At 38.1% G+C, this 72,089-nt stretch overlaps 1 protein-coding gene across 6 annotated transcripts; it reads left to right on the forward strand.

The window, feature by feature from the left end:
• Positions 1 to 11,178: 11,178 nt before the first annotated feature.
• ZMAT3 (zinc finger matrin-type 3) lies at positions 11,179 to 44,923 on the forward strand. Of its 6 annotated transcripts, none has more exons than XM_022571831.2 (6): positions 12,962 to 13,073; positions 16,594 to 16,920; positions 32,398 to 32,517; positions 35,230 to 35,396; positions 35,513 to 35,613; positions 37,536 to 44,923. In XM_022571831.2, exons 2-6 carry the CDS (start codon positions 16,651 to 16,653, stop codon positions 37,745 to 37,747), a joined length of 870 nt encoding a protein of 289 aa, XP_022427539.1. In that variant the 5' UTR covers positions 12,962 to 13,073; positions 16,594 to 16,650; the 3' UTR covers positions 37,748 to 44,923. The 6 variants fall into 6 exon arrangements, with proteins under 6 accessions (XP_089766953.1, XP_022427539.1, XP_089766952.1 ...); XM_089910826.1 differs by having other exon boundaries at positions 37,539 to 44,923; XM_022571821.3 differs by lacking the exon at positions 12,962 to 13,073 and adding an exon at positions 13,250 to 13,338.
• The last annotated feature ends 27,166 nt before the right edge of the window (positions 44,924 to 72,089 follow it).

Consider the following 72,089-nt stretch of genomic DNA (forward strand, 5'->3'; position numbering starts at 1 on the left):
CTGAAAGTATGTATGTTTTTGTCCCTCAAACATGGCCTTGCCTTGAGATCTGTGCACTGCCCTGCCACTTCCACCACCATCCTTCAATACTTCTCTAGGAGCAGTGGTTTCTGCATTTAGTGGTTTCATGCACAGGGAACATTTAATAAGATACAACCAAACAAAATCACATAAATATTGGGAGAAATGGGGAAATTGTGTGATTAAGAACATTAAAAAAACCCCACAATACACTATCATTACCATATTCTAAAAGAAGATACATCAAGATTAGAAAGAACATAATCTCAATATAAACAGCCAAATTTAAGTTAAATAAATTTAATTTAATGGAAAATTGACTGCATTGCCCTTATTTTTCTTATTTTCTAGCAGACTGGTGAAATTATCTTTGTGGACTAGTGGTTCCGAATCACTACTCAGAGGATAAAAGCATAACATTCATTTCAAATAGCTTATACTTCTGTTGAATATTTTTATTTTTTCCTATCTAGAACTTACATTCAAATCCTTTAAGAAAGCCTCAGATAATAGCTTTGTTTCTTCCATGTTGAAGAAAGCTTTAAACTTAGGTATAGCATGGAATAGTAACTTCTTAACTTTCATCTTGTTATCCTCCTCTGGTTATTTTTCTTCATTTTGTCATAAAAAATACTTTGCCTTATTCCCATAAAAACTATTTGAGGTGGCTTTAGCATATATTGTAATAAGAGTATATAAATAGAAGAGGAAACTGAGGTAAGAGAAAAATAAAAATAAGGAAATAATGTTAGAACACAAAAATACACGCTGAGAGTCCTGTATAAATTTTAGAGGTGAGCCTTATATATGAATCTAGGATTCCTAACAGTCAAAAGGAAGAGGGAAGCAGATTGATAAATGATCTATTACTGTATAACAAATTACCTCAAAACCTAGCTGCTTAAAATAGCAAACATTTATTATCTCTGAGGGTCAGGAATCTAGGAGGGGTGTAGCTGGCTGCTTTTGGCTCAAGGTCTCTCCTAAGGCTGAAGTTAAGATGTCAGCTGGGGCCGCAGGATCCATTTCCAAGATAGTTCATCGCATGGCTGTTGGCTGAGGCTGATGGTCTTGGTTCTTGGCTGGCTGTTGGCAGAAGGCGTTGATTTTTCACCATACCTCTCCACAGGGCTGCCTGGGTGTCCTTATGATATGACAGCTGGATTTCCCAGAGTGACTGATTTAAGCGAGAAGGCAAGAGAGGAAGCCATATTGCCTTCTGTGATCTAGTTTTGGAAATGACATACCATTACTTCTGTAGTATTCTGTTGGTCACACAGACCAACCCTATTACATTGTGAGATGCAACTACACAAGAATATGATCATTGGGGATCACTGGGGGCCGTCCTGGCAAACGGCTTCACCACGATCCAATTAAAAGATTCAGCATTATTAATTTAAAAAACAAAGCAGTTTTGTGGGAAAAAGAAAATTGTTTCCCATCCCCCCCTCCAGATTGAGATATGAAAGAAATTTAATTTATTTCATGGAACTGCATAAAGAGAACATTATATGAAATCATAGACAAGCTCTCAACAATATATCTAAAAGAGCTCAGGTATGAGTTACATATGAATTTTATTTTTATGTTCCAAAATTTATCATATATATGTTATATGATATTGGGAAGTGAGGCTTTGGGGAGGTAATTAAATTTAGATGAGGTCATGAGGTCATGGGGGGGCAGGGTCCTCACCGTGGGAATTGTGTCCTTGTAAGAAGAGACCTAAGAGCGTTCGCTTTCTCTCCTTTTCTCTCTCTCTCTCTCTCTCTCTCTGCCACGTGATGGTACAGCAAGAAGACGGCCATATGCCAATCAGGAAGAGAGTGCTTTCACCAGACACTGAATATGCCAGCACTTTGATCTTGGATTTCCCAGCCTCCAGAACTGCGAGAAATAAATTTCTGTTGTTTAATCTACCCAGGCTATGATATTCTATTGTAGCAACATGAACTGTCTGGTACCCCTTAATGTAAACTGGTGGCATAGAAACAAAATATCACTAAGTGAAAGCACTGATATGAAAAATCTACACACTCAAAATTGAAAGTGTTCAGATGTACTAGTGTAATACAGAATAATCTTTAGGGAAATTGGAGTGACGTTTCTCAAATTGAGGTAATTCTGTCCCTGGGACTATATATATCAGCGTACTGGGGATACTTAAAACCAAAGAATTAACATGTCCCATCTTTCTGAAGCATTAAATTTATGTGAAGATTTTGGGGGAAAGTTGTGAATTTTTTTTTTTTGCGGTACGCGGGCCTCTCATTGTTGCGGCCTCTCCTGTTGCGGAGCACAGGCTCCGGACGCGCAGGCTCAGCGGCCATGGCTCACGGGCCCAGCCACTCTGCAGCATGTGGGATCTTCCCGGACCGGGGCACGAGCCCGTGTCCCCTGCATCGGCAGGCGGACTCTCAACCACTGCACCACCACGGAAGCCCGTGAATATTTTTTATTAAAACATTTTGTCACATAAGTCCACAAGAAAAATCAGTAGTTATCTTGCGTTTTTATGTCTTTTACCAGTTTTATGTTTTACATTTGTTCAAGTTTTATATGTTTTAATATTTTTATATACCGAGAATTACTGGGAAATTTGGACTTTTGTATCATTAAGGAAACCTTGTTTATTTGCCCCTTTGCCCCCTCCCAATTGGGTACATTTTTGCTGTGAACCCATTTCCACTCTATTATTCATCCTCTGCCCCCTAGATCTAGACCATGTGATTTTCCAGTCACCCTGCCGAGGCTCACACATTTAACATTTTGAAAAGGTAGCCTCTTTTCAAACCCCTGCATACATTTGTTTGTGTATTTGTTTATATATGATTTAGATTGTAGAAAATAATTTTCTCACAAATCAGCTCAACTTCCTAACATAATTTCCCATAATTAAATCTTTTGTTTATAAATATGAAACTTAGTTTTACTTTCCTTGGCGGCGAGTTCCCTTGTAATACAAATATACCTGAAATTCTGCTTTAAAAATTACTGTAATGCCTCTCTTTTTCTTCTTAAAAATGTAACATTATACATTTAAAATTGTATTTTCAACTAGGGCCACCCATGGGTAGTGGCAAATGAAAATTTTGATGTATAGTATAAGCTTAAAACCTATGAATATGTAAATTATTCATACTTGAATAAAGAAAATAACTGAAATGATCAAAGGTTGTGAGCGAGTGGCATTTTCCCTGAAGACTATCTTATTGGCAGAAAATAAAAGAATTAGCATTACTCCAATCACAGTAGGGAGAGTCAGCAGTAATCAAAACTTGTAGAATGGGGCTTCCCTGGTGGCACAGTGGTTGAGAATCTGCCTGCCAATGCAGGGGACACGGGTTCAAGCCCTGGTTTGGGAAGATCCCACATGCCGCGGAGCAACTAGTCCCGTGAGCCACAATTACTGAGCCTGCGCGTCTGGAGCCTGTGCTCCGCAACAAGAGAGCCCGCAACAGCGAGAGGCCCGCGCACCGCGATGAAGAGTGGCCTCCACTTGCCACAACTAGAGAAGGCCCTCGCACAGAAACGAAGAGCCAACACAGCCAAAAATAAATAAATAAATTAGTAAAATTAAAAACAACTAACCAAAAAAAACTATTCCCTTAAAAAAAAATTGTAGAATGTACTCAGATGCTAGGCTATGCTAGGTTAACAAATTAACCTCAAAATCTTAGTGGCTTAATGGTACAGTGGCTAGTTTTCACTTGACCAGTCAACTGTGGGTCCAGTTGCTCTGCAGGGCAGCTCTGTTCCAAACAGGGACTCAAGAATCTAGTTTGCTTCCATATTGTGACTGTTATCTCAAAACGTGGCTTCCAGATTGGAAGATCACATACTGGCTCTTAAAAGCTTTGAGTTAGAAATGACATACCTTATTTTCTTTCCCAACCCAAAGCTAGTCACACAGGCTTATCTAACTGCAAATGTCTAAGGAAATGTGGAGTAGCACATGTATATTTGGTGAGGAGTACAGGACTCTACCATTGGTGCTTCTTCAAGCATGAGTCTTATTATTATGGAGGTGCAAAATAGCTTGAACCTTAGCGTGACTTATGGGGATAAAGTCAGAGTAACTGCATAAAATGACCCATCTTTCAGTGGTTTTTAAAAACCAACCCCACAAATTATGAAGAAAATCACTAAAAGTTTTAAACAAAAATGAAATAATTAAAGCTGCCTTTGAAATTATTTTCAGAACTCTTGTGGACAACGATGCTACTGAATGGGAGAATGTTTGGAGAAGGTTTGGTACTGCAGATTTAGCTAAAATATGTTTTGCCTCAAAAATTGGTATCCAAGCTGAAACAATTGACCTTTCTGAACTATACTGTTGAAGGACACATTTTTATATGCTCAAAACATGTATGCAAACATGTTGATGACAAACATTATTGATCTAGCTTCTCATTGATTTTTGTTTACTATTGTTTACAGTGAGAATATTTGTGAATTCATATTTATTTGCAAAGTACAAACAAAAATATTTTCAACAAGATGATGAATTTTTAGTGAACAGAATAGAAACTGAAAAAATTAATAAATGTGGTGAAATCTATCACATATAAAGTTGGGAGGTGCTTATCTCCTGAATTTATTAGCTAATACTGTAGAATTTATTGAGAACATTTCACAGGATGGTAAAAATGATAAATTGTGAATGTTTTTACTGAAAACAATAGTGTTGCTTCAATGAAAAATGAACTTTGAGGGTAAATCTTGAGGATTGAAGAAGAAGGTTGATCTTGAGGGTCAAGAACCATTTGAGACTGTTAAATATACATGTGATTGGAAATTATAGCTTTAATGGTAAAATCTCACTTTCTTCATTGAAAAAGTCTTTTGACAAGTAATCCCCAAATTGTAAAATATACTGACCCTGGATTAAGGAGCCTATCAGTCTTTCTTATGTCACTAGTGACTTGTTCTTACAGAATGTCTAACATTAAATTAGCCTGATGTTTCTGCTTGCACCCACTTATCTTTGTAGCTGCATTCTGAGTGCCTCCTCTTGATGATTTCCCTTCATAGCTTGAAATGTAGTAAAAGCAAACACATACAAACAAACCTCTTGTTATCCCTACCTACACATTTATGGGGTTCTGGGTCTCCAAAATATTCTTACCTCAAGAGAATAGAGAAAATTGAGAAGAAATTGAAAATATGTTTGGTAGGAGCTTGCTTGAATCCAATTTTTCAAATTGGTGTTCACTGTTACAGAATTCTGTCAATTTACCACAAGACATGCTTTTACTAAAATTTTCCCTAGCAATGACTAATTCAAAACATTGTTTCTATATTCAAATAAACATATCATAAAGTAGGATACAAGAGTTCTAATAGGCATTTTTTTATTCTGGAGAGCCCCACTGGGTATGCCAAGACTGTCAGATCTACATTGGTTTTTGATGGATTTTCCTGCCTAGTCCTGCTTTATTCCCTCTAACTTTGATAGGTCTCACCCTCCAATAAAACTCTTGCACTCCTAATACTACCTTAGTGTCTGCTTACTCAAGGACCTGAAGTGATGCAGCAAGGCACCAGCAGTGAAGATTATGAATTGGATCATTCACCATTTGGCTGGCATCCCAAGTGGTATGTGTGGCAAAGATAGTTTCTAGCACAAGATGGCAGCCAAGTTGTTTACACTTTCACCATTGGTGATTTGGGAAAATGTTCTGGTGGAGAATGCCTTGACTGGTACAATGATTCAAGCTTTTGAAAAGTGCCAGGGTGGTAGCGGGTGAACAATGAAAACAATGACATGAAATTTGCTGACTGATAGTAAGTTGCATTGATGCTTTACAGGGGGCTAAAGAAATGTTGAGGGCATTTAACAAACACTTGAAAACTAAGTGTGAATGTCATAAGACCTCTTTGGTAATTACAAAAGGCCTTTATCTCCTGCAATGAGAGAACAAAAATTGCTGAAAACCATACTCAGTACTTAGTTTGAGTCACCGGTCTTCAAAGACAATTGACTTCTTAGCTAAGGCAGGACTGCTATGTCAAGGTAGGGCTTTGGCTGGAAAACTTGGGTCCCTGATGTATGGGATGAGGATATTTGTGTGGATAACCTCAAAGATTTTGAATCCCCAGATTCCTCTGAACCGTCAGAGCCTGCAGAGATATCCTGCCCCTCCGTATTAAGAGCTAGTACTCCTATCTTCTATCCCCCATGGGGGAAGACACTACAGAGGACTCTCTTCTGCAAAGCAGTAGAGGCTCCCTCAAGATCTGTCCTTGCTTCCTCTTCCGGCTTCCAGACCAATAACTAAGATTAAGTCACAACATAACCCATCCAAGGACATGCTGGACTTGACATGGAAAGAAAGAGACCAACCAAAGGAGCTGCAAAAATGAGTCAGCATGTACTGACAGGAGCCCGGGAAGGTTCTTGATCAAAGTGACTAAAATTTAAGACTGGATAAGGAAGAGGTTATTGACTTGGGGCCACTTTCTTAGGATATGAGATTTAACATCCTGACAAGGATGCCAGAGGATGGTGCAAACTCAGAGCTAAGATGACTCTTAGAAGCTTGGAGAAAGCAATGGCCCAGGCTGAATGAAATTTAAATGCCTGAACTACCATGGCTGATGGTGGAGGAAGGGATTAGGGATTAGGAAGGCTTAGGGATTGGGCATGCCAAAATGTTTATATTATGCACCACCAGAAAACCCACCAAGGAATTATAGCCCAAGACCCAGAGGACACATCATTACCAAGACCATCATGAGTGCATAAGTGAGAGGGGAATAGCTAACAAGGTCAGTGGTGGCTCTCCTTTGTAGGTTATAACTGATGGAAGGAGAAGTTGTCACAGAGCTTGGCTCATGATAGCAATGGGAACAATGGGACCCCAAAGTTATAGAGGCCAGAGGGTGATGCTTATCTGCCAGAAGCCAGGGGGTTGCAATTATTGTAATGTCCAGAGGGGCTGGAATGGCAGCTGTCTTAGTCAGCTTGGGCTTTTATAACAAATACCATACATTCAGTGGCTTACACAGCAGAAATTTATTTCTCACCGTTCTGGAGGCTGAAAGTCGGAGATCAAGGTGCCAGCACGTGTGGTGGTTTCTGGTGAGGGCCCTCGTCCTGGTTTATAAACAGCAGCCTTCTTGCTGTATCCTCACATGGTAGAGAGAAGAAGCTCTGGTCCCCACCTCTTCTTACAAGGATGCTAATCTCATCATGGAGGTACTACCATCATGATCTCATCTGAATTTAATTACTCCCCAAAGGCTCCACCTCCAAATATCATCACATTGGGGATTAAGGCTTTAAGTGTATGGCTTTTGTGGGGACACAAACATTCAGTTCATAGAGGCAGGCTTGAACCACATAACATTGTGAAGATGATTAACAGAGCATGGCATCCCTAGAGACAAAAGAGATGAGCAGGCAATGAAGGTGCTGTTTAGTACCTATAATCAAAAGAAAGTGGCAATGGATAAGCAGGAAACTGAGGGTTATCTTCCATTAAAAAGTAAAGATGAAAGGTGACCTATTATATGAATACAATTATATGAAATGTCTAGAATAGGCAAATCCATAGAGATAGAAAGTAGATTAGTAGTTGTCAGGGGCTGGTGGGGGGTTGGTGGGATAGAAAATAGTGACAACTACTTAATAGGTACAGATTTTCTTTTTAGAGGTAATAAAATGTTTTGGAATTAGATAGGGGTGATAATTGTACAACATTGTGAATGTGCTAAAAATCACTAAATTGTACACTCTAAAGTGGTTAAAATGATGAATTTTGTGCTATGTAAATCTTACCTTAATTTGAAAAGAGATGATCCCTTGCCCAGACCTGAGTCAGTGTTCAGGTCCAGAACCTGCTACATGAAGAGGTAGCTAGATTCCCAGGAGGAAGTTCTCTGAAATACCACACGAAGTACATGCCCTGATGGTAGCCTCAGTCTTTGCCCAAAGGGACCTATGGCCATTTATTCAGGTGACAGTTCTGTTCACTGAGGAAAGGGAACTGTCCAGACATGTTGAAGACTATTAACGCTGCAGGAAATAAGTTGACATTGATAAACAGAAACCCAAAGTGTCATAATGCCCCTATATTAGTCTGCTTGGGTTGCCATAACAAAATACTACAGACTGGATGGATTAAACAACAGAAATTTGTTTCTCACAGTTCTGGAGGTTGGGAAGTCCAAGACCAAGGTGATGTCAAGGTAGTTTTTTTTTTAAATTTATGTATTTATGGCTGTGTTGGGTCCTCGTTTCTGTGCGAGGGCTTTCCCTAGTTGCAGCAAGCTGGGGCCACTCTCCATCGCGGTGCACGGGCCTCTCACTATCGCGGCCTCTCTTGTTGTGGAGCACAGGCTCCAGACGTGCAGGCTCAGTAGTTGTGGCGCATAGGCCCAGCTGCTCCGCGGCATGTGGAATCCTCCCAGACCAAGGCTCGAACCCGTGTCCCCTGCATCGGCAGGAAGACTCTCAACCACACCGCCACCAGGGAAGCCCCCAAGGTAGGTTTTATTCTGAGGCCTCTTCTCTTCGCTTGTAGGTGGTCACCATCTCCCTGTATGCTCACATGACCTCTTCTATGTGCACATGTGAAGAGAGAAAGAATGAACTCTCTGTTGTCTCTTCTTATAAGGGCACCAATCCTACTGGATCAAGTCCCCACCCTTATGATCTCACTTAATCTTAATTACTTAATTACTTATGTCCTTACAGAACTCATTTCCAAATAGAGCTACACTGGAGGCTAGGTCTTCAATATATGAATTTTTAAGGGACACCAACATTCAGTCCATAATACGCCCTATTAGTTTGGAAGCACATGGGGGGCAGGTAATGAATGGAGTCTTGATCAAAGTGTGACTTCCCACTGGTCCATTAGACTGCAGACCCACCCGGTGTTCATTTTCATGTTGCTAAATTGGGAACGACATTCTTGGTTATGTCAAGCATGTCATAGCCCCATAATGGGTCTTGGTTTGTGAGGTAAGAAATATCATACCAGGGAAAACTAAGGGGAAGCCTTTGAAACTTCTCACCCTTACCCCCAGCCAAAACAGTGAATCAAAAACAATGTTGCATCCCAGAGAAGACAGTGGAGTGCGTCCCTTAAATATCTAAAAGATGCAAAGATGATAATCTCGATTTAATCCACCAGACTGGCCTCTGCAGAAGCCATATAGATCCTGCAGAATAACTGTAGACTATCTCGCTGTAATAGCCTCGCTGCAGTAGTCATGCTGGGTGTAGTATTTTTGTTAGAACAGATGAATGTGGCTTCAGGTACATTATTTGTGGTCACTGATTTTGGTAAATAAATTCTTTTCCATCCCAGTGAGGAAAGAGGATCATGAACATTTGCATTCACATGAAGTGGATAACAAAACCTTACACCTAATGGAACTAGAAAAAGAAGAACAAACAAAACCAAAAGTTAGTGGAAGGAAAGAAACAATATAGATCAGAACAGAAGTAAATGAAATAGAGACTTAAAAAATAGAAAAGATTAATTTAACTAAGAGCTGATTTTTGAAAAGATAAAACTTAAAAAAAATTTTATTTATTTTTGGCTGCATTGGGTCTTCGTTGCTGCGTGCGGGCTTTCTCTAGTTGCGGCGAGCGGGGGCTACTCTTTGTTGCGGCGCCCAGACTTCTTGTTGCGGTGGCTTCTCTTGTTGTGAAGCATGGGCTCTAGGCGTGTGGGCTTCAGTAGTTGTGGCATGTGGGCTCAGTAGTTGTGGCTCGCAGGCTCTAGAGCGCATGCTCAGTAGTTGTGGCACACGGGCTTAGTTGCTCCACGGCGTGTGGGATCTTCTTGGACCAGGGATCAAACCCATGTCCCATGCATTGGCAGGCAGATTCTTAACCACTGTGCCACCAGGGAAGTCCCGAAAAGATAAACAAAATTGATAATGCTTTTGCCAGACTCATCAAGAAAGCAATTAAAAATTAAATAAATAAAATCATAAATGAAAGAGGTTACAACTAACACCACAGAATTACATAAAAGATCACTACAAACAAATACATGCCAATAAAATGGACAATGTAGAAAGAATGGATAAATTCCTAGAAATGCACGATTTCCCAAGACTGAATCAGGAAGAAATAGAAAATATGAATAGACCAATTACCAGTAATGAAATTAAATTAGTAATCTAAAAATCTCCAAACAAAAAAGTCCAGGACCAGACAGCTTCACAGATGAATTCTGCCAAACATTTAAAGAAATTCTGTCCTTCTCAGACTATACCAAAAAATTGAAGAGGAAGGAATGCTTCTGAACTTACTCTACAAAGCCAGCTTCACTCTGATACTAAAATCAGTCAAGGACACTTCAAAAAAACAAAATTATAGGCCAATATCACAGAATGTAGATGCAAAAATCCTCAACAAAATATTAGCAAACCAAATTCAGCAATATGTTAAAAGTATCATGTACCTTGATATAATGGGATTTATCCTAGGGATGCAAGGACGGTTCAGTATTTGTAAATCAATCAACATGATACACCACATTAACAAAAGGGAGGATAAAAATCACATGATCACCCCACAGATGCAGAAAAAGCATTTGCCAAAATTCAATATCCATTTATGATAAAGATCTCTCAGCAAAGTGGGTACAGAGGGAATAACCTCAATATAATAAGGGCCATATATGACAAACCTATAGCCAACATCATATTCAATGGTGAAAAGCTGAAAGCATTTCCTCTAAGATCAGGAACAAGACAAGAATGTCCACTCTTGCCACTTTTATTCAACATAGTATTGGAAACCCTAGCCACAGCCATCAGAGAAGAAAAGGAAATAAAAGGAATCCAAGTTGGAAAGGAAGAAGTGAAACTGTCACTGTTTGCAGATGACACAATACTATACATAGAAAATCCTAAAGATGCCACCAGAAAACTACTAGGACTAATCAATGAATTTGGTAAAGTTGCAGGATACAAAATTATTATACAGGAATCTGTTGCAATTTTATACACTAACAACAAACTATCAGAAAGAGAAGTTAAGGAAACGATTCCATTTACCATGATATCAAAAAGGATAGAATGCCTAGGAATAAACCTGCCTAATGAGGTAAAAGACCTGTACTCAGAAAACTATGACACTGATGAAAGAAATTGAAGATGACACAGACAGATGGAAAGATATACTGTGTTCATGGATTGGAAGAATTAGTACTGTTAAAATGACAATAATACCCCTGGCAATCTACAGATTTAATGCAATCCCTATCAAAATACCAATGGCATTTTCACAAACTAGAACAAATAATTCTAAAATTTGTATGGAAACACAAAGACCCTGAACAGCCAAAAGAATCTTGAGAAAGAAGAACAGAGCTGGAGGTATCATGCTCCCTGTCTTCAGACTATACTACAAAACTACAGTAATCAAAGCAGCATGGTACTGGCATAAAAACAGACAGATCAATGGAACAGGATAGAGAGCCCAGAAATAAACTCATACTTATATAGTCAATTAATCTATGACAAAAGAGGCAAGAATATACAATGGGGAAAAGACAGCCTCTTCAATAAATGGCGATGGGGAAACTGGACAGTTTCATATGGAAGAATCAAACCAGACTACTTAAAAATAATGTGGCCATTTAAAAACTTGACATATAAAGTATGTATACATAAACAGAAAATTCGTTCAGAAAAACAATTTGTTTTCTACCTAAGCATGATGGATTACTCTCCCCAAATGGCCTGTGTACACTAGCTGTGGGTGTGATTGCTAAACAGTCAATGTATTTATTAAGTCATTTCTAGAAAACAGTCAATTTGGTGTGTTGGTGGTGGCATTGGATGGTGTGTTTCAACCAAAGAAACAGCTTTAATTTCCTGCAGTAGTTTGCCTACTACTAAGGCACATCTTTCTATAAGTAGCTCTCCTTGACATTTTAATTAATGATTAAAAAATAAGTACACAACGTTGTGAATGTACTTAATGTCACTGAACTGAACACTTAACATGGTGAAAATGGTAAATTTATGTTATGCATATTTTACGTGCCCCCCCCCGGAAATATTCCTATGGGTTAATTTACAAGTTAACAGAATTTTAGAGCTGGAATTTTCTCAGCTCATCTTTCAATGTCAACCCTGAAAGTGTTGAGGTTGACTATGAGAGGATGTGACATTTTGGCCTTAGCCAGTCTCTTCCTAGTCTTTCCTGTTTTGCAGGCGAGGCTGGTGTGTGTATGTGTGTGCGCACGCGCGCGCGCTCAAGAGAAGGTCTTCTCTATCCCTTGCCCACTCTGATGCTGGGGAGAGGGCAAGTCTGTCTGTCTGTCTCTGACTCTCCCTCTCCCTCCGTGTTTTCTTGTGTGATTGGAGACCAATGAGTACGCAGCCGGACTAGTTTTCCTCCTTCCTGGGGAAAGGTGCAATTTAAAGGTTCTGTCGCAGCAGATTAAAAGATCCTGGATATTTTGGCCACTCCACTCTGCCACCTTAGCCGGCAATCAGCGGACTGAGGGTGGGGCTGGAATGAAAAAGGTTTGGATCTCAATGACAGGAGATGAAAGTTGCAAAAACTCTGCCCAGGTTTCTGCTCTGGATCAACTTTCCAGGTTATATGATGAACAGGTCTTAGGACTCGCGGTGGTGCATCCTCCCTCTGACTCGTGCCTTGGTTCGCCGCTCCTGCTCAGCGTCCCTGCGCTCACAGTCCCCGCACCTGCCGGGCGCGCGCCCCACCAGCCCGGGGCTGGAGTCTCCGCCGCCGCTGTAGTTGCCGCCGCCACGGGGCCTGCTCCACCAGGCACATGCGCACTGGCGACGCCGGGCCGGCGCCTTCAGTCTCCTCCTCCGCCGCCTCCGGGTTCCGCAGTCACTTCCTGCAGCTGTTTCCCTGTGGGTCCGGTTGGACTGACTTTTGACAGTCAGCCTTTAGCTGCGGAGGGGGCTCGGCGGGACCAGCGAGAAAGTTGCGGGGAGGGAGGCGGAGTTGAACCGGGCCGAGCGGGGTGCGTAGGACCGAGGGCGGCGGGCGTCCCGGGGAGACGCGGCGCCCAGACTCCCGGAGCGTTCTGGGGGTTCCGGTAAGTGCGGGCGATCGCGAGCCTCGGGGCATTTAGGACGAGCACAGGAGCGACGGGACTAGGAGTTCCTTTCCGGTGCGGTCTTTCCACCTGCCCTCCACGTGACAGACTTGCGCTGCTTTTATTTATCTGTTTGTTTATAAGCATTTCACGTGTACTGTTTGGATCATTTTAGGCGTGCAGCTGCCTTGGCCCTCGCGCTTGCCCCCGCCCCGTGGGAGACCGGGGATTCCATCTTTCGTGATGGCATCCTTATGGGATTGAGGTGCGTGTGTATGTGTATGTATGTGTGTGCGCGCTCGTGTGTATGCATGCACATTTTAAGAATGTAAGGTATATGTGGGCGATGCTGAAGTATATGTAGCTTTGATTCAAATAACGTGAAAGGTTCCCTGGGATTAGGAACCGTCATAGCTGAGCCTAGAGAACATTCGCCAATCCACCAAGGCCTCTTCTCCCCCAGATTCTTCCGTTCTTTTGGGTCTTCCTTATGTGATATACCTTACCTCAACTGATTATTTTTCTCTTTTCCTCTCTCTCATTCCTTCTTGCTGCGTTCTGATGACCTTTGAATAACGCTCACCGTCTTTCCCTCGTTTCCAGAATTCCCAATTACAGACTTCCCTAGTTTGTTGAGGTGCCAGTAACCTGTTCCTTTATTGTGTTCCCTTTCCTAAGAAGATTTCTCCAAATGAGAAAGTGGTTGTCTTTAATACAGTAAGTGAAGAGTAGGCCCCAGTCCGATCATGAAAACTATGCTATATGATCATTCGTTTTCTTTAAATAGGGTACACTGAAGCTTTGATTTTCTTTATTGCCCCTCAACCCCTTCCAAACTGGGATATTAACCACCATAAATCCTTCATTTATGCCACTTCAAGCATCAAATTGAATGGCTTTTATGATCCAAGGAATATTTTATTTACATCAGCTATCAAGTTATTTTCTTTTAATCTAATGCAGTAGTTGAGCAGATCTGAGTCGCAAGTGCTTTGAGTCTCTTTATATTCCACCATTCCTGCTTTCATTGAAGGCTTCGTTTTAGTATTTCTTTTAGTTTTTTATTTTCTGCTAGTTTTTTTTTTTTTTTTTGCAAGTATAGAAATACCTGATGTAATTGTCATGCACAGACGCTTTTGGGGGGAGTTGACATCGTTTCGATTGTTAAATATTACAAGAAAGAATTTTGGACTGTCTAGCTATTCTTTAAACATTATAAGGGTAAGATGCAATAATGGGTAAGTCTGTACTTGGTGAGAATTTTTTCTTCAATTCAGGGGATTTTATCAGGCCTTTATTTTGATGGAAGCCTGTAGACAACACTGGGGGAGACACATGCTGGTATTTCCTCAAGTGGGAGTAAACTTTCATAAAACAAGTCCAGACATGTCTAGGCATTTGGTAGCATTTGATTTTCTGTTTATATTGCTGATTTCCTTTATCCAGATGTTTTGACACCCTCCTCCACCATTTCTCTTCTGAGCTGACAGCTTGTCATTGGCACTTTGGTATCAGTATGTCTCTGTACAGGTGGTATGTGTAGTTTTTTAATATTATGAATTATTATAATTAAGTAGTTGAACTTTAAAAAAAGTGGTCTTTGTCTCCTTAGTTTCCCTTTTCAAAATATCTGTATCTGCATTTGCTTTCTGAATGTCTTTGACTTAATTGAGAGAAATAATATGGTTATAGAGACCCTGACTTTTTAAATGTTCTAAATCTGTATTGCTTTTTAAAAAAATATTCTCAGAGAAATGGACAGCATACTTCTGCTTGAGAATAAAATAATATTGTTGTATTTCTAAATATTATGTTTAATGAGAAGTATTGTTAAGTACTATGACTAATAATTTATGTACTTTGTCCTTTACTGTATTATTTTCCCATTGCACTGATGTCCTTTGCTACCCCAAGACCCTGAATTTAGTATAAAAGCTGTTACTTGGTTGCAATTTCCATGTGTATATACTTATTAAATGTGGTAAAAGAGACTTTTAACTTTTCGAAATGTTCTTGGTTAATTTTAGTAAATCTATTATTGTCATAAAATGTACACATTTCTATTGCAGATGGAAAATTCCAGCAGCTTAAAATAGCCATATTCTATTGACCAAGAAAAGAGGTTTTAATAGTATTGAGAGTGAAAAGAATAGAGGAGTTTGAAATAAGGATTTTAATTTGGGTTAATTAGAATTGTGGGAACTCAAAGTGCATACTGTGGTTCATTTTGAGATACTCACGGTTAGAAGTTGCCATCTGGGTGGGAGACCGGAGAAATCATAGATAAAATTGAAGTGGGATTGGAACATACTGGGTCTTTTCTGAGGGAAACGGAATAGAGACTATCAGTTATTTAATAAGAAGGGGAAAGCAAGTAGTCGAAAGACTGAGGAACGAGAATTATATTGAGGCTTGTGGTAGTGTGATTCAGTATGCCATTGGACATTTACTTGTACACTATTTCATGTAGGTAATTTACCTCTAGAGGGAGAGAAAATACTCTGATTTTATAGTGGACTCATGAATACCGTCTAAGGCTATATGAGGTGGGGTCTTAAACTCAAGCTTACGGGGAGCAGGCCAGTAATATGAATATAGGCAGCAGGCTGAGTGGGGACTGAGGTGGCCTAGAGAAGGCAAGCTTGGCTACCACGGGACAGTGCCTGTCAGCACTAACTAGCTAATTGTTGCCTGTGTAGGACCATGGGCCAAGTGTTGCCAGATCACCCTTTTATCAAGAGGAGCCACAAATCTTTTGATTTTTAAATGTTGACTTTAATTCAATTTAAAAATGAAAGCAAAACAAAACACTGTATATTCCAAGCAGAACACATCTGTGGCTGCATGTGGCGTATAGGTTGTCTGCTTGCAGCCTCTGCTCTGAGGAGTCATTGGCTCAATTATTTAAATATTACTAGTTGATCAGAAGGTACACTTTTATTTATTTTTGTCACATGGTAACTCAGATTTTTTCCTAGCGTTCTGTGATATTTTAGCTAGTTCTAGAAGTGCTGGCAGTAATCTGAGCAGTGACACTCTTTATTTCATTCTTTTTGATATCATTTGGATAGAAAGACTAGTTTGCACGGAAAGGAGATATTTGCTAAGGTTCTTTGCTGGTGGTGTTTTTTTTTTTGTCTATGCATTATTATCATCAGGAGTGTTTAAGTGTGCCTGAGGGAAGGGGTCTGGACTGGGTGACCTTTGATGTCCATTTCAGCCATGTGATTTTTAGATTTAATTAGCCACGGATGCAATACTGTTAATAATGTTCCTGGGCCAGAGGGACTGCATTTGGAGCTGTGCCAAGCAAAATCAAGCCAGATCTATAAAGCTGTTCTCAGTGGAAGAGCACTGTGTCAGTGTGGATTAACACACAGGGGCAGTCTGCTGGATGAGGTAAAAGGAAAGGAGTCCTAAAGATGGTTTGGAGAAGTAGAGGAAGGGGCAGATGGTGTGGTCATTTACACGTCATATTGCAGAGGACACATTTTTAAGTATTTTTTTGCTGTTGATTCAGATTTGAAGACCCGACTTCTCGTCACCCACTGGATTATGCCCAAGTCTTTCCTACCCAATGATCCTCTTGCAACACGCTGGGCTTCCTCCGCCTAAGCGGCCCTCATCCTCTCCTCCTATGTCAGTGGCCGCCAGGTCTACAGGAACCTTGCCGCTTCCGCCGCAGAAGCCTTTTGGGCAGGAGGCTTCCTTGCCTCTGGCCGGGGAAGAAGAGTTACCTAAGGGAGGGGAGCAAGACACTGCCCTGGAGGAGCTATGTAAGCCCCTGTACTGCAAGCTCTGCAATGTCACCTTGAACTCAGCACAGCAAGCCCAGGCTCATTATCAGGTAAGGGAAGAAGAGAAAAATCAGGCATTTAGTGGGAGAACATTTCAGGGCTCTGCCCAATTCAGAGTTGTCTCTGAAATGACCAGTTGTGCCTGGAATAATAAGATGGCTAAGTATTAGTTTGTTTGGCTAAAAACACAATGTTCCTACTTTAAAAAAAAGCATCGCTTTTCATAGGATGGCGTCTCTCTCAACCTCCTACACTTAGCTGTGTGGCATTTGACAGCTTACCAGTTGTTAAATGTAAATCGTCTATGCGCGTTTGAACCTGTGATCCTAAGGAGAACAGCTGTTTGAAACATGGTGTACCAAACTCAATCCAGTGTCAAAATTGTTTAGAAGAGTTAGTTTTATAAATATTCTCTTCTAGCTAATACAGTTTGTATCAGTTCAGGGTATTCTCTGTCTATGAATCTTATGCTTTTCCTGGTGACCTCTGTCACTGCTAAGGAAAACACAGGTATCTTTCTGTAGCGAGAATAAAATGACATTGCAGTATTGAACCCTGTTCTTCATTTTTAATAATCATACTCTGACTCCTTTTAGCCTTTAGTATGAGCTGTTACTTATTTCTAAGATGTAAAGCTTCCACCTCCATGTAGAATAACTAGTGGAAAGGACAATTTTAAAGGATGTTATTACCTAAGAACAAATGGAAAATTAAATTTTGGCTAGAAAGAGAGTACAGTATTTCTTTTTATTCTAGATTGTTTTCTGTATATAAAATTATATCCTTTTTTTGAGAAAAGAGCTCAAAGAAGCAATTGAGGCCAAATGCCATTGAATGAAAGTGTATCTTCTGGGTCATCATTGATTTGACTATCTATTCTTTGCATGAATATCTAAAATAATAAGACAGTATGGTAGAAAGATGACTGTTACAAAGATGTTTCTTCTATTGTGCCTCTACAACTTTCTCCAACTTAAAGTTTTTATTTACTCTGGGTGCAAGTCTTTTTTGTTTTGTTTTGATCTTGAAGAGTGATAATTGTGTCACTTTGTGATTGTACATCAGAAACATTTTGGTGGTGAATTGTTTTCTCTGGGATTTAGGGGAAAACATGATATGTTACTTCTCTGGAGTTCCTGTTGTTTGGGTTTGTTTTGCCCTCTGGTGCAAAAAGTTGAGTTGATTATCACCCAGATCTTGACACGTGTCATTATTGGTTCATAAAGGCCTCTTCTGGTTTTAGTTTACATTTTTTTCCTTTTCCCCAACCCCTACTCTCATTCTGTCTGTGTACCACTCTCCACGACGATGGTTTGATACAGGGTCTTCCTTTGCCTGTTTTGCCATTCGGTTGGAGTCTATTAGGATGGATGATCTATCTCAAATCCAAGACACAGTGCTAATTTTTGTCTTCATTTGTTCCTGTGGAATATTCGGTTTTATGGCCTACGACTCACTATGAAAAATCAAGCCTGGGTTGTAAAGTTTTGATTTTTAGCTGTGTAAAGCCCCTAGTAAACCATTAACTTGGGAGCAAGCCCACTTGTGTGTCATACAAACATATAATTACTCTTTACAGAAGAGTTGTTTACTTTTATGAGGGAAGACTCTCGGGCAATGTGTAATTTTAATATGTGTGCATGGATTGTGCATACACCTCCTGCCTTTTTTTCTCCTAATATCACTTTGTGACTTCATAGACAGTGATGGATGCTTTTGGTTATACATAGAGAGAATTCAGTTTGAGCAGGGTCGTTGGATTCTAAGGCTTAAACTAAATAAGAAAGAGAATCAACCTTTATTTAGATTTTTTCTTTTCTTCTACATATTTGTGTGTGTGCGCTCTGAACTTTTTAGCTTATGAGTAATATATACTTAATTTCAGCTCACTCAGTGATACAGTGAATATATAAACTAGAAAATATAAGAAAATGGAAGTGAATTTTAGATAAATTTCTCAATAATCAGAATTTTTAAGTGGAAAAGTTGGAGGAAAAGGACAGCCTGTCATAGAAACAATTTAAGCAGCCAAAAACTAAGGAAGGTTAGAGTAGAGAAGAAGCAAGCAGGCATCAAGAGAGTGGAACCTAATGGAAAATGAAAAGTTTGGGTGTAATAAAAGCCTATTCCTAAGAGCTTAGAAGCAAAGATTTGAATGAAACCAATGTCACTGGTAATTCTTAAAGAAGAAGAGGTTTTCTGCAGAGGAACAAAGCAAAGCAGTTCATGTATACAAGTACAGAGCAATTTCATTAGGGTAGCATAGACGAAAGCTAATTTAGACGTGAAATCTGGATTTCAGCGAGATAGAAATGTCAAGATGAGAGAGTGTGGATCAAAGAGTAAATCAGAATAATAAACAATCAGAACATGAACACAACCTAGAGGTGGATGAACCAACATAGAAGCAAAGCATAGAAATGTTAGCCTGAAAGATGCATCAGAGACTACACCAAGGGTACATGAATAGGCTGTGATTTTAAAAGGCTGCTAAAGACAAGAGTAAGACTGATGAGTAAGTCTTATTGCGAACCAGAAATAGGCAGAATGGCAATGATTGTAGACTAATAAAGCTAATGGCTGGTGAGATGGTGGGAGTAAAGTTTTATTTCAACTCTAAACGCCTGCTTTGTAATTTTTAATACAGAGTGATACCAATACTACAAATTCATTATTTCAATTATGTGTGAGATAAAAGGGGTCAGTAGTAGCTTATTTATAAGCTAGAAACACATTCATGTGAGGTAATAAATCACGGTTGATTACACTACTCAAAATGTTTTAGTTAGTTGATGCCATTGTTGAAATCTCAAAGTTTCAAATTGCCCAGGGTATTGTAAACAACCTTTAGTCTGGTTTGAGTGGTGTTACACTAGAGTCTGACTGTATCATGTTCCAGTAATCCAGGACATACAATGGAAACTGCTCAATAAATACTTCCCTTTAAGCTCACTGCGATCTTTCCCTGCCATCCCTGTGTTCTTAAGTTGGGGCTGCCTTAGCAATGACCCATGCGTATCAGTGATCATCACAGATTTAGTTTTATTCCCAGAACTTTTTAACCCAGTCAGCTTGCTTCAAAATACCCTTAGCTGTTGTTTAATTTTTAATGAGGGTACATATTTTTGTGGTCTCAAAATCATGGTTTTAGTTATAATTTAAAGTAAAACCATTGGAGGAAAAACATGTCTTCATTTTATTAAAATTCGTCTGCAGGCTTCAGGTTACTTAGGGTAAGCCTGTCATGGAGTAACATAACACTGTTTCAGCAGCATAAATGCCTAGAGGAAGAACCACTTTAGGATGGAAGGTCATTAACAGAAATTAAAAAAGCAAAAAGCATGGATAAATTTTGCTAAAGCATCTACATTTTAAAATAAAGTCAACAATTTTTTTCTGTTAATTCCTGTACTCTTTTGAAAAAGAACTAGTTACTCAAGGTAAATTTTAAAAATCTGTCATAAACATAGATTTCTATTTGTAATATTTAGTAGCCAAATAGTAACCTATCATAGTAATCAGGTTAATTTGAAAGAGAGATAGGGACTTCCCTGGTGGCGCAGTAGTTAAGAATGTGCCTGCCAATGCAGGGGACACAGGTTTGAGCCCTGGTCCTGGAAGATCCCACATTGCTGTGGAGCAACTAAGCCTGTGCGCCACAACTACTGAGCCTGCTCCAGAACCTGCAAGCCACAACTGCTGAGCCCGCGTGCCACAACTACTGAAGCCCGTGTGCCTAGAGCCTGTGTTCTGCAACAAAGACAAGCCACTGCAATGAGAAGCCCGCGCACCTCACTGAAGGGTAGGCCCCACTCGCCACAACTAGAGAAAGACCGCACACAGCAACAAAGACCCAATGCAGCCAAAATATATAAAAAAAAAAAAAAAAAAGAAAGAAAGAAAGAGAGATAGAACACAGGGGGAAAAAGTAGCTCTAGAATTGTAGTACGGAAGGTAGTGATCTTAATTCATAATACAGAGAATGTAACTGATGTTATCCCCAAATTTAAAGTACTGATTTTGGCACATACATTTTCACATTGATCACCCAGCTTTGGATAGCATAATCTCTAATTTCAGCTAATTTTTATGTTTTCAAAAATTTCCTATCTGATTGTTTTTCATATGAGCTTGCAGTGTACTGAGAATGGTCAAAATACACTTCATTAGTGGATGAAGAAGCTCTTTGTGATCCTGTTAGCTGGATCTTACCGCCTTTCCGCCTCCCAAACTGAATCCATCCCTACCTCATTTCTTTGTATTCCAGAAGAATAGATATCCCTTCTTCTGTACAAGGCTGATTCCTCATCCTGTACTCTGGATTTCATCACCTGTCGTCTCTTCTTTACCTTAGTCAAATTAAAAACATGCTTAGGTTTTTCCCCCATGTAAATAAAAATAGCAACAACAACCTTCCCTTTCTTTTTAATTCTTCTTGTTAGCAACCTTTCTTTTCTTCTCTCCTGTCCTTAGAGTTCTGCTGGGTATACTTGTCCTCTTCAGGTCTTCATTTCCCAGCCCACCGTACTCTGGTTTCCATTCCAATATTCTCATGAAATGGTCTTTTCAAGGTCATCCGTGATTTTACAGGCCAAATCTAGCTTTCTCACTTGACCTCTTTGTAGCATTTGCACTGGTAACAGCTTTCTCCTTAAAACATTAAAAGATATTTTTCACAAAATAATGCCTATAGAACAAAGTACTTATAATGAAAAGCAGTAATCACCTGTTCTCCCTTCCTTATCCATCCCCTACCTTTTCTTTCTTCTCCATTCTTCTTTCTACCTCCCATCTTGGGTTGGCTGTAGTTTTATTTTGACACTATCAAGGTTTATCACATTTTTGTTTATTCTATAATCAAATTAAGTTTCCCATGCTTCATATTTGCAGGTTGATTCCGACCCTTGAAAACTGATATTCAGCTTTTGCATTATTAACAGTAGGGAAATATTCACTGCAAAGCTGTTTCTTTCTCTTTGTTTCCAATGTCATGATTCCATGCTACTTAAAAGAGGTGCTCAGATGGGTAGCCCTTTCTTTTAAGTCACCAGTTACTCAAAATCATGTCCATTTTAGTTTGCTTCATAGGTGGATTATAACTTTGAAATAGCTTTTTGTTTTTCTTTGAGTTTCTCACACTTTTAAAAAATATACAGAGAAGAATCTTATGCCTTAAAAAAATCTACTAGTTTCTTAATCTTTCTGTTTATTGTTTACAGTCCATTTCACTTATCTTCATGAAACCCACTGATTTCCTGTTCTAATTTGGACTAGATATTTTACATTTGGATCATGACTTCATTGTGTAGACTTTTGTATTCCCTATAGTTTTTTATTGCTTTTCTTTTCTCCTTTCTTTTTCTTACATAATGTATTTTTATCATATCCTCATTTTCCCTTCCAACTCTTGATCACTCTGTCTATTGTGTGGGATCCTTCCCCCCGCCCCGTCTTCTGGATCCCTCTATCTTCTTTCTCCAGTCTCAACTGGTTGCCCTCTGGCTTTGCTGCACAGCTGTTAATTTTGAACTTCTCTTCATTACTCTATGGCTTAGGCTACTATTTCTAAATATACATGTTTTCTTTTTTTTTTTTAATCTTGTTTTGTTGGAGTACATCTTCACCTTACTTGAAGGAAGAAAGGATAAATATAAATTTATATTACAACACATCTCTCTCTTTAAAGTGAGGGAGGGACTTCCCTGGAGGTCCACTGGTTAAGACTTCACCTTCTAATGCAGGGGGTGTGGGTTTGATCCCTGGTTGGGGAGCTAAGATCCCACATGCCTTGTGGCCAAAAAACCAAAACATAAAACAGAAACAGTACTGTAACAAGTTCAATAAAGACTTTAAAAATGGTCCACATCAAAAAAAAATCTTAAAAAAAAAAATTAAAAAGTGATGGAGTGATGAATGGGAAATAAATTTTTCTGAGCCTTTGTGTTTCTAAAAATGTCTGTATTATATCTTCATATTTGACAGTTCAGTTCCAGGCTGAAAATTATTTTCCTAAGAATGTTAAAGGCTATACTGCATTTTTTTGTGTTTGTGTATGTGTGTGTTTTGTTTTGATTTGTTTTGTTTTTTGTCTTCCTAGTGTTGCTGAAGAGAAATCTTATTCAGATTCTTATTCTCTTATGGGTGACCCACTTTAATTTGGACCTTTTTTTTCTGGAAGTTTTTAGGCTTTCCTTTTATCCTTGGTATCTGAAATTTCACAATGATGGATGTGTCTAGGTCTGGGTCTTTATTCATTTGTCCCTGTCAGCACTAGTGGATCCTTTCAGTTTGCATACTCCTGTTTCTCTTGAACTCTGGGGAATTTTCTTAGGTACTATTTCCTTGATAATATTCTTCTCTATATTTTCTCTCTCTTTTTTTTTTTCCCAGTAATTCTGTTAGCTCTATCTTGGATTAGCTGGATTGATTCTTCATACTTCTTATCTCTTCTCTCTTTAATTTCTGAGAGATATTCTTAAATTCTAATGCTATGTTGAATTTTTTTTTATTTTGACAATCACATCTTTAATTTTTAAGGATCTTTTGATTTCTTATTATTTTCTTTTCTAGCATCTGTTTTATAGGATATTAGTTAAGAACATGAAATCATGGACTTTGGGGTTAGGCTAGTGTTCGAGTTGTAGTCTTACTACTTACTAGATGTATGATACTGGAAATATTTCCTCATTTCTCTGTGCCTCATGAAGATGATGATGATAATGATGATACTTATAATACCTGCAAGTTAGTATGTTTAAGACATTTAGAACAGTTCCTGGTACCTGAGTTAGTCTTTAATTGTGTTTAGTTGTCCTAAGGTGCAGTGGAGCATGTTGATATGGGCTCTGGAACAAGCGTGTTCCCAGCTCTGGCATTTACTTGTGGCTTTGGGCAAGTTTTATTTTATTTTATTAACTTTTTAATTTGAGTAACTTTTAACTTACAAAACACTTCTAAAAAATTTCTGAATGCACCTCATCAGATTCTCCGAATTTAATATTTTATGTAACTGCAGTGTAATTAGCAAAATCAGGAAATCAACACTGATAACAACAATATTATCTAATCCACAGACTGTTTACATTTCACCAATTGTCTACTAATGTACTTTTTCTGATTCCAGGATCCAATCCAGGATAAAATTTTGCATGTAGTTGTTATGTATTCTTTAATCTGGATGGGTTAAGTTTTCCTGTGCTTTTTACCATCTTGCAATTTTTGAAAAGTTGTTTTGTAGAATGTCCCAGTTTGGGTTTGTTTGTTGTTTTCTCATGCTTAAATTCAGGTTATGTGGTTTTTTGGACAGGAATACCATAGAACCAAGGTTGTGTCCTTCCCAGTTCCTCATATTGGGAAGGACATGATGTGACTATTTTGCATCACTGGTGCTGTTAACTTTGATCACTGGTTAATGTGGTGCCTGCCAGGGTTCTCCTTTATAAAGTTATTATTTTTCTTCTCATGTTTAATAAGTATCGTATGAGGGGATACTTTGAGACTACGTGAATATTTCTCATTATATTTTTACTCAGTGATTTTAGCATCTATTGATGATTCTTCCTTGCAACAATTATTACTGTGGTGTTTGCCAAATGGTGATTTTTCTCTTTTAATCATTCTTTCTACATTTATAGTTAGAATTTTACTTTAAAGGAGAACTTTTTTCTTCTTAATTAGTTAATTAATTAATGAATATCACTATGGATTATGGATTCTTATTTTATTCCAGGGATATAAACACTTACTGTAATTTATTTTGATGTTTTAACTGTCTCACGTTTGACCAGTGTGTGTCCCTTCAGGCTGCTGCTAATGTTCTTTTGATATGTCTCCATAATTTTTTGCATAGTTCCTTACTTTCTGACAATACAAAATGTTCCAGTATTTTGTTGTACCTTCCCCATGCCAACCATTTCTTCAAGGAGCCAGGTTTCTTTTATTGGAGAATGTTATTTAGAAACCAAAATCTAAGTGTTAGGTGTGCCCTTTGGTACTGGAGTGTCATTGCTTCTAGATCTTCTCATGACAGAGCTAGTAATATATATGTATGTATACATACATTTGTATTTATCTATATGTACACATATTGAAAACTGAGTTCAGGCTGATGCTTAAAATTTCAATACAACATGACAGTGTTCATTCCAGCCTTCCACCTTATCTTAATGTTTAACTCCTTTCTTTGATAGTGAGAAACCTGGACTTTCATTATTCACAACACAGACACACACTCACTCACTCACAGTACACATAAAGTAGTTCAGGGATTGATAATCTATGTCCTTTTGAAAAACAAGCCTACTAATGAGAAGAAAATATTTGTGCATTGTTCTTTTTGTCTTTAGCATTACAGTGTGTAGTTAAAATACTGTTTTACAAAGTTACTTAGTTTACAAAGGTGCTACCTGCTAGGTTTGTCCTTTGTAAAGTTACTGTTTTTCTTTTTGTGCTTAATAAGTATCATGGGGGAGATACTTTGAGACTATGTGAATATGTGAATAGTTTTTTTCTTCCCTCCGCCTTCAGTGCGGTTATGGTATTTATTTTTTCATATAGTTAGGCTTATTTCTGTTTGTATGTATTTCATTTCGGGTCTTCCCCAATTCTTGTTGGCTTTGATTCTTTTTCTAAGTCTGTAAAATGTTAACATAGTTCTAAAAGTCAGAATCATACATAAAGGTATATTTAGAAAAGTGTCACACCATACCATCCTTTGTAGTCCATTTTCATATTGTTTATACTATTTAAAATGATTTTACCAGCCTGTTTGGTTATTTAATGTTTTAATGTCTGGTTTGTCAGTTTTTAATGGTATCCCGACAGTTGCGTATTGCAGAATCAATAGCTTATTCTACTTTCCCCTGTCCTTTTTCTTCCCATTTTTTGTTGCATTATTTCCATTGTATCATAATGTATAATATTTGAACATTGATCTTTCACCCTCATCTTCACCTTTTATTTAGTCTTTGATACAATTAGACATATGAAAATACTTACCATCAGCCTTTTTGCTGAAGTTTTCCCAGTCATTTCTTTGTTGAATGAAGCTCTAATAGGTTTCTGAAGAGTGACTTTTAAGTATTGAATTCCTAAGGTCTTATATATTTAAAACTGTTTTTCTATAGTCTTGACACTTGATATAGGAAGAGTTGGCTGGACATAAAATCCTTGTTTCACACTTTATTTTTAAAAAAATGCTGCTCCATTATTGCCTTGTTTTGCATATTGTGGATGCCATTCTAATTCTTTTGCCTTTGTAAGTTATTTGATCTTTTTGCCTGGAGAGCTTGAGGACTTTTTTCTTTTTCTTTGAAGTCTCATACCTTTTAAAAGATCTACCCCAGATTTGACTGTTCTGGGTTAATTTTCCCAGATACCTGGTATGCCTTTTCAGTATGTAGATTCAGATCTTCATTTACTTTTGGACAATTTTAGACAATTTTGGACAATTATAGTTTCAAATATTAGTTTTTCTTTTTTTTTTTTTTTTGGCCATGCTGAGTGGCATGTGGGATCTTAGTTCCCCACCCAGGGACTGAACCTGCACCCCCGGCACTGGAAGTGCGGAGTCTTAACCACTGGACCGCCAGGGAAGTACCTCAAATATTAGTTCTGTTTGATTGTTTTGCTTTTCTTCTTCAGGGACTCCAGTTTTACATAAGTTATTCCTTCTTTACTTGTCTTCATTTCCATTGCTTCCTCTCTGACCCATTAAAATTTTTTCTTTGTATCATTTTTATTTTCTTGACTGCTTTTCTGTCTTTCTTCAATGCCTCTTATTACATTTTCATTTGAGTCTATTCTTCTTTGACACTTGTATTTACTCCTCATTTTGGGCATAATTATCTTTTTCTTTCCTGGGTTTAATTTTCCTTCTTTTCATTTCTCATTACATTTTGCCCATTTTTCTTTGTACATTTTGAATTCCTGATTCAAGGTGATTTTTTATATCCTCAAAGTTTTGTTTGAATACTATATTTAATTCAGTTTGGAGTGTTGTTTTCTTCTGTTTTTTTTTTTTTTTTTTTTTTTTTTTTTTGCGGTACACGGGCCTCTCACTGTTGTGGCCTCTCCTGTTGTGGAGCACAGGCTCCAGATGCGTAGGCTCAGTGGCCATGGCTCACGGGGCCCAGCCACTCCGCGGCATGTGGGATCTTCCCAAACCGGGGCACGAACCCATGTCCCCTGCATCGGCAGGCAGACTCTCAACCACTGCGCCACCAGGGAAGCCCTGTTTTTTTTTCCTTTGAGGGGTTGTTCATTTGCTGAGATGTATTGCTTTTTTTGGTAGTAACTTTGTATAGAATTGATTTGTTTTTGCCTGTTCATTTTGTGGATTTTGGGTAGTTTATGAGATTCTTAATTCAATGGCAACCTCTTCTATTACTGTATCAAAGTCCAGTTCTTTAATAATTTGTGAGGTGTTTTTTTTTTTTTTTACGGTGGTCAGGAGAGTGTTTGCATGTCCTCTGATTTTCGTTTTGTTCCGTTTTGTCCTAAAGGACGCTAACTTTTCCTGTTTTGCTTCTTTTCCCTTTCACCTGCCAGTTGCCAAAGGGTGCCTCTCCCTTCCTTTTTGCCTCTTTTCTCCTCTAGAAGCCACTTTGAAGATACCCACTTCAGATCATGTGTACATTTAAGTCCCTCTCCAGCAGTCAGTGACTGGATCATATTTTAGTATTTATAAAATTAAGGGATTTACTTTTTCTGGTAGTGGTCATAAAACAATTTTAGGCCTGCTGCTAGCTTCCTCTTTTCTCTGTCCTTCAGTTTTTGCTGGACTGCTCTTACTTACTGTGAAGGCTTGTGGCAGGAGCATGAGTGATTACTCACTGGGATATGATGTTTTTTCTTTTTCACTTACAGTTATTTTGGAGTCTGGACATTCTGTGGCTTCTAGTTGTATGGAGGACATGGTTTTTGTGCAGTTTTATTTGTTTTTCTTATTGTTCTATATTGTTCATAGAGGATATATGTAGAAATGCAAATCTGGGCAGCCTCTACCTAGCTATCTGAAAGCTCTTGGGCAAATTTTTAACTCTCTGAACTTAGTTTCCTCATATGTAAAATAGGGATAATAATTATACCTACTTGATAGGGATTTTGTGAAGGTTAAATGAGATAACATTTATGAAGTGTTTATAATACTGCCTGTAACATAAGTGCTCAAAATTGTTAATTGCCATTATTATCATTATGTATGGATGCAGTATCTGCTCGAATACTACTGTGGATACTGCTTTGGAAATAAAATGCTTGACACTATCTGAAGTTGATCCCTCCTGTAGTCCTGTGTACCTCATCTTCTTCTGCCTTTTTATGGACTGTGCTTCTATAGCTATGCTTTAGCTCCTGCATCATCTGTTCTTTTGTTTTTATTGACTTCCTCCTGTTGTCATGCAAAGAAGCCTAAGCCGTCTTAAAAAAAATCTTCTGTTGACCCATTTCCCCTTCTAACTCTGTACACTATTTCTCTGCTCCCTGTCATGGTAGAACTCTTCTATATAGCTGCTTATATGGGTTGTCTCCATTTTCACATCTCCCATTCTCTCTCTAAGCCACTTCATATGACCTTTTATCCCCTGCTCCTCTACTGAAGTGGTTCTTACCAAAGTTATTCTTGACCTGTGTCTTTTCAAATCCAAGTATTACTTCTCTGTCCTGACCTGGTGAACCACTCCCTTTTTTGTTATTGGTGTTTTAAAATCATTTTGAAGTCCCTCAGACATAAGAAGTATTTAAAATAATATAATGAACATGTGTATTTGCCATCTAGCTTCAAGAGTGAAAATTATCAATTCAATTGAAGCTGTGTCCTTTCCCAACAGTAGATGCTCCTATGCTCCCAGATGTAGCCACTATACTAAGTTGGTATTTATTGTTCATGCCCCCCACTTTTTTGTACTTTTGCTAAATATGTATCTTCCTATAAAAAAATGTAGTGGTTTTCATATTTTAACCCCCAGATTAAAATGATTACTCTTACATATCTTCTTTTCCAACATGTTCTTTTTATTCAGCATTTTGTTATGAGAATCATTTATGTTGACACGCATGGCCTAAGATGTGTACTTTCACTACAGTATAGTGTTACATTGTATGAACAGTTTATCCATTATCCTGTAGTTGGACACTTAAGTTGTTTCCACTTTTCAGTGGTTACAAACCGTCAAGTTGTTTCCACTTTTCAGTGGTTACAAACCGTCCTTCTGGGAACATTTATTATAGATACCTCCTTATATGTGTGTTTCTGTTTTGTAATACCTGGACGTAAAAGTTCCTGGGTTAATAATGTATATACCTAGATTCTTCTTTTGAAACACCTTGTTCTAGACTTCCACAATGCCACACTTCTCTGGTTTTCATTTTACTTCATAAACCAGGCATTCTCAATCTCATTTTTCTGGATCCTCATTCTCTACTGCACTATATTGTATCATCCTAGGGCTTTGTCTTTGACTCTCTTCTCTGTCTTCACATTTCCCATGATATTTACCAAATGTGATCCAATCATGTAACTGCTTTGCTTAAAGTCATTCAGAGGCCCCCCTACTGCCTCTAAAGTCTGAGTTCTGTATCATGGACAAAACCATGAATAATTAGCTCCCTGTGTATATCAATTCCTACCTCTTTTCCAAAGGATCCTGAAGACCATCTCTCCAGCAGACTGGGCCTTTGCTCACACTATTTCCTCTTTCCCAATTTTCGTTCCCCTCACTCCCTACCTGCCTAGTAAACTTGCTCATTTTAAAAGATAACTCACACGTCCCCTTTTCAGGGAAGCTTTCCCTGACACACTCAGGCAGAAGTAAGCCATTCCTTCTCTGTGTTCTCCTAATTAGTTTGTTCCTTATCTGCACTATAATAGTGATTCATTTATCCAGCAAATATTTATTGATTGCCTGCTATATGTTAGAAGCTGTTCTAGAAATTGGAGCTATACAAGACAGACGAGGCCCTTATTTTCAAGGAGTCTACATTGCAGAGGGTAGGAAAGAGAAAAATATAAGCAAACATTATTTCAGATAGTGATAAGTAGCACTATGATAAAGTGAGAGCAGACAGTGTGGCGGTGTGATGGAGAGTGTGTGTGGGGAGTGGGTTTGGGCGATGGGGGTGACACCTCAGGTTGAGTGAGATGCTGTTTGAGTTGCGACCTGAAAGATAAGAAGGAGCCAGCCATGTAGAGATTGGAAAGAAGAACATTCTAGGCAGAAGGAATAGCGAGTACACAGGCCCTAGAGTCCATGTGTTTGGCATGTTTAAGGACCAGCATGATGGGCCGTGAGGCAGGAACGTGATGAGGAGGAAGGGGTGCTGTGTGAAATCAAGTCTGAGAATAGACAGGACCAGATCAAATAGGACTTACAGGTAAGAGTTGTGGGAGGCCATCGGAATATTTTAAGTGAGAGGTGACAAGATGTGACTTATGTCTAGAATTGTCAGTATGGCTTCTATGAGGAGAATGCTAGGGGGATGAGAGTGTAGAGCAGAGACCATTAGGAGGTGCTGCCTACTACAGGTGAAAAAAGTTGGTAGCTTAGATTACTGTGGCATTTGAGTGTCCATGGAAAGAAATGGAATGACTTAGGAAATATATTTTGGAGGTAGGCTGACAAGACTTGCTGATGGATTGCGTGTGTTGGCTTTAAGGAGGGATGGACTCAAGAAAAAGACCCCTCGGTTTTTCTTGAGTAACTGGGTGGAGAGTAGTGCCATTTACTGACATGTGGATGAATAGTGGTGGTGGCACTGATGAGAAAGTTCTGTGGTGGGGAGGGAACCCAAATTTATGTTTTAGATGTTTTAAGTTGGATATGCCTCTTAAGAATGCAATGTGTGGATCGCATGAACGCAGTTGGGTATATGGCTCTGAAGGTCAGGGATTGTCTTAGTCTGTTGGGGCTGCTATAAAATTACATAGGCTGGGTGGCTTAAACGAGAAACATTTATTTCTCACAGTTCTAAAGGCTGGAAGTCTGAGATCAGAGAGCTAGCATGCGTGGGTTCTGGCAAAGTCCTCTTCCAGATTGCAGACAGGCTTATATCCTTATATGTAAGGATATAAGGAGATCTCCTTATATCCTTACATGGTGGAAAGAGGGCCGGGGAGCTCTCTGGCCTCTTCTTTAAAGGGCACTAATTAGGCTCTACCCTCATGACCTAATTACCTCCCAAAGGTCCCACCTCCAGATACCATCCCATTGGGATTAGATTTCAAAATAGGAATTTTGGAGGGACACAAGCAATTAGCTCATAACAGGGATGGATATAGGTAATTTTGGGAGTCACCAACTTATTGATTCTATTTTAAAGCTGGGAGACTGGGTAAAATAACCTAGAGTTTGTGTATAGATGGAGATAAAAGAGGGCTGAGGGTAGTGCATTGGACGCTGCAGCATTTAGAGAATGAGAGGTAGGGAGGTAAGAGGTAGTCATAGAAGACAGTAGAAGGAGGGAGTATGAATAGTATGGTGCTACTTAGAGCATGACAGCACAGACGTGACTGTTGTATTTGACTCCTGGAGATCACTGTGACCATGGTAAAAGCACCTTTACAGCATTCCAGTGGCCAAAAAGTGGAACTTAGCTCATTCCTTTAACTGCTTACGTATCTGTCTCCTCCTCTAGACCATATGCTAGTCCTATTTATTTCTAGGGCTAAGCATGTAGTAGATGGTGAATAAATATTTGTCTACAGGTTTGGATTTTACAGTGCAGTTTAAAGAGTAATATACGGTTTTACCCTCATTTAGAATGCTTTTAGACCACTGACCCTTCCCACCAGTTTGTATCAGCTCAGCCATAAACTTGTGAATAATAAATTAAATGAAACATGATGAGAGAGGAAAGCCATTTTAATAGAGGTTCACGGTGTATCCTGAAGCCATCATGCTGTACTGAAAAAGGGCCTTGCTTTGGATTCAGAAGGCCTGCCTCAAGCTCCGGCCCCATTGCTAGACCTCCTGAAGGTGTTGGGGGCAAGTTCCCCACACTCTCTGGATTGCAGTTTCTCAGCTGTCATATGTGGATAACATTAACAAATTCCTCTTACAGGATTTTTGTGAGTGGCAAATGAGCTAATGCATATGAGAGTTCTTTGTAAGTAAAAAGATGCTCTGTAAGTGCTATTTTTGTAAAAGTAATTGGATTATCCATTTCATTACTGACTTACAAAGTAGATTAGATCAGAGTGTCATAAAATTCATATTTAGGCAGTGGCATATGAATGGCAACAAGTTGGGAGAGGACACAGATCTGGAAAATGTGGTACTTTTCCAGAAATATATAGGAAATTAATGTCTTTTGGCTTTGTTCTCTTATCGTTCCCAGATAAACTTAATCATTCTGTTAGAATCAAAGAGTAGACTCTTCTACTTTAAGATGTAATAATCAAATCTAGCTAGTGGTCTGTTTATCCCACTGTTGCATATCTCTGAAAGAATAAAATTTATTTATTAATAAATACATTAGCTCAATTTGACAAATCTTCCTCACAGTGATTTCTCATTTCATGTTACTTCTAGGGTAAAAATCATGGTAAGAAACTCCGAAATTACTATGCAGCAAACAGCTGTCCTCCTCCTGCCAGAATGAGCAATGCAGTGGAACCTGTGGCTACTCCAGCTGTTCCAGTCCCTCCGCAGGTGAGACACATGTGTCAAGGTGGGCACTGTCCTATGCACAGATGGTCATGGGTAAAATTTGTTGTCTATGTGCCCATCAAGGTACAGTTGAGCAAATATTCCTAAAAGGTCCTACTTAGTGCTTTTAACTCCTTGAACTCCGTGGTGCTGGATTTAATGCATGCAAAAATCCATGAATCCCAAGATTTCTCATTGGCTTTGGTTACGGTGCATGAAATGACGAAACAAAATTATTTCATGAGTCTTTCTCTATGCATTTCTCAAAATTCTGGGTTAAATGGCCCTGAATGTCTAGGTGAAGCCCTGAATGAGAGATTTTTAAACATTTATATCTCTATCGCAGTTAATCCCATTGACTTTATATTTTGCCTTCCAGCAAGATCAGTTTCTTGAGGCTGCCCTTTTCTTACCTCTATGCAGAGAGCCTGTATAAACTCTTTCTGGACTTTGGTATCATGACACACACTTGAGAGCCAAGTTCCTTTCACTCTTTGGGAGATAGATCAGGTGCTTTGAGGCAAGATATTCCTGTACTTTAGTAGCCTCTGAAGTATGGATGCTACTCTGTCTTTGAAGTATTATTTTTCTATAGGTCATAAATAATAATAAATAATAATCACTTTAATTGAGTACTTACTATGCCAGGTACTCTGCTAAGCACTTTTCATGCATTACTTCATTCAGAGTTGGGCCTAGGGTGAGATGAGGGATGCACTTGACTTAGGCACAGAATTTAAGAGGGAGCCAAAATACTCAGTAATCAAGATAAATAATGTGATATTTTTAAAATTCAAAATTAACTTGAAAAAGTCAATGGTGAACAAAATGTCAAAAACTTAAAGACAGGATAAGTGTTATTAATTTTCCTTTTGCCTTAGGCAGCAATGTGGCTTGGCATGGCACTGTTGCTGATCCTGTCTTTATTTAAAATTTTGATTTTTGTTTTGTTCCTCATTGATTTTTTTGCAATAAGTTTGATTGATAAAAATATTCCATTAAGTATTTTTCTTTTATTCTATTTATTTATTTTTGGCTGCATTGGGTCTTCGTTGCCGCACGCGGGCTTTCTCTAGTTGCGGCGAGCGGGGGCTACTCTTTGTTGCGGTGTGCAGGCTTCTCATTGCGGTGGCCTCTCATTGCAGAGCACGGCTCTAGGCATGCGGGCTTCAGTAGCTGTGGGTTGTGGGCTCAGTAGTTGAGGCTCGTGGGCTCTAGAGCACAGGCTCAGTAGTTGTGGTGCTCAGGCTTAGCTGCTCCACGGCATGTGTGATCTTCCCGGACTAGGGCTCGAACCCATGTCCCCTGCAGTGGCAGGCAGATTCTTAACTGCTGTGCCACAAGGGAAACCCCCCATTAAGTATTTTTAATCCTGATTGCTGAGTTTTTTGATGCTCCCTTAAATTGTGTGCCCATGGCAAGTGCCTCCCTTGCCTCATTCTTGGCCTGGGTCCTGACTTCTTTTAATGCTTGCAACAACTCAGAGGTATTGACCTTATTTCTCAAAGTATGATCCATGAGCCAGCAGCATTGGTTTCACCTGGAAGTTTATTAAAAGCCCAGGTAAACTAAGTAACTTGTCCATCGTGTTACAAATTTTATAAAGTGGTGGAGCAAATGATTTCTCTTGACCTTAGACCTCTACTCCTAAACACCATGGTATAATTTTACTTTTCTGAGTGTCAGTTTTTCAGTACTTACAGTGTGGATAGCAATATCAGCTATTCATGTCCTCATGAGTTTGTGGGGAAAATGAGATATGTTAAAAAGAGAATCAGAGGACAGGAAAATACCCAGAGAGATCTTCAGGCTGAGTAGTTGTCACAGTGCTAATACCTGAAGGCTGCTCTAAAAATGGACAGCTGCTTCTGTTAGGGACTGTTTTCAACTGGCTCCACCCTCCTGGGCAAACAGCCTTAGGCTTCTTTGATAGCATAGCCCTTTGTGATTTTTGAAAACAGTTATCCTGTCCCCAGAAAAATCTTCCCTTCCAGGTGAAACAGTGCTATTTCCTTCAGCTGGTCCTGATATGATATGCTTTCCAGATTCTTTATTGTATATTTTATTCTTCTTTAGCCAAAATCTAATGTGTCATGTTTTGTTAACCCAGCAATACTTACTGAGTTCATACTGTTTTCCAGGCACTGTGTTAGGTTTCCCTTAACTCACTGTTTCCCAACCTGAATACAATTGTCTGGATCTGCTGGTTATTTCCCCCCTAATTATATTATATCTGTAGCTAATTTACAGACTCTGAGGATAGGGGCTCATTTTTTAAATACATGTCTGTATATCACTTTTGCATTAGCTAGCAAGCCCTATAAACAGTAGGCATTCAGTAAATACTTGTTGGTGGATTCTGGGAGGACTTTGTTCTTTCTGGTAATGTGATTTTAGGCCTTACCTGTACTGCCCTAAATCTTCCATATTGGGTTTTTAAACTTCTTTTCTAAAATTTCTTCAGTGGAGATAGCAATGAGGCATTCATCAGTTTGGTACACAGGTGATTGTAATGCAAAACCACGATTGTCTCCCAGCCATATTTTCTTTTTTTCTTTCTGGAATGAATTATTTCCTGTCCTTATAAAGCTGAGTGTTCGTGGTCATGCCATAACGTTCGGTTATTTTTCAACTCTTAGAAGGAAGGAACTTTGAGGAGAAGAAGAGAATAAAGTGCACATTTTTAAACCTTGTTTCTCGTGTCTTTGCTGTCAGATGAGCTCCTTTAAGCCAGGAGGCAGAGTGATTCTGGCCACAGAGAATGATTACTGTAAGCTCTGTGATGCCTCCTTCAGTTCTCCGGCTGTGGCCCAGGCTCACTATCAAGGGAAGAATCATGCCAAGAGGCTGCGGCTGGCGGAAGCTCAGAGTAACTCATTCTCGTAGGTATTGCTGTTTTCTCTTAGGCCAGCGTGTTATGTGAGACTGTCTCTAGAGAGAAAAAAGTTGAAAGGGATCCTTGTTTAGAAGTCTCACTCTTAAAATTTCTCTTCTCCAGAGAATCCTCAGAGGTTGGTCAACGGCGGACCCGGAAAGAAGGGAATGAATATAAGATGATGCCTAATAGGAGAAATATGTATGCAGTACAGAATAATTCAGGTATTCTGTGGATTTCCACATACCTTCACTACATTCTGCAAATGGTCTCCTCTATTTTTATTTCCTTTAATGGTAATAGATAGCCCTGAGAATTTGGGGTTAGCTGTTGTTTTGTGGAATTGGTCTAGTGGTTTTTCAAGCTGGTGTTTATTTCAGGTCTTATTTATTTATTTCCTATTTAGAGTATTATTTATTTTGATTTTAAACCAAGTCTATGTTTTAAGGTCTCTTATAGTACCTTTATGTTTCTTCTGGTATTTGTCAGCTGAGACATTTAAATGAGTTATAAAAATGGGCTGTTTGGTTTAAAGTTGCACCATATTAAATCCCCATTTATTGGGGAAAATAAAAATTATAGCAGTGGTGTTCAACCAGGATAGTGACTCAGATTATCTGGGGAGTTTTTATAAAATACACATGGCTGAACCATGACTTAGAGATTTTCAATCAGTAAATTTAGAGTGGTACTCAGACATATGTGTGTTTTAAAAATGCTTCCTCAGTGATTCTGATATATACCTTCAGTTCAGAATTACTAGTTTATAGGAATATTTCCTGCATTTTCTGATTACCTTCAGTAGGGAGAGTAGGACTGAGCAGTCCCTCATCCTTTCCCTACCCCAGCCTCCAATGCATACACATATGAGCAGAGGTCACTCATGTGAACAGTAAAACAAACAACAACAACAAAAAGCTAATCGGAAAGGCAAGAGAAGCATAGAAAAAAGGAACATATAGAAATCACAATGTAATAAGATTAATGAAAATCTACACATATATCAGTAATTGCAATAAATGTAAACTTACTAAAGTCCTAGTTAAAAGACAAAGATTTTAAGATTAGGTAAAAAATATTCAGCTGAAATGAAGGAAGCTGAGGTAGGTCTCTTAATATTAGATTAAAAAAACTTTAGGATAGAAGGTGGTTTAGACTTATGTTCTCTGATCAGAGTACAATTAAATGAGATGTCAATAATAAAAATATAAAAAAGCAAACAAAATTTTTATGTGTTTGGAAGTTTTTAAACATTTCTAAATAACTCATGGGCCAAAGAAGAAATCATACTGGTGATGGAGAATTCTTAGACCCAGATAGTAATAAAAATACACCAATATTTGTAGCATGCAGTTAAAGTAACATTTTGAGAAAAGCCTTAAATGTTTATTATTATAGTAGAAAGGAAAAGCAGAAAATGATTGAGCTAATGGTCCAACTTAAGAAGTCAGTTATGTAAAGAAAAAAATTATCAATAATTCCACCTACATCATTCCAATTCTTTGTGTATGTTACTTCTGTAAAATGGAAATGTAATCATATTTTGTGATATTTTTATTTTACTTAATAGCATATTATAATCAAATATTGTTACTAAAGAGTTTTCTATAACCTTGTTTTTAGTGACTGTATAGTTTTTCATTGCATTCATTACCATGATTTTTCGAGCTATATTTTTGGATCTTTCCTTTCCCCTCACCCTCCCAAAAAAGCTTTTATAAACTCTGATGAAATAAATGTCCTTGCTCATAAATCTCTATGCAAAAATTCTCAACATTTTCTTAGTATAATTCTTAGAATTTTTGGATTAAAGAATTAGCATAATTATACAGATTTTTATATAATGCTTGGAAATGAAAGTATTTTTTAAATTATATTTACTTTTTAGAGACATTGCCATTTAGAGTTTGGGTCTGGCTCTACAGTAACATCTCTGACGATAGTTGGAGGAATCATTTTAGCTTTTTAAGTTGAACCTGTATAAAATTGTAATTTAAAACACCCATTAACTTTACATTCTTCTAAAGCCAGGAATCTGTGAATTTTATACTTTGAGCTTAGAATTACAAATTACAGTGATAATTGGTCAGACCACCATTCACTTAGTGTGCTGAAGTGAGTACATTACTTTTGCCTCTTGCTTTAGCAGGTCCTTACTTCAATCCCCGCTCTCGGCAGAGAATTCCACGGGATCTGGCCATGTGCGTTACTCCAAGTGGCCAGTTTTACTGTTCCATGTGTAATGTTGGGGCCGGCGAAGAAATGGAATTCCGGCAGCACTTAGAGAGCAAGCAACATAAAAGCAAGGTGTCTGAACAGCGGTACAGGAATGAGATGGAGAATCTGGGATATGTATAGTGATTGTCATATTCAGATAGAGCAGCTTGTCCTGCCTGTTGTTTGCCTTCTGTCAACGTGTTCTGCTTTGTGGTTCTTTTGATATGAGTACATTCCTCTGCTTAATGTTAATACACCTAACCTGCAGTGATACCACAAGGCGTCAAAACTGGGGAAGGGAGAGAACATGCTTAAGTCATGATGCTTTTTCAGGTCAGTTGTGTTGAGCTGCTTAAAGCCTGTGACCTACCTACCCCATGAGAAATAACTTTTTATCTTGACCGAGTTCTGGTCAACTAGTAGCCTGACCACTTAGAGCTTTAGCTATTTAAAAACGTCATCTTTTTCTGCAATTTTAGTGTTACGTACTGCTAAATAAATAATTTTATTGAGTTCTTGCTTCAGATCATAGTAAAAACAGGTAAGCAAAGATTTTAGTTTCCCAAGGCTTCTTTGGAATCACCACCTCAACTCAATGCGTTGTCAGTAGGATATACTATGTAAAACTGCTTTAGAGTCCTTCCCAGGACAGTTTTTCTCTTTATCTTGACCTCCAATTATTGAAATGCAGGTTTTCTTGGATTCAGACAGTTCTAATGTGCTTGTGTACTTCCAAACAGTGAAACTTCATTTCCAGTTGTGAATTTCACAAATTTAAATTCACCTTCTTCCCACCTCTTTTCTTCCCCCAGTTGAATTAGCTTATCCAGTAAGCTCATTTTCATGCCGCAGCTATGTTGTGGGCTTTCCAAGCCTCACATTTGAATATCTAATAAGTTTAGAATAGATGTGACTTAAAAAAAAAAATACGTTTTTTTCAGTTGGTTTTAGGAAATGAAATGTGTTTGATATTTCAATTTAGAGTTACTTGATGATAATAACATGTACTTATATGATGGTCTCAACTGTAAGTTCAGATCCCTTGATGTTTGTTTTGGTAGACTTTTTAGGTAAACAGATCCTTACGTTTTACTTACATTCTTCTTTGTCTTGCTAGTTTGTTGACTGTCCTGAAAAATACCACACCTTTACTATTTCTGAGATAGAGAAGAATTTTTTTAAAAAGTTAATCAAATTTTAGTATCATCATTTCCAATAGAAAAATACCTGAACTTTGGTATTATTCTTTATAATCTAGCTTCCTTGAAGATAATAAAAATATATTATAGATTACTTTCATATCTGATAATTTCAACAGTATTATTATTTTTATTCTTTGTTTTTAAAATGAGAAGCTCTAGTGTTACATCTAGATTAAATAATGGAGGATTCTATGAACTTTCATTAACCATATTTTACCTATTTACTATATTTACATGGATAAGACTGGTGCTCATCCATACTTCTTTTGAAAGGCCATGTTCACCAGGTAGTTTATATTGAGCAGTATCTGTGTACTATGGTAAATTCACTTTTGATTGCTTATATTATTAATTAAAAATAAAACTCCTATTTTTCCTTGAAAATTCTGTAGGCAAAGAGATGAGAAGAAGGAAAATTATAATCATCATTCCTCTCCTTTAGTACTTCTGAACAATTTTAAAATACCAGACCCATATTTAAAATTAAGTTTTGTGATTTACCTCTGATACACCACCAAGTTGCCCTTCTGTTGAAGTGGTGGTTTTTTTAAAAGTAAAATTGCTTAGTAATTTTATTTTCTCCCAGAAACAAAAGAATGAAATAATATTCTGTTGAGGTTCTATGTAGACCTGTGACTCTTAGTATAATAACCCTTTTTGTAGTAACCTATAAAGTATAATTGATTATTTTAGGGCAATTTAGAGCTTATCTTATTGGTCAGTAGGTTACTCATTTTGCTGCTAAGTATAATTTTTTGGTAGATTTTAATATGACAGTTCTGGCCACATGGTTCTGTGATTATTTAAAAATCTCATTTTTTCCCCTCTCTGTATGTGTGACTATATATATGTATACACATGTATAGGTATGTGTGTGTGTATATATATGTATTTATATATATACACACATATATGTATAAAACTATGTACATATAGCTTTATGTGATACCATAGAGAAGATTTCATTGAATCCTTAGATAACAGTAAAAGATTGTGGATAAAAATTTACATTTTATAAAAGTGGCATTCATCCACTTTCAGTTTTTCCTTTGCAAATAAAATTAAAGGAAGGATTCCCTCTACTCTCCCCACGTAACAATTTCATTATATATATATAACAGCAGTGGACTTAAGGCCTTAATGTTTTTCCTGGCCTTGCATATTCAGGTTTCTCATCTCTCAGTGCCCTTAATGGATGTTATGAATCCATAAACTCATTTTCTTTTAAAGAAAAAAGTTAGATTTGTAGTGTTAATTCTTACTTGTTACATTTCTTTGCACTAAAAAAGAGTGATGTGTTTGTTTTATATGACACTTTAGATACCATATTGCCTACAATAGCTGGGTTTGCTCCTTAATTTCCAAACTCTAGGAAGTTGATAAATAACTTCTATGATCATTTATAAAGGTTACATACACGTCCAAAAAAAAATCACATCTCTGTGACAGTGGGTTATGTTTTGAGCTTGTTACCTTGCAATATTCTCCTGTGTTCCATAGGTGAAACAAAGTGTGACAAAGGTGTCAGAAAGGAAATGCCTAAATAAATACATCTCTTCATGGTACAATTTCTCATACTCATGCATTCCTTACAGACAGTGGTTTTTTTTCCCCTGTCAAAGAAGGCTATTGTTACTACTGCAGTCAGTGATACGTGATCTCATTTGGTTTCATTTAGTGAAATCGAGTCCTGCTCTTTATTGTGCTTTAGAATTTGCACTCTGTGCTCCCCAGGAATCATGTTAGTATCTTTTTATATTCTGTATATAAGGACGGACAGAGGCCTAACCAATGGAAAACCTTTAGTCAAGTAAGTAGCTTCCAGTAATTATCTGCAAGAAGAACTCAGAGCATCAACGTCTCTTTTCTCTGTGAATATCTTTGTGTAAGTTGTCATTCAAAAATCAGTGTTCGAAGAGAACAATTAGAAACTCTTCTAAGATATCGAGGGCAAGAAGTTGTGAAGGAAAAATTTTTGTGTTCCAATTAAAAGATTGGATTGCTTATGCCTTCGAAGTGTTTTTTCAAAAATGTTCAGCTACAGAACCGAGTGTGCCATGTAATCCTTTGGACCCCACATTGAAAACACTGTGTTGGTCTTGTCTTTGTGTATCACGTACCACAACTTGTAAATATGTGCATGTTGTTTATGACGTTTGTCTGCTTGTCTCTTATAGCACAGAATTCCGCAAGGTGAATACTTGTTTTATACGATTCATTTAGAAGAAGTTCTGCCTCCAACTCCTCCTCCCTATTGCCCCTTTTCATTAGTTGGTAAACTTAGAAAACCATTTAGAGTTTTTGAAACCCTGAGATTGAATGAAGAACCATGGCTATCAGAGATCATCCCCATGTCCCTCTTACTTAAACAACTAAAAGGAAAGCATGAGATCTTCCACTTTATTTTACAGAGCTGTTCTCCAGTACTGGTGTGCTTGCTTGTAGCTACACTATCTACACTTTGAACAAGGATAAAAGGATATATGTATATATCTATATCTGGTTAAATCTTCCTCTGTAGATAGATTAGTGGTGGGATTAATGATTCCTTCACTCCTGAATTGGCTGGGATTATGAGCAACGACAGTTTGAGGACTATCCAGTGACCCATGTGAAACGAGTCTTGCTTGTGTCAGGGGAGACAGGTAACTGTTCTGCATAATATGCTCTACAGAGAGGCCTAGGAGTGATGGATTTGGAACCTAATCTGTTTTGTTTCCTCAGTGTCAGAACATAGGCTGGAAGTACCTTCTAAAAAAACTTGTTGGGACATGTACTAAAGACAACAGAGCTGCTTTAGAGATAGAGAAATGTTTTGTCAGTATAGGCAAAAGTTTAATGCAGGCTTTTGAACAGATATTTTAAAAATATTCCACCTTACCAACTTTTTTTTTTTAACCAGCAAAATCACCCTTCAGGAGCTTCAGGCATAATAAAGAATATTTTGTTGTTGCTTTAGTTTTTTGGTGGTGGACCCCTGCCATTGTGAGCTATTACTGTCAATCTAACTGAATGGACAAATAGCTGTGTAAATAGCTTCTCATATGATATTTCTACTGATAGCTGTTTGACTTTGCCTTCTTGTTATGAATGGGAGGATCATTTATCAACTCCCTTTCTGGGTAGCTACCAAAAAAAACCTGGCTTATGGTACCATGTGACCCTGTCTTTGATAAGCCCAGAATATGAGTGCCTTTAGCAAGTTTTAGCATTTCACAGAGAGAAGAGATGATAGAATTATTGCCATTAATCACGATTCATAAAACAGGAGCTTGGAATAACAAAGCTTTATGCGCATTCTGTGTTCTACATCTTTTTTTTTCTTTATGCAATCTCAATTTGATATTGAGTAAGACTGTATCATTATTGATCAGGAACCATACATCCTGAAAATGAATCCAGTTGTCCCAGGCTGGCAACAGTCATTGATTTTTGTTTTTCGCCTTGATCTGTGTTACATTTATATTTAGTGAATAGTAGTGTGGTGGATTGGGAGAGCTTGATATTGAAGTCTGGAAAAACTTTATTCCAGTGTCTTTTTCAAACTTATCTAATACTGTAGAGAGGATAGAATTATGTATTTGCAAATGAAGTGTGTGAAGAGACTGTCTTCACAATACTTATTAATTGTACTAGTTCGTCTCTACGTTAAAAACAGGCATCTTCACAAATCAGGTTCAAGGTGTTTTAAAACAAAATTTTCCTTGCTTCAATTAATTTAAAATTTTAAATTGCCTGAGTACTTTGAGTCTTTAAAACACACTGCTAAATTAATTTTCTTGTAGAAATGTTAACATTTTTCTTGACATTTTATTATGAAAATTTTTAAACATAGAGTTGAAGAATTTTACAATACACTACCACTAGATTCTACCATCAACATTTTCCAGTACTTGTATTACTGCATATCTGTCTATCCCTCTATTTATCCATCAAACAATGGAGTTTTAAAAAAATACACATTTTAATGTAAATTTCAGACATTTCCCTTAAACACTTTAGCATAGGTGGCATTAACTGTAGTTTAATATTTGTCTGCATATTTACATCTTTTAAAAAGCTGTGTATGAAGTTGAAAACCTGAGCCAATTAACATATGTCCTTTTCTCCTGTGGACTTTAGCCTTCCACCTTCAGTTTCTGTATGTTTAGAGTGAGGGAAGACGACTCCTTTTCAAACTGAAGTTTTCTGGTGTTGGTCGTTTTAAATGCTAATTGTCATACATTTTAAAGCTTCATGACAAGAATTTTTTCTTTACCCCTCCTCTTATGATGTATTTTTGCTGAACTATGCAGCTTCTTTAGAAAACTGTAAATTACTGATTGGGGTTTATTAAATCAGCTATACCTCATTTCAATCTACTGCTGCTTTTCCCCATGGTATCACTTCTTTTACTACTTTCACATGTTCTACCAGAAAGTAGAGAGGAGTAAAGAGTCAACCCCGTAGACTATTAGCTGTTTTAATCAACTCTACAGGAACAGATTGAGTAGTTTAGAAAGTGGAACCATTAATTTATCTAAAGCCTTTGACTTCCCTGAGAATTGTAATTGCCCGTGCTTTCTCTTAGCCATAATTAGCAGGATTAAAAATGATTGTACTGTACGATGAGTTGTTGAAATTGTGAGCCTTAGTAACCATCTTCAGCTTTACTCTAGTACTGTTTAGGGAAAAGTTTTGACATATGCCTTTATTTTTATGCCAATTTTTTTGTGGACAAAATCGGAAGAATTTAAGTGACTTATTGCAGGTCATGAAGATTCAGCGGGTAAGTCAGAACTGAAACGTCAGTATTCCTGATGCATGTTCTTGTGCTTGCTTGATAAAATTCATGGCTTTCAAAATAACACTTCCTTTGGGGCCCTTAAAATGAAAATATGTATTTTTACTAATTAGACTTTCACTTTTAGACATTTCACAATTCTTTGAACTTCAAGATTTTTCCATGGTCAGAGTTCCTCATTAAGTCAATGCAACTGCTAAAAATCTCACTAACAATACAGGTTTTATCAGATTTCCTTTTGCATTATATAACTTTCTTATTCATTCATAACTCTTTCTATGTAAGTGCTTAAGTGACCCCCTCACTAGTGAAAATAAATGTTCTATATCGCTGATTATATGTATATTCTCTACACGATATATTTTTTTAAGGAAAAGTAACCCCATGTGTCTGGATGAACGATATTACCCTAGGGCAAAGCACATATAAAGCAGTTTATTTCTACTCTGAAAAATCTGGCATTTATGGGAACAAAACTCTTTTAGAGTGGCTGGTCATTGTTTTGCCTTCTTTTGGTACTTGAGCATATTTCTGTGGTTTTGTAAATTAGTGTGTCGTTTTGTAAGAATTTCATGTTATTCTGTATTAATTGGTGTTCACCTTGTGGTATCCTCGGCTGCCGTAATAATTTACTTTGGGTGTGGTGTGTCTGCTTTGAAATGCCTTACTAGAGTATGTCAGACTCTGCTCTACAGCATTTCATGTATCTGCTAGGACAATAAGTTGCCTCTCTTGGAAGTATGCTCTAGATCCAGAAGCAAAACTGATTTTGCTTTCACTGTTAATGTTGCATTTTAGCGCAGCCATTGTTTTAAATTAGAGAATAAAATCGTGGAAAACCAAGGGAGGCTTTAGAACCCTTCATTTAATGGCATGGCAAACTTTTAAAACTGCTTTTACTGTTTCACTAGGACAAGGTCTCTGGTAAAGGATATAGCTAAAAAATGCCAGCCAAAACTGTATGAAATTGGGATTGTTTCCTACAATTTTCCCTAAATGTCATACAGGGGTTTAACATCTGTATATGCTGTATATGCTATGTGCCAGTCACCACTTTGGAAATCTGTTTGTGTTCTGAGGCTACATAAATGACAAAAGTGTCATGGGATTAAAACCACTCAACTGTGAATTGTGAAACTGAAATTGCTCTTTTGGTTTTATTTTCTTCAGCATATTGGATAGAGAAATCTGAAAGTTATTTAAAATTTACACTGCTTTTGTTGATGGCTCATTTTGGCTGTGTATACTCACTTATGTATTGATTTCTGATAAAGGCTTGACATTATTATAACAGTCATTTTGCGTTCAATTTAATAAAAGAGTTTCTGAGTCTTGTCTGCACATCATTTGCTTATGAGTTGGAGATCAAGGAAAGAAGGTACATTGTCAGCACTGAGGTGCTGAGGTGTTATTTTTGATGCAGATGGTTGATGGCTGTGGATTCACCATTCATCAGTCTGCATGTACTCTACCACCTGCTTCTTGAACTCATGCAGAGTATTGTCAGCTACTTGGGCTTGCAGTAGAATTGACCCAGCTGCCCACGCTACCTACCCCTTTCCCCCATCACTGGAGTTCACCTGGGACTGGAGCGAGTTCTCAATTTTGTTGATGTATTTTAAAGTTTATCTTTCCTTCAAATTCTGAGAAAAGTTGCTTAGCGGGACCATAACTGCTGCTTCTGGAAATAAACACACATTAAAAGGCGTATATGCCCGCTAATCTTTTGTGTATTTCACATATAAAATACTCTTGCAAATATAATCAGCTTATATAAACAATATATTACTGGGGTATGGTCTTTTAAGCACCCTGGTTAACTGTATGCAATGTGCTTTTGAACTTGAATGCTTATTTTAAAAAGAAGATTATAGGCCTGGAAGGTGCTGTTGTGGTTTTTTTAATTGGGATGCAAGACACATACGCTTACTGTCGTGGGAAAAATTCTTGTGTCTGCACAGAAAAAATGTTTCTGAATGAAGTGAACAGATTGTATTGAATCTGTCTGTGTGTTGTAAAATACTCAAGGCATCGTCACATTTTATTAAATCATCTACAGGAGATTTTTAGCTTAAAAGAAAGCCACGATAATGGGCATAAAAACAGAGTTTTAAACCACTTGAGCTTGTCAGATTTTCTTTCTTCAGGCATTTCTGAGGCTTATGTGTTTGCTGAAAATCTATTCAAGGTCAAGCATGGGGTATTATCTTTTAAAATTGCCTGTATGGCAAAGACTAACACTGAACTTTCCCAGTCTGTTATAAATTGATACAAGATTGTTAAGATCAGAAATAGATCTTGTTGTGATAAGTTTTAAGATTTTTATCATCTGAGTTGAAACTTAACCCACCAAGTTTTATTCCTACTTGTGAGACATTCATAGACTGTTGAAAATTGGGAACTTAGAAAAAGATAAAGACAGGTAACTATTTTGAAGTATAAATATTATTTAATAGAGATGTGATTATGAGTTCTTACCCTGTATCAGAAAACAAAAGTCACCTGAAAATACACTCCATAGTGTGTGTGTGTGTGTGTGTGTGTGTGTGTGTGTGAGAGAGAGAGAGAGAGAGAGAGACAGAGACAGAGAGAGAGACAGAGAGAGATGTGTATTGGGGGGAGTAGATGGAAATATGTTTTAAGATGATCAAATACTTGTAATGAAGTATGTCCAAAGGAACAGACGGCAATTTGCCACTGGAAGAAATATGCTCCACCACGGGCAGTCTATAACTTCTGCTTGGCATTTTGGATAAGTTTTTAAGTATGTAATTGGAGCTTCAAATGTGTTTTGGCTGGCAGCCAACCCTCCAGACAGGAACAAGATGTCTTTCATATTAGCCTCAATTTTTTAATCTTTGCTGATGATAGAGGGTGTTCTCTATCCTTGTTTTCTGGAAACAGCTTACCAGGTTATGGACTTTGACCAAAGGTATATAGTGCCACCCTGTGGACTCTTTAAATCTTGCAGTTAGCAGTTTGAATGTGGTTGGTACACTACCTTTGAAGCAGGATCTTTGGCTAAAAAACACCTAGTGGTGGAAAAGACTTTTTATCCGTAAATAAAGCAAAGGCAGATATGTCTTTGGGAAATATTGAGGAGTGTATTCTTTTACAACTTTATCTGCTAAAGTGTGCAGAGTGGGAAAAGTGGCAGATCTGGATTCAGGATACATATGTATGTATATGTCTGTATATATATGCATATGTGTCTATGATTTTTTTGGTGATGTTTTAAAAAATGTCTATTTTGCTTTAAAGAATCCATTATCCATACATTTTTGGGTATGTGAACAACAAGCATGGAAACTACATTAAAATGATGGTCAACAAAGGTCCCAAACTAGAAGGAAAGGACTAGAAAAATCATCAAAGAAGATTGTTGAAAATTTAAAAAATTATATACAGGGACAAATGTTAACAGACATGTGTAAATCATGCTGACAATATACAAACTAAACTAGATAATACTGAGGTTTTCTCAAACATAATTTATTTTGGAGAACATAATGTTTTCTGCCTCAGTAAGCTAGCAGTACATAAAGAGACATATTTTTAAGTCTTTTATTAAATATTTCAAACGTTTAGAAAAAGTACATACTAAGATAACTGGTTCCAGTTCTGTTACCTGTGTGCTCTTGGGCATGTCACTTAACCTCTCTAACATTCAGTTACTCAGAATTGGGGTATTAGGTGCGAGTTCTAGTTATTTATTTTCATCCCTCTTAGTAGTATGGATAGTTTAGAGAATTGATCATTTAAAAATCAGCTGAGTTTTTTGAATAGATAAGTCTTGATCTCACCTCTGAACTCATGCTTCCCTGTTTCCTTCCTCAGAGGCGATCACAGTTACCAGTTTCTTAGCTATTTTCCCAGAGATATTCTATGCAATATGAATGGTGGCATTTCATACACTTTTTCCAGTGACCAATGTGCCTTGGCAGTCATTCTATACCAACACATGTGGATCTCATTCTTTTTGACAGTGTGGTGTTCCCTTGTGTAATTTCCAAAATTTCTTTTGTTGGTCCTCTACTGATGGATGTATATATTCTTGTGATTTGTTTAAGTTTAAAAACCTTTAAAAATCGTAGTAAAATATACATAACAAAATGTATCATTTTAACCATTTTTAAGTCTACAGTCCAGTGGCATTAAGTATATTCACATTGTTGTACAACTACCACCACCCTCCAACTCCAGAACTGTTTTCTTCTTCCTAAACTGAAACTATGTAACTCATTAAAAAACGCTCTTTCCCGCCCACCACCCCACCCCGAGCATGGCAACCACCGTTCTACTCTCTGTCTTTATGAATTTGACTATTCTAGGTACCGCATGTAAGTGGAATCATACAGTAATTGTCTTCTTGTGACTGTCTTATTTCATTTAGCTTAATGTCCTCAAGGTTCATCCAAGTTGTAGCATGTGTCAGAGTTCCTTTCCTTTATAGGCCAAATAATATTTCATTGTATGTATATACTGCATTTTGTTTATCCATTCATCTGTTGATGGACATTTGGGCTGCTTCTACCTTTTGGCTATTGTGAATAATGCTGCTATGAACATGGGTGTACAAAAATTTTAAACTTTTAAAAATTATGAATTTTTTCATATATGCAATATAGAGGAAAACCAAACAGACATACATATACTCATCACAAAGCTTGCCAGCACTATCAAATCCTAACATTTTGCCATATTTTATTCTGATATTTTGAAGTACAGATTCAGCTGTAGCCCACTGTGCACATTTTCCCAATTCTAATCTCATCTCTCCCCAGAAAAACCCACATCTTGAACTTGGTATTTATTATTCCACGTACATTACTATATTAATATCATATGTATCATAAACAATATATAATATTGTTTATGCTTTCAAAATTAATATAAATGGCATCACAATATGCAGATATCTCTATTTTTCTTTTTTCTCATTGTTTTTGAGATTTATCGATATACATTTAGCTATAATTTATTCATTTTAAATACTATATAGTGTCCCACTGTCTGAATTCATCCTTCTGTTGATGAACATCTAGGTGGTTTTTCAATATTTCCTTTTTAGAAACAATACTGCAGTGGATTTTACAAATTTATCTCAATAGACTCTAGAAACTGGATCCTTGCTTCATCACCTCAGAACTTGTTACAAATGCAGCATCCCAGACTCCACTCCAGACCTACTGAATTAGAACCTATCTTTATGCAAGATCCCCAGGGGATTTGTAGGCATATTAAAATTTGATCAGTTGTCCTCAAGCAGTCCCACAGTTGAATCCCCTGGGGAGTTAAAGCCAACAGCAATAACAATAACAGCAAACTTATGCCTGGGTCATTCCCCAAAGATTTTGATTTAATTGCTCTAGGATTTGCCTGAGTCTCCTGAGACTTCTAAAGCTTCTTAGGTGATTATAATATGTAGCCAAGATTTAGAATGACTGCTTGGACCAAAACAGCCGTGGCTGCATTGTGTGTGTCGCTTGGCTTTTACTGGGATGGCTCTTTAGAAAGGACAGTTTTACCAACAAGGGGCTAGAGCAGGCAGGTAGATATTATGATGGAATTTCTATTGCAGGAAATTTTCAAAACACTTGAGCAAATGCTTTGTCCTATTTTAAGTACAATTAGTTCTTAGTCCATAGAGCTTAATTTGCTTAACTCACACTTGTAAGGCACTAACTATATATCAGATAATCTTCTAAAGAGCACTTTGTTAATGTTATCTCTCTTAAATTTGTTGCAAAATTTCCTTTCCACTTAAGAAATTTTGAGTGAAAAAGTGCAGTTTGACAGAAAGTTAGAATACGTTAGTCCTAAGAAAGATCACACTGCAGGATGCTGAGGCCCTGTGCTTTGTGTTCAGCGGGCTGTGAAGCACTCCATTTTCAGCATCCAGTCTGGGGCTCTTCCTGGGGGAAGCTGCCACCCACTTACTGGACAGGGCATAGGATTTGAGTGCATAAAAACTGCCGCTTCCCAAAGAAAGAGAACCTGGGACGTTGTCCCTTTAGTGATGTGGGCTTTTCTGCCCAACACTAAAATTGGAAAAATTTCTGACCTTCAGTGGAGTCTTGGGAATAATTATTCACCTATCCAGTTACGCTGCATTTTTGCAAATAAGTTATAGAACAGAGCATTAAATCACAACTGGATCAGCTATTTTGAAGTGTATTTATGTGACCTGAAGGAACTTTCTCAAAAATTTGTTTTTTCCCATTACTTAAGTTCATGTTTAATCACGTAAGTAGACATACGAACATTTTCACTGTCAAATATTCCAACACTTTTGAAAAGGGAAGATGCTCCTTAAAATCCCCATTTCCCCAACCCCACTTTTCCCTTCCTAGAGGTAACTCGTACTACTAGCATAATGTGCATCCTTCCAAACCTATTTCACTGTATCTCTAAGTATGTAGCTTTTATGTTTTACTGGAGAAGTTTTCTAAGCCCTTTAACTTTTAGTATCTGTTATAGTGCTTCTTATTTAACCATATGTTCTCATCTCTAGCCCAGATTTGCTAAATTCTTCCATGTGTGACACTAGATATGAATTTATTCACCCCCGTTACAGCTTAAAAATACACGCTAGAGAATTAAAACAAATGACCAAAGCTGAAGAGTTCACTGCTGTAGCAGAATTGTATTTTAAAAGGCAAGCAGCGACACCTTAGTTATATGTTTCCTGTTTTGGATGGATAAAACTATAAGGCAAAGCCTTTCCCTGGGACGAGAACTGTGCCTCTATTTCTGCGTGAGGACCCACTGTCGCTTTCCTCTAGTGCCCGTGGCTCGCAGTCAGCAGCCTGGGGGATTTTCGTTTGCTGAGTGTGACGCTGTTTTTCCTCTGTTCCCTTCCTCCACCTGTGTATGAGGATGATGAAGTTTGTTCCTTAGGAATTCTCTTTGATTGCTGACAGCACAGTATCCACCCAATGGGTTCACAAGCAAAGGCCTTAGGAAATGCTCATTGTGTTCTGCAGATGGGCACTCTCAGAATGGCTTTTGCCTGATGCCGCCATGTATTTCATCCACGTGCCCTCCTGCCAAGTCCTTCTTAGTGGACCGAGGAAAGAAAATGAGCAGCTTCATGTTTCTTTGCGTGTGATCACCATTTTATCACTTGGTAGCTGGCGAGGAAAACAGGAATTCATCTTTGGGTTCAAGGACTCTACAGAGTCACTACCAGTTAGAAAAACTGTGGCCTGTGCTGGATTTCAAGAGAGATTTATGTGCTACCTTGTAATTGCCCTATCACAGGTGGTTGCCACTTTTGGAATTCATAGACTGTTGCCCTGAAGAGTAAAAGCCAAGCATCTGAGGAAGGAGCCTAAGTCAAATCTGGCCGTGTCATTCTTTGCCTTTAAAACCTTCACTGCTTCCCTATTGTCATAGAATTAAATCAAAGTCTTTTTAAAGTAGAGCTCACAAACCAGCAGCCTAAGGCTGAATTTGTCTTGCAGATATATTTTCTCTAGCCCCACAGTGTTTTAGAAAAATTAGAATTAGTTCCTAAGAGACTAAAGCCAATGGATTTACCATAAAAATTTGGATTTCTGGCCATATTGGGCAGCATTTCTGTATAAGTCAGGTGATGATGTGTGAGCTGTGGCTACACTTTTTGGATGGGGCATGAGCTCTCCACTTTGCAAAAACAGCCGGGCCGCCACCCTTTATTGGACTCCTCTGGGGCTTCTGGAACTACAAGCCTGCTCTCTGCCCCGCAGCTCCTCTGCTGCTGCAGGATGGAAAGCAGGAAGGAACTCTAACCTTTCTGTTATAGGTGCAAACCTGTAAGCGTCAAGGTGTTAATAACCTATGTGGCAGCCCTTTGGTAATGAGGATCAAGAGCCAGCTGATAAATACTCCCTATTTTTATGTCTTGGGGGAATAATTCCAAGCTGTGTTCCATGTAGTAATTCTCCATAGCTCCTGGAGAGTCCCCAGTGGAACGGAGCTGCAGTTTTCCACCGCAGTAACCAGATCACCTTCACTCTTGGATTGGTTTTCTCTCCTCGTTTTCACTCTTTCCAGTCCCTCACTCTCATTCTTTGGGAAGACCTCCTTAAGATAAACTGCTTGTACTTAAGCCCCTGTCGCAGGCTCTGCTTGGTGGGCACCAAGGCTAAGACCTCCTCCATTCCCAATTTTCTTAACCAGCCCACTTGACTTGTTCAGTTTACCTTCCTGGTTCTGCAGGTCTTTGCAGTTGTGACCGTGTCCTAGAGACTCTCCTTTAGCGACTCACTCCAGGTATTCTACACCATGACCACCCAGAGCAAGTCCTCAGGCACTCCAGGCAACATCAAAGCCCTTTGCTAGTGCTGTTTGCTTTGCTTGAAACCCCACTCCTGCAGCCCTATGCCGATTCCCTGCTCCCCTCCTTCCATCAGCAAATTCCTACTCAGCCTTCAAGGCCAGCTTCAGTTTAGATTCCTCTGTGGACCCTTACCTAACTCCTCCACACTCGAGCATCTTTAAAGGCTGAGGAGAAAGAACTAGGAGAGAGGGAGAGATTGCAGATAGAGGGAGAAGACACTGATGGAGTCCGCTCTTGTTGGAGATGATGGGAAGGGCATCAGGGGTGCAGATGCAGGTGCTTACCTCTAAAAGGTGAAGGATTCTTCATTCTCTGAGATAGGAGTAATGATAGCCAAAAAACTATCTACTATGTGCCTGGCACGTTCTGAGTGTTTTCAAAATATTTAACGAGTGTAAGCCTTTCTTCCTCACAAGGACTCTTGTATCCTGTGAGGTATGTATTATTATTATCCCCATTTTACAGATTAGAAAATTGAGGCACAGAAAGGTTAAGTAACTACCCAAGATCACACAGCTGGTACATAGTCAGATGGCCAGGTAATCTGGTTTCAAAGTTCATGCTCTTGACCACTATGTCTCATGGTTTCTTAAGGGAAGCTAATGTAGAAAATACATACTTAGGGAAAAGAAAGCTGAGATGGGTGATGTTAGTTGACCTAAATTTTCCCAATGGAGCAGGAGACAAAGCCAGCCAGTGTGATTGTAGAAGGTGGTGACCTTGTTTGAATTTGACTAGAAAGTGAAAAAGAAGGAAGAGTAAATTGGTCTTGGTCTTGTTTTTCAAAAGCTCCTAAAATATGAGTAACACTGTGCCTGCCTCTTAGAACATTGTCAAGTTCTTGGCAACTAAACTTCTACTTTTGCCAAATGGCACCATTCCTCTGTTGTTGGTTTTCCTTGTGGCACTTCCAGAAACCACAGTGCTTGAGGCTCTGACATATTTTGGAAATGATACAGGAATGGACAGACTGTCCAGAACATGGGGCAACATGCTTCTGGAAAAAGTACCTTTGCTTTCCCCAGCATTGCTGTAAACACCTAGGAAGGATTTGGGGGTGTTTGGTAGTCTGGCATAGTCCGGGTGGTTTCCAGAACAGAGAGGCACCAGTCTCCATGAGAGTGGAAAAGATGTCTCCTGCCCAGCAAATTCTCATGCCCAGAAGGGTGGTTTATCCACAGCCATGAATCTCCCTGTGGAATGTATTTGCTTCTATTTGTGTTATTGCCTGCTTTACACAACCATCTTCAAAGTTTTCACATCCTTACCATTAAATAAACGTTACATGCTTGATGTCTGTGGGAATCTTTCCATTGTCTCATAACCATCCTGTGAAGACATGCACAACTGATTCACCACAACACAGGCAGGAATATAGCTGCATGGAGTGATGGCAGGACGCTATGCCTGATTCAGGGATGCAACACTCGACTACGTTTAACAAATTTAGTCAGGAGCCTAAATCGAAGTAAACAAACCAAACAACCAAAAGTGTGGATGCATATATGGGTAAAGTAATGGGAAAAAAAATGTGGGAAAGGGAAATTGCATTTTCCCATTGAGGCTGGTTTTTCCATATTTAGTTTTGTGAAAATCTTGTTTGCATCATCATCTTTGCTTTATGAAGCAAGGCTAAAAGCCCTTTACTTACGGCAATTATTTTTCACTCATGGGATGGTAACAAAAGATAGAACAAGAATGAAGAACGAAAGGTAATATTCTGAAAACAATCAGGCTGTTTTCACCTCAGGGCTTCTTGAGGTGAGGCTGGAGTTCTCGAGCTTCAGTGTGCACTAGAATCCCTGGGGTGCTGGTTCTTTAGCCCCACCTTCAGGGGTCTGGATTAAGTAAACCTGGGCTTGAACCCAGAAATCTGCATTTTGAGCAGGTACCTACGGTGAACCTGATTGGGGGGCAGTACCCACAGTGGTTTAGAGGGAATGTTTTTGTTTTAAAAGATAAGAAAATGAAAAGAAGGTATTGTTTTCAAGCTTCAATTAACTTATTGCTGGAATTATTATTAAAATGAGTAACCTAGCAAAATCTCGATACTTGGTTGAGTTTGCCTAAACTGTCAATGTTTGTTATATGTACTATTTCAAATGCATAGTATTCCCTTATCATCCTTTTGTTGGCTGCAGAATCTGTAGTGCTAGCTCCATTTTATTTGTAATATGTGTCTTTTCTCTTTTTAATCTTTGTCAGTCTTGCTAGAGATTTGTTGGTTTTATTGATCTTTTCAGAGAATTACTTCTGCATTCGATTGATTTTTCTCTATTGTTTTTCTGTTTTCAATTTCACTGATTTCTTCTCTTCTCTTTACTATTTCCTTCCTTAGGCTTGCTTTGAGTTGATTTTGCTCTTCTTTTTCTAGACTGTTGAGGCAAGTGCTTGTATTATCAATTTGAGATTTTTCTTTGTATCTAATTATGCATTTAACACTGTAAATTTCACTTTCAGCACAGCTTTAGTGCTAATGTGTTGTGTTTTCACTTTGTTCAGTTTAATATATTTTTAAAAATTTCCCTTGAGACTTCCTCTTTGACGTGGATTATTTAAGAGTGAGGAGCGTATTGCTTAACTTCCAAGTGTTTGGAGATTTTCCTATTTTTGATTTCTAGTTTGATTACCCTGTGGTCAAAGAATGATGCTTGATTTTTTTTTTTTTTTTTGGCTGTGCTGCATGGCTTGTGGGATCTTAGTTCCCTGACCAGGGATCAAACCCACACCCTTGGCAGTGAAAGCGTGGACTGCTAACCACTGGACTGTTGGGGAATTCCCTGCCTGATTTCAATTTTTAAAAATTTGTCGAGGTTTGTTTTATGGCCCAGAATATGGTCTATTTTGGAATATATTCTTTGGGAACTTGAAAAAAATATGTATTCTGCTGTTGCATGGAATATTCTATGAATGAGTAGATCATGTTGATTGATAAGTTTTTGAGTTCTATATTCTTGCTGATTTTCTATCTAGTTGTTCTGGTAATTGTTGAGAAAGGAGTGTTGAAGTCTTTAACTATTGTGAATTTGTCTATTTCTCCTTTCAGTTTCATCATTTTTGCATCACATATTTTGAACTTTATTATTTGGTGTATCTAAATTTAGGGCTGTTATATCTGCTTGGTGGATTGACCCCTTTATTATTATATAATGTCTCTAGTAATTTTCTTTGCTCTGAAGACTTATCTGATATTCATATAGCCACTACTGCTTTTTAAATGAATGTTTTCATGGTATACCTTTTTCCATCCTTTTACTTTCAACATGCTTATATTGCTATGTTTAAAATGAGTTTCTTAACACAACATAAAACAACTATAGCCCAATAAAAAAAGAAAAAGTAAAAAAAAGAAAATAAAGTGAGATTCTCATAGACATCATATAGTTATGTCATGATTTTTAATCCACTCTGCCAACTTGTGCCTTTTAATTATTGTATTTAAACCATTTCCATGTAATTATTGATATGTTAGGACTTAAAACTGCCATTTTATTTTTTGTTTTCTGTTCTCTCTGCTTTTTGTTTCTGTTTTCTTTTTCCTACCCTCCTGGGGGTTACTTGAACATTGTTTAGACTTCATTTTAATTTATCTATAGTGTTTTGGTGATATCTGTTTGTATAACATTTTAAATGGTTGCTCTAGGTATTACATTATGTATACCTAATGTTACCGTTTGCTAGTGTTGTCCTTTTACTATTTCAAATGAAGTGTAGAAACCTTACCCCTGTTACTTTCCTTTACCCTTGCTTCCTTATAATTGTCTTAACTATTTCCTCCACATACATTTAGAACTATATCAGACAGTGTAATATTTTTTGCTTCAACTCTCAAACATAATTTAGAAAACTGAAGAGCAGAAGGAAAGTCTATTGTATTTACCCATATTTTTGGTCCTTGTATTTCCAAGGTTCCTACTATTATCATTTCCTTTTTGTTTAGAGAACTTTCTTTAGCTATTCTTTTAGGGTAGGTATGCTGGTGACAGATTCTCATAGTTTTTATTCATCTGGGAATGTACTGTCTTTCTCTTCCTTCCTAAAGGTTATTTTTGCTAGATATAGGATTCCGAGTTGACAGTTCTTTCTTCCAGCACTTGAAAAATGTTGTGCCACTTCCTTCTGGCCTCTGTGGTTTCGAATAAGCAATACACTTTCATTCAAATAGTTCGTTCCTATGGATGGCATGTCATTTCTCTCTTACTGCTTTTAAGAGTTTTTCTTTGTCTTTCATTTTCAGAGGTTTGACTATAATGTGTTTTGGTATGGATTTCTTTGGATTTCCTTATTTGGGATTTTCTCCCAAACTGAATCTGTAGGTTTATGTTTTCTGCCAAATTTGGGAAGTTTTCACCATTATTTCCTTGAGTCCTTTCTCAGCCCCTTCCTCTTTCTCCTCCCTTTTTAGAATTCTGATGACACAAATGTTCAATCTGTTGTTATCATCCCACGAGTCCCTGAGGCTATGTTCATTTCTTAAAAGTATGTATTTCTTTCTGGTTGTTCAGGTTGGGTGATTTCTATCATTCTATCTTCTATTTCACTGATTCTTTCCTCTGTCCCTTTCATTCTGCTCCTGAGCCCATTCACTGAGTTTTTTATTTTGGTTATTGTATTTTTCATTTCTAAAATTTCCATTTCACTCTCCTTTATATCTTCTATTTCTTTGTTGAGGCTTTCAATTTTTTTCATTTGTTTCAAGTGTGTTAATTATTGCTCATTGAACATTTTTGTGATAGATAATTTAAAATGTTTGTCAGATAATTCTGTCATCTCAATGTTGGCATCTATTAATTGTCTTTTTTATTCCATTTGAGGTCTTCCTGTTTCTTAGTATGACAGATGACTTTCTAACAAAATCTGGACATTTGGGTAGCATTTTGTTATGAGACCTTGGATCTTAATTAAACCTTCTGTATCAGCTGGATTCGTGAAGCCCTGCTCCAGCAGGGAAATGGCGGCAGAACATTGAAACAGCCAAGTGAGGCTGGAAGTTCAGGTTTCCAACTTGGCATCTATTGACATTCAAGAAGAGGCTCTTTATTACTGCCTTTCAGGGGTGGGAATTCTGGCTCCCCGTTTGGCCTCCACTGGCACCTGCCTGGCTGGAAGGGGTTGGAGTGCCTTGTTATTGCTCCCCAGATAGCCTCAACTGACACCCAGTGGCCTCATCACTGCTGGGCAGTGGTGAGGATCCTGACTCATCAGTAGGCCTCCTCTGATCCATGCCACTGGGGATGTCAGGGGGCACTAAGTGGAGATGGAAGTCCAGGCTCCCATGTGATCTCCAATGATACTGTTAGAGTGGGGGCTCATTACTGGCTGATGGGAATGCAAGTCCAGGTTCTCTACTTGGCCTTCTCAGATGCAACTCTGGCAGGGGTGTTGGGGTGCCTGGTGAGGGTGGAAGTCTAGCTCCCCACTCAGCCTTGGCTGGCATGGGTGGGGTTGGGAACCACAGGTTTTTCTGTGGTATTTGCCTAGAGTATAGCTGTTTCTGTCTGAACATTTACTATCTTGCTTGGCTCCCCCTCTCCTAGTCCTTTGGCTAGAGACAGCAGGCTTTTGTCGAGTTTTTTTTTTTTTTTTTTTTTTATAACAGCTTTATTGGGGTATAATTGCTTTACAGTGGTGTGTTAGTTTCTGCTTTATAACAAAGTGAATCAGTTATACATATACATATGTTCCCATCTCTCTTCCCTCTTGCGTCTCCCTCCCTCCCACCCTCCCTATCCCACCGCTGTCGGAGCTTTTTAAATATCTGCCCTTATTTATTGAGTAGCTGGCTTCCTTAGCTGTTGTACAAGTCTGGGATATATGAGGCAAACAGAAAATCCAGGGTACTCACGACCATATCATTCCTTGCATCTTGAGGTCCCTAGCCATTGGGCCTTCCTTTCTCCACCTTTCTGATTATTCCTATGATTGTCTTACATATAACATTTTCCTTAGCAGGAGGACTAGAGAAAAGTACATCCTCCCCACCTTCCCAGAAGCAGAAGCCCAGGGCTTTAAAAATACATCTCCACAAAACTAATGTGAGGTATGAGCTATAGCTACTATTTCTACTTAATATTTTATTATAGGGATTCTCTTTAGGCTATAAGTCCCTGAAAAGCACCACTTTTAATTGTTGTATAACATAGCGTTGCTTCAATGGCCTTTTTGTGACATTTAGTCTGTTTTCAGTTTTTCACTAGTGTAGATAATATTAAGTAAACATATTTTCCTGATAACTGTCCAATTCTCTGATTATTTTCTTAGGTTATATTTCTAGAAGGGGAGTTGCTAGATCAGAAGGGGGAAAAAAATTAAAAGGCCCTTGATATATATTTGTTTCCAGAACAGTTGTACTGATTTTGACTCCTAGAAGCAGACCATGAGCACGCCAGACTTACTATACTCTAACGCTGAATATTATCAGTTAGGAAAATTTGCTGATTTAAAAGGAAAAAAGAGTCTTTTAAAATTTTACACAGGATTTCTTTGATTAATAGTGAGGTTGAACTTCATTACAATACTAGTTCCATAACTTCACCAACAACGTGGAAGCTTAAAAAATAAATCATCATGTTCCTATTTAAAGCTTGATAATATTATTATGGTATGATATGGTATCATAATATCATGATAATATATCATAATATTATAATATTACATGAATCTCCATATGTGATAAAATTGCAGAGAACCATATACCCACATAGAAACATATACAAAGGAGCACATATAAAGCAGGTGAAATCTGAATAAGGTCTGTGGATTGTACCCATGTTAATTTCTTGATTTTGATATTGTACTGTAGTTATATACATTGTTACTAGTAGAGGAAACTGGCTGATGGCACCTCTCTGAACTATTTTGTAAACATTGATGATCGGTATCTTCTGTTTTATTTTCATAAACATTATTCTTTTGGGGTGTCTGAACCAGTCTGGCTCTTAAATTAGTTTCTTTCAAAGTTTCTCTGTTTAGATCAGGGACAAGGGAAGCCTCTATTCTCTTGTCACACCTGAAATCTGATATGGGGACTTGTCTCTGGTCACGCGGAGGCCTCGCTCCAATTGGGCATATCCGATGTCCGGCCAGGACATTGCTTCATGCCTTGTTCCTGATTCATACTTGAACCTGGAGTTGCTACTTTCCACTTCACTATTCTGCTGGGTAAGACATTGTGTCTCCACCCATTTAACCCCAAATGAAAATGGAGTCTGTACTGTCTTTTGTTTTTCCTAGAAGGAGCTCTTATAATTGTCCACAGATCCTATGACACTGGGGACTTATGAAGAATACTGACAGGGTGGTCTCTGATCAAAAGTAAGAATAGGCACATAAAATGATTGAGTTTTAGAATAGTAAATAATTCTCCAAAGACTATAATAATAGTAAAAACGTTTCAACTAAAAAGAGATCAGTGTGTAAGAATATTCCTAGGCTGTCAGGATCTTTCCTGTCAGGCAGGACCAGGGTCAGGACTTAAAAGACTGTTTTTGAATTATATCTGCTCCCATCATAATAAAACTCCAAATACAACTTTCACAGTTATGATTTGGGTCATATAAAACATATTCACTTAGACATTAAAGTTAATGTGCTCTGTAGTTATATTCCCAAAGGACAGAATTGACAAAATATTTTATCCAAAAGAGGTGAGGCTTTGAAAATAGGCTTGTGTGTCCAGATCAGAGAGGGTTATTGTTTCACTCGACCTTGGATTAGTAGGAGGGAGTTTGAAGTGCCACATCCAGTTTGTGACATCACACTTTAATGTGGCAAGAATATACTAGCAGTTTCTCAAGTGTGGGTCTTAGGCCACCTGCATCAGGAAGAGAGACCTAAACATTCTGATTCAGGTCCCATTCTAGATATTTGACTACAACAGAACATGGGGGTGGGGTGTGGCTGGCAGGCTTCCTCTCAACTTTACAAGCATTCCAGGTGATTATTAGGCCACTGAAGTTTGACACCAAAACAGAGCTCCTAGGGTTTTGAGAGACCCTAGGAGCCATGTCATCTGACTTTCAAAGGGAACTGTAGCTATTTGGTTTGGAGAAGAGCAGGTTTGGAGAGGGATTGATAACTGCCTTCATTTTTTAAGAACTGTCACAGAGACTTATTCTCACTACTCCTAGGATCAGTAAATGTGAGTTATATGGAGGCAAATTTCATCCCAATGAACAAAGAAAAATTTTCAGTCAAAGGCTACAGAATCATGTGGAATGGAACAAGGGTCTACATCTCTAAAACATTTTCCAAGAATCTGTGATCCTATGTCATTTAATTGGTTCTTCTGCCTTTGGAAGAATGTGTGTTCCAAAAATCTACAGAATTCACATCTTCTCTTGTTACCCTTGGTTACCAGTGTGTTAACTGCTCTCTCTTTTCAGGTGCTTTTTAAAGATGAGACCTAAATCCCTCTTGATATGTTGAGCCTCCTTCGGACCCCAAACCTCTATCTAAAGCTGAATTTGAAAAGTTTCCAGGCATCACAGTGTCATGGATGCTCTCTGTTTTCCTTCTGCTTCTTAAATGACAGCCCTACTCAGCAGAAAAGCACCACTGGCGATGAAGCCTCACTCTTCTTTTCCATTTTATAATCCCCCACACCATTAACCCCTCAGTTTGCTTTTGAATAATATCTGTAGTTATTTCTGTCTACTCTTTCACTTTTCTGAGATGATTTTGATGTGTTGTTTTGAGTAAATGTCTGAACTCTGGGGCCCAGGATTACCCTTGGACTGCTTGACTGGCCTCTGTGAACTTAGTGCACCTCTTACTCATTCCACCTGTGTCTTTGAAGATTACCAGCTTGTTCAGGGTCAGGATGGTGTATATGCACTCACACACTCTGTGTGTGTGTGTGTGTGTGTGTGTCTGTGTAGTGTGATAGAGAACTGATTGACAACAATGGTCTCCAAGATCCTCCTCTTTCCAAGTGTCCTAGAAGATGGGGCAAAAAGTATGGTGAGAGAGGGATGTTGCGCTTTCCAAGTTAATACTGTTACTATTCATCAGAAGGGCAGATTATGGGAGAGGACAGAGCCCATACTTAGCCAGAATTTTCAAAAAGGAATCGACATTTTCAAGTGAAGAAAGTGTGCATGTTCCCTGATAGGGGAATCTTTTTCCTGGCAGGTGACATTTTGTAGCTTCCTGTAGGAATGCCTGAATGTCTCTGCTATTATCTGTGTTTACTGCCAACAATTCTGACACCAAATGTGTAGGTTTTCCACACCAAGCAATTCTCCAATTCTCTGTGGACTCCAATAGGGCTGTCCTACAATTTAATTCAATGTGACAATAACTACCCAGAGTTAGAGAAGCCTGAGGTTAAGGACTCAGTCCCATAACACTGCCCTTCACTTCAAAAGCCAATTGCACGTAGTGGGCCCCCAGGTAACCCAGACTTCTGTCTGACTTGGCTACAAATTGGAGGGTACCCTGAGCCCCTCCTCAGGCTCAATAATTTGCCATAACAGCTCAGAGGACTAAGGAGAACATTTTACTTACTATTATTGGTTTATTATAAAGGATATTTTGAAGGATGCAAATGAACAGCCAGATGAAGAAGTATACAGGGTGAGATTGAAAGGGCGCAGGGGCTTCTGTCCTCATGGAATTTGGGATATGCCCCCTTCTTGGCACATGAATGCATTCACCAACCCAGAAGCTCTCTAAACGCTGTTGGTTAGGGTTTCTATGGAGGTTCTATTATGTAGGTATGACTGATTGAATCATTGGCCATTGGTGATTACTCAATTTCCAGTCCCTCTCTTTGCCTTGGACGTCAGGGGTGGGGCTGAAAGTTCCAACCTTCTAATCACACTATTGGTTACTCTGGTTACCAGCCCCATCCTGAAACTATCTAGCAGTCTGCTGAGTGTCACCTCATTAGCATAAAGTCAGGTGGGGTTGAAAGGGGCTTATTATGAACAGCAAAAGACACTCCTCTCACCCCTATGACTTAGGAAATTAGAAGGGTTTTAGGAACTCTGTGCCAGTAATCAGGGATGAAGTCCAAATATCTATCTCTTATTATGTCACAATATCACAATCCTATTTATTCTTGATCATTTAAATTTTCCCTTTCTTAAAAGTAGGGTAAATAATAGCCAAGATAACTTACTACAGGGGAAGGTGATTGACTAATGAAGTTAAACTTATTTGACGTTCTTGATTACTTTGGAAGAGAAAGCCTTATTAGCATTAAAACAATTAATTATCCTTTTTCTAATGATTTTTTTCTTCTAGATGATTATAAGTAAATTCTGGGTCTTGAATCTCCTTTCCCTCGTTTTACAAATTAAATACTACATCTGTGTCTCCTGTATAGAGCTACCAATTTTGGAGTCCTTGCTGAGGTGGGGGTCACTCACTACAGGTCGCCTGTCATTACATCTAACACCGTAAGCGCTTTCCGTCCAGCAAGTGTGTTCAGAGTTCACGTTGTCTCCCTGGATCTTCTAGAACCTAGTGAAGCAGGCTGAAGATTAGTGGGGCTCTGGGGTTTGCTGCTTAGTGATTCTGCTGTTCAGTGAGCAGGAAATCCTGGTCCCGATTTAGCTTGCCTGTGCTTTTGTGGCCTTCCCCCCTCTGCACCTGCTGTGGAGGGGGAGGCTGTCTGCTGTGCACCATTGTCTCCCCCACCCCTAGACCCTCTTATCAGCAGTAACTGAGTTTGCGCCACAGAGGGGTCCTCTCCTCGGAACGGTAGCATCGTAAGGTCCTATGAGACTATCTTGAAAAGGGTCTCAGTGATGGGTTCTTTCTTCTTCTCCTTCTGCGTTTTGTTCATTTTCTGTAGGGTGAAGAAAGTGAAAATGAAAAGTAATAAAAATCTTATTGATTTGATCATTTTTCATTTATAATCAAAGAGTGTGTGGCACATGGTAGATGGCCAATAAATATCTGCTGAACAAATGAATGAATGACAACCCTTGACATCCATACTGGAAAGCGGTGTGCGTAGTTGTAAAAAGTCTGAGCTCTGGAGCCAGACTACCTGGGTCTGAGTGTCAGAGATTCTGACATCAGTAGCTGGGAGAACTTAGGCAAAATACTTAATTTCTCTATCTCAGTTTTCTTATCTGTAACATAGGAATAAAATAGTCTTCACTTTGTAAAGCTGTTGCGAGGATTAAATGAGTTAATAAATATAAAGGGCAAAGAATAGTGTTAAAGTGAACTTCCATATATAATCTCATTTTATCTTAACAGCCACTTGATAGTGTAACAGGAAACATCTATTTCTGAATCTTACAAGTTCAAAGGACTGGTAAGTACTAGAGAGGTGTCTAAAATTCACTTCTGATTCCAAAGTCTAGTTTTCTAAATTAGAGTTATTTGTTTAGTTTTGAAGATGATTAAAAGACAAAAAAAAAAAAAACGAATAGCTTTGATGTTGGCAAAGGTTACACATCTTACATAAGGACAAACTCACTTTCTGTAGTTGAATGAGATGAGAAGAGGTTGTATGAAGCACCAAGGGTGAGAACAGCCCGCTGCTCTTATCAAAACCCCTCAGTGCCTCCAGGGAAGAGGGAAAGAAGCAGTTTAGAAGAACCCAGGAAAAGAATCAATTAATTCAATTTAAAACTACATAATGCCTTCTTTATTCTTTAGTGTTAGCACTGAGCGTTTGCTGAAAAATGGCTTTGCTCTAAAATGGCCTAATTTTTCCTTTTAATTTGCATTTCCTTCCTGCCCAGATGCTACTGGCAGCGGCCCAGAAGCAGTTCCACTAAAACTGTGCTCCAGCACCTCAATGTGGATCTCGGAACTCTCCTTTTACATTTGGTTCTTTGCATAATTTGTCAAACTTTGCAAGTTGCACAGCAAAACTCTGCCAACAAAGAACAGGAAGTTTGGGCTGCCCTTCTGGGTTTACTGTTATCGTATTGGTTTTTCAGCAACTGGAATCAAGCCCTGATGAAAATATTTAACACATTAACAGTTTGGAATTGTGCTCAAGGCTGTGGGCAGTGAATATAAAAAAACTGAGCAACAAGGGGACTTGGGCACATTATTTATACATTTGGTGAGCTCATTCACTCGCCCAGGGAAATCAGGCACACGGCCTCCAGCCCAAGGTTAATTTTATTTTCTTCTCAGCCAGGAACAGGGTATACTATTACACAGAGAGAGGAATGAGGACCCTTTAATTGGCAAAGAGGAACTTCTGCTGCATAAGGAGATATTCCAATTGCTGGAGGTCAATAGAGTAGGATTTTAAAATCCTGCTGTGTTCACGGTTTAATATGAAATCCTCCAAAAATTGCTTGGATTCAATAACCCTGCATTAACTGTTTAGAAACAGAAGAGGGCACCTCATCATGCCTTTTGTCAGATTTATTTATTTTTTTTTAAGAATGAAAAGGAAACTGGTCTTTGAATGAAAATGAACAGCGTTTCCTTTTCGGGATGAATGAATGAAAATATTATGTTAATGTTTTCAAAAGCTGGAATGTGACTAAAAATGCCGTATTTGCCTTCTAACTGAAGACTAGTCATAATAAGCTTTTTATATTATAAAGTAGCTGTCAAATACAATGCATTTAGACTTTAAGCAAAGTATCACATAATACCCTTGTCCCACACTGGCTAGGTAGCCCTCATTAGGTCACCCTCCTCTGTCCCCTTAATTTCTCATGTTCAGATTCCAGTTTTTCTCAAAACTTTCTAAGGGTCAGTGAGTCTTCTAAAATTGTATGCAAAATGCGTGTTTGTGTATTTTTATTCTGGGGGAGATTTGTAGTTTTAAACATACTGTTTACTTTCTTTCACAGATTATGCCCCTAGGAAGTTTCCATGTTTAATTCTACTTTATACTAATTGGTTCTTTACTCTACGTTCTGTGTGTATTTAAAGGCTCAGTTTATGATATCCTGGACAAAGCCTGTTATAAGAAACACCACTGAACTGAAAAGCTCAGGATTTTCCTAATAATTTAAACCATACCATTATGGGATACAGCAACAAGCCTTTTGAAGGTCTTTGGTATTCTTCGTATTAAGTTCTAGTCAGAGCCGAAAGGGAACTTTTCTTGTTTTTTCTTTTTTTTTTCATGCATACATGTTCAATTTATTTTCAACAAATGTGCCAAGGTACTTTAATAGAGAAATAAAAGTGATTTCAAAGATGGTACTGCAACAATTGGATATCTAAAGAAACAAACTTTAACCACTTCTATGTATCATTTATAAATATTATTTGAAAATAGTAATGTCTTTTGGAAAAATTGAAAATTATTTTTAGCAGCACACTTGCTGGGGTACTTCAATATGAAAGAAAACTTCAGATCATCTATAATTTTTTTAAAAAAGTCAGAGGTATGTGTAGAATCTAAGGCATTCACTAAAAGGCTACTTGTGGAAAGTATAAATTATCAAGCTAACAGAACCACAAAATAATGAAATGTAATGTAAAACAAGGCAAAAAGGGAGAATATAAAAACATCTCAGAAAAGAAAATAATTAGAAAACACATGATAAGTTACTTTCATAGAAAATTGTAAAATTAATTTCCTTAAAAGGGAACTTTTCTATCTAATCTGGTCACTTCACTCACTGGTGTCAGAGAGGAACAATGTTCTATGCAGGGTTACACAGGCAGTGCGTGTTGTGTAAGCATTCAGGATTACAGCCCATTCTTTTACCTTTTAGTTCACTGTTCTTTTCCCTCAGTCTTGCTTGGTCCAAAGCTTGCATTGATCCAAAAATACATGGGGCCCTTAAATTGCTCTGCTCATGCATATATATTGTTTGTCTGTGTTTTATAGTGTTGTGGGTAGTTTGATTCTCTAGGTGAACACTTTGCAGAAAAATATATTTTGGCTCTTTTCCAGGAGTCCAAATTGTTTCACCTGGCAGTGCTTAATTCAGTTTTATGAAATAATTAATTTAGTGAGGGCAAAGTGAGTTTGAAAGCAGGGAGGAGCTGTTGGACAGATGGGGTAGGAAAAGTTAGCTCCAATTTGACCCCTGAACTTTTAAAATACTTATTGTATGGTCAGAACCTGGTATTCATTGCTTTATTAACGTCTTCATCAGTGGCCCCATTTGAAACTTGAAACTGGCCCTTGGTAGTGTCCTCTCTATTTCTATGAGAGCGTCTAGAACACCCAAGTTGGTCATTTTCTGAGAACCATTAAACTTGCAAGAAAAAAAAATTCCTTGTCATGTGAGACGTATCATTCCTGAAGCTGACCCTCTATCCCTGAGCTCCAGGATTGGGGTAAACATGAGGAATGTTTGTCGCACACATTAATTGGTAATTTAAAAAAATCTTTTACATTTTGATGTAGCTATTTTGATTTGGTTAATCAAATCCACCAACATAATGTCTAGTTTTGCCCTGGGAGTCTCCAGTGGACATCACAAATTATTCTGAAGTTGCAAGTAGAGCCTTTGGAAACCAGAATGGCCTAGGATGGGTCCTTCCTGGGACTACAGATTTCATAGTTAGGGCTCTAGTTGGGGCTGAGGTGCAGGGATCTCCCTGTATTGCTGGGCAATGTTTAAGCGAATAGGTTGCTTCCAGGACAGATAATTAAGACTCACTCTGTGTTATTCAGTGGTATTCATGCCCTTATATTTTCCCCTTACTGCATTAAAGGAATGCATGTATTGGAATCTAACAGCTGCCTTTGATCTATTTTTGTTAAATTATAAATGATGCTTTGTGTATTCCTTTGAATTAGGTACATTTTTACTTTCTTTCCTTTCCTTGCCTCAGATTACCATAAATTTCTAACCGTCCAAGCAGAGGTTCTGAGGACAATGGGAAGGAAGTTGAGTTGTAAGCACATCCTTTCAGAAAGGAAAAATTCAGAGGTAGAGTAGGGAGCTCAAGGGACTTGTACTTAGATGGGACATTAATATTTGTAGAACTTCAACTTTTTGTTGAAGACATAATTGTTATTATTTTTAAACAAATTACTTAAAAAAATAACCAACTAGGAATATGTAGGCAAAGTGAGTAATTTGGAGATTTGATGTAGATTTTTAGACATTTCAGGATCCAAGCTCTACTAGTTGCTTCGAAAGGTTAAAAAAAATTAAGACCTGAATTAATTATCCAGGCAAATTAACTGTCTACATTAGTTCAATTTATTAGTTAATTGCTTTGTTCTCTAACCAATTTTAATTGTGTAGACATAATTTCATAAAAATGTTTATATGTGTCCTGGGGATAGATTAGTTTTACAAAGCATGATTGTTTCCACTGACACTCGACAATGTGGGAGTGCTTATAGGGGTGGTTGCTTTTCTATAAGAATAATAGCAAAGATGTATATAGCATTTACCACTTACCAGGCACAGTTCTGAGCACTTAATTTCACCCTCAAATGACCTTACAAGGTGGATGCTATTATTTTCCCCATTTTACAGGCAGGACAACTGAATCTCAGAGACTTTAAGTAATTTGCCCAAGGTCACAAAATCTATAGTGGCAAAGTCAGAATTTGCACTCAAATAATCTGGCTCTAGGATCTAGGCATGTAACCACTATACTATGCAATCAATTGATTTTTGGACAGCTTCTGGACTACCTTCTGGCATAGGCCAACCGGATAAGCAAGAACCCCACAATCTTGAATTATTTTTATTTCAAGAGATTATTCGGTTTTAATCTAGGAACAAAAAGGGAAGATCACAAATTCAAATGCCTATGGGGTTAGACAAAGGGCATTAAGTGAAGAGAACAGGGTGAAGGATAATCAAATAGTCCTCTTAGTTTCTATTTTGTCTTCCTATTTTTAATAAAGATATTTTTACAAAAAGTATTTCTCTACCATAAAAAGAAAAATAACACAAGTGAAGTGATTGATGGCAGCTGACTTTGGTTCTCGATGTCAGGGAAACTACCGGGACAGGTGGAGGTTGCAACATGTTGGAGACTGCTTGCCCTTTTTTCAAAATAAAAGCAGGTGCTCATTTTTTTATGTGAAATATGAGGATTTTTAATTATTATCTCAATATTTTAAAATGTATTATAAGAGCTAAATAAAACCTCTGTTTCAGCCAGAGTTTACTAGTTTGTAGCCTCTGAAATAAAGGCTATCTTGCAGTTACGTTTATGGGCATGTGCAGGTGAAAGAATAGATGGAGAAATAGATCCAGTTACTTTGTACCTTAATAGCCCCAAAGTCAATAATGAACGATTGCATTTATCACCTTTTAACTGGACTATATTATAAATAGGAGTGGTTTTCAATGATTTGGCTTCCTCGTCAGAAAGAAGAGCTATGGAAACTTCATAATAACAGGTTTATAGATTTATAAAACTAAAACAAACCTTCATAAATATTTAAAATGCATCAGTATGGTCCCTGGACAATGACAATAGGTGAGAATTTTTTGACTATGTATACAGAGTAACTTGCAATTGCTGTAGCAATTTGCATCTTGATGGATGGATTATTTTATCTAGATCTTGAACTCTTCCCTTCATCTATAAAATATAGGCTTAGGCAATAATACTCTTTTCTTTTACTATTGAGATATTGAGAAATGTAGACAATAAATATGCTTGAAGGGAAAAAGAAACTATTGTCAGTTCCCGCTCCGTCTAGTCCCATCCCAACTGTGCAGAGAGAGCATTTCTGGAAACTTCTCTGCCTCTCTCCTTTCACTACTGAGAGTACAATTGCAATGTGGCAATGGCTCTATTTTTTTTAAAATTAATATTTATTTATTTATTTATTTATCTATCTATCTATCTATTTATTTATTTATTTATGGCTGCGTTGGATCTTCATTGCTGTGCATGGGCTTTCTCTAGTTGTGACGAGCGGGGGCTACTCTTCACTGTTGTGTGTGGGATTCTCATTGTGGTGGCTTCTCTTGTTGCAGAGCACGGGCTCTAGGTACGTGGGCTTCAGTAGTTGTGGTGCACAGGCTTAGTTGCTCTGCGGCATGTGGGATCTTCCTGGACCAGGGCTCAAACCCGTGTCCCCTGCTCTGGCAGGCGGATTCTTAATCAGTGCCCCAAGAGGGAAGCCCAATGGCTCTATTTTTAGTTAATATTGAGAGATTGGAGCAGTAGAGTAAGGAGCATAGCAAACCCTCTTCTCAGAAAGCAATGATAAAACTGGATAACACTACCAAAAACAACCATTTCAGAGATCTGTAAATTGACTTAGGGCATACAGCAAATTGATAAGTATTTATTTTACAACAACTGCTGAACCTCGGGTACAAGCAATGAGTCTGTGCTGTATTAACCTGGGCTGCTTCCATTCCACCTCCCACAGTTCTAGCATGTGATAGTTTGGTCAGGGTGGAGCAAGCCATGAAAAAGAGCAGGTTAGCCACTAGAGGGGCCTGACTTGATTTGGAGAGGAGAGTGGGAAACCCCATGCCCTCAATTATTGTCAGAAATGGCAAATAAACGGAAGGTTAATGATGCAGCTAGCCTGATGTTGTGCTCCTAGTTGGAATAAACAAGAAACCAACAGACTAGTGAGAAAATTACTAGGGAGATAAAGGGAATGAGGCAGTTTACAGTGGGTCTTGGTAAACTCCCACTTATTCTTGGTGGTCTGGAAGATGGCCTACATGCCCAAGTCTTTGCACATGCTCAAGAATTCTTCACAAACCCCTGGATGAACTTGAGGCCTGCAGCCAAGAAGTAAAAGTTAGAACAGGCTTGTAAACAATGTGCTTTGTGTAGTGAGCTGAATAATGTCTCCCACAAAGGATAAGTCCAAGATCTAACCCCAGGTACCTGTCAATTTGACCTTAGGAAAGGTCACAAAATGTGATATTTGGAAATAGGGTCTTTGCAGATGTAATTAAGTTAAGGTTCTTGAGATGAGATAATCCTGGATTTAACATGGGTCCTTAATCAATGACTAGTTTCCTTATAAGAGAAGGGAGGGGGGATTTAAGATAGACACAAAGGAGAAACATGGAGAAGGCCATGTTAAGATGGAAGCAGAGATAGGAATGATGCACCTACAAGTCAAGGAGCACCAAGAATTGCCTGTACCTTCCACAGTCTAGGAGAGAAGCATGGAATAAATTCTCCCTCTAAGGAACCAATCCTTCTGACATCTTGATTTTAGGTATCTGGTCTCCAGAACTATAAGAGAATAAACTCCCATTGTTATAAGCCACCAAGTTTGTGGTAATTTGTTACAGCAGCCCTAGGTAACTGATACACTTAGTGTTGGGAACGTACAATGAATATGTTAACTTCCCATAGTGGAAAGAGGGGGAATGTTGGGCTCAGACAGACCTGCTGTGTCTGCTTTCTGGCTCCACCAATTATTAGTTTGTGATCGTGAACATTTAACCTCTGTGAACCTGTTTCCTTGTCTGTAAAATGGGCTTCCTTGCAGGGGTTTTCCCCCAAATCCAGGCTATAATAAACTCTTATTCTCTGGGCAAATTCTCCCTTAGCCCTTTGTGTGAATTTGCACAAATTTGATTCCATCAGACTGAAAGTTCTCTAAGGTCACAGAATGGTTACATTGTCTGTAACATGATAGTTATAATCATTCCATGCTTATAAGGGTGGTATGATGTGAAAAGTAAATCTGGTACTTGGTAGCAGTGGTACCTATGATTATTATTTATATCTGTCTTCAAGGCTTGTATTCCCCTTTTTCATTTTTAGCTACACATTTGTATATCTCTCAGGAAAAAGGCAGAATTTGAACTGATCTTTGAGCAATGTGTAGGACTTAGGCTGGTGGAGAGGTTCAGGGAGGATGCTCCAGGTGAAAGAAACAATAGGAAACACCATGGTCTGCTCACAGGATGCTAGGAGCCTACTGACCTGGAGGGGAAACTTTGTCCCTGCCTAAAACGGTGCCAAAGATACTCTTAGCTGTACTATCAGTCCATTCTCCCTTAAAGTATGGTATGCAATTTACAATATAGGATCCGTGTTTGTGCACATATGCTTCATGTTTATTAAACTTCTTAGTTCACATACATGCCCTAATGTGTTTGTGGCCTAGAGTCATATGTGGTAAAACTAAATGAGATTATAGATCTCCAAACAAGACCAGCTGTCCGAATCTGGGATTATTTCCAGCTATAAATAGTGACTGGGCACAGAATTAACTAGCAAAATTAAGGGGTAGAGGGCTTGGGTATTTGGGGAAAAGAAAGAAAGAGTGCCAAGAAATCCAAATGTTATAAATTAACCCTCCAGGAGCAAGAGCAGTAGAGAGTTATAGGCAACTGCAATTGAGGGTAATAAAGCTTGTCAGGAAAGGAAATGTATGAATTGGTAAAGAGAAAAATACAGGGTGTTTTGACAGGTTAAACTCCCTCTTAACCAGAACTGTACCCCCTCCTTTTAAAAGTAATTTAAAAGATTCCAGTCTTTAAGGAAATTATTTACAGAAAAATGTGAATCTTTAAGTTTCTAAAACAACTGCAAAAATAAAATTAACATTTAAAAGGGTTTTTTTTGGTGAATGTCATAAAATGCTATACGTGCTCTCTTAGAAAGCATCATATATTGTTAAAATCTCTGGAATCATGTAAAATTACCAGTAGAATTAGAAAGCTCTTCCCTTCATTATTATTTTGGTAAGAAATTATTACATATGTAATACATATAAGTGTATATAAGTGGCAGAAAAATTTAGAAGCTCTAGCTGAGAGTAAATTTGTCAAAATTACTCATTTCCCACCACCCAAAGATAATAGCATAAATGTTATAATGTGGATCTTCCTATATATATTATATGTACCATGCTATAGTTGGCTTCTACACTATTATTAAATTCTTGAGGTTAGTTGGAATATTGCATAGTGATCAGTTTCAGTCACCCTTAGAGGGGCTTAATTTTTGTAGATATGGATGTATTTCTTTAAGTTTCTCAAATATATTACTTGTTGTGAACAAGGGTTTATTTATGTCCATCAGTCCGTTTGTCTAGCTAGCTGGTTAGCTTCTCTGGATCTGACCCCTTCCTATATTTGGGGAATTCCTGTGGCAAAGCTTGCGTTCCATGCTAGAAGCTGAAAAGGCCAGATGCATGTTCTTCAACCTGCCATGTAGCTAGGGCTTAGGTGCAGGGCTTCACCTTGACTGTTCTTTGGATTTGCAGCAAATAACCAAGGCCAGTGGAGAATCCAGTCTAGGGTGATGGCAGCAGCATGCAGGGTCCAGAGTGTGGGGACTGCTGTGGTGGTGTCGCCACCAGTCTGGTCTAGG

This window comes from Delphinapterus leucas, chromosome 4 (genome assembly GCF_059928025.1).
Source record: "Delphinapterus leucas isolate spDelLeu-1000000601 "Yukka" chromosome 4, BTC_Dleu_Yukka2, whole genome shotgun sequence".
Lineage (NCBI taxonomy): Eukaryota > Metazoa > Chordata > Mammalia > Artiodactyla > Monodontidae > Delphinapterus > Delphinapterus leucas.

Excerpts from the sequence above, each read along its gene's own strand:
- ZMAT3 (XM_022571831.2), top strand. The coding sequence starts at position 16,651 with ATGATCCTCTTGCAACACGCTGGGCTTCCTCCGCCTAAGCGGCCCTCA. Across the intron at positions 16,921-32,397 it reads AAGCCCAGGCTCATTATCAG|GGTAAAAATCATGGTAAGAA; the intron begins GTAAGGGAAGAA and ends TGTTACTTCTAG. Across the intron at positions 35,397-35,512 it reads GCTCAGAGTAACTCATTCTC|AGAATCCTCAGAGGTTGGTC; the intron begins GTAGGTATTGCT and ends TCTCTTCTCCAG.